The sequence below is a fragment of the Haliotis cracherodii genome, unplaced genomic scaffold, assembly GCF_022045235.1.
Source record: "Haliotis cracherodii isolate W230 unplaced genomic scaffold, xgHalCrac1.p SCAF_3, whole genome shotgun sequence".
NCBI classification, from domain to species: domain Eukaryota; kingdom Metazoa; phylum Mollusca; class Gastropoda; order Lepetellida; family Haliotidae; genus Haliotis; species Haliotis cracherodii.
Window position 1 is genome coordinate 553,218 of NW_027266286.1, and position 62,125 is coordinate 615,342.

The window sequence follows — 62,125 nt, forward strand, 5'->3', positions numbered from 1 at the left end:
TAACTCCATAATGCTACCTTTCTGCCCATTTATCTGACAAACCTTTATTATGTCACGTTTATTGAACTTTGTAATCAGTTACCCAGCGTCGAGGGTTCTAAATTCTCGGTTCGAGTGGGCGAAGCATTCAGACCAGCAGCATGTTTGATTCCAGCACAGGCTTTCCTATCTATCAAAATGAAATGAAGAAACATGGGTCTCATTAACATCCATGAGGAATCACAAAACCGTACTCCTTGGAAGCCATGTGTCAGGGAAGCCTACAGATTCTAGGGGAAGCGAAAGCCGCGGCAACTGAAGCACTGATAGTCATGAATCATGAATGGTGAATGGGCACTACTTCGAGAAAAAAATGCGCGCGACAAAATGCGGGCGATGGTGGCAGCAGGCAAGATTACTAATGTGTCATAAGAACGGAATCACATTCATATCTGCAAACCTTTGACTGACAACGATTCCATATTTTACTTCATGGAAAGGTTAACTTTGATTATTGTCATAAATGTTCATTGATATATTCCTGTACAAGGTGAAGATATAGGGGTGATTGCAAGTTGTTTTTAATTCCTAAAACCGTCATTGGCCCCTCATCATGTTTATTGTGAGCAATTGCTTATGTGAATGAAATCGAAAGACATTTATTCTATTCCATACTTTATCAAGTAAACATAGTGGTGGGAAGTGGAAAGTTGGGGATCGCTTGGAAGCAAACCCATCGCCAAACTATATTCACACGTATGTCTTTACTAAAATCTCCAAACATGGCTGGCCATTATGCTCAGGTTGGCAATAAACACAACTTATCAATACTTTTACTTGGTTGTCACCAAATGAATCACATTAAAATGAAAATAATTACAAATAGACATAAAACATTGGAAAAGGTAAATGTTACGTGCGCTGACATCATTGTTGTTCTCCATCGTACAGCTGCAACTCCGGACAAGGTGTCTCGCCGGTCCGCTAGTGATTGTGTGTGTGTGTACCTCTGCAGATGGATGGCTTTATATCTAAAGATGTTTGATTGTGTTCACATGTTTATGACTTTCAAATCAAATAATGATACAAGTGCATCAGTAATTAGGAGAGTTAGAAAGGCCTGACACTAAAATGACTGAATGTAAACTTGTTTACTTTTTCTTGTCGTTTCTGTCATATCTGCGTTCTGGCCTCAACTGGACCCTACTACAGTTACCTAAACGTATTGCCATTCCACGCCGTCATGTTCAATGTAATCCATGGCTCTACAACTCGCCTGATTTTGCCGATCAGCTGTACGAACCCCCAAACTTGGACTAGGCGGAACTCGATGATGTGAACACATGGTCGCCATGGGTCCCCCATCTGCTTCCAGGTTTCTCCAGGTCCACCACAAGATGTTACCAGAGGATCGAGGAAAAAGAAACCACAATGGGAACTCAGTCCCCGACACACACGGGTGGGGCATGTATACCGGAAGAAGAGGATCTAGGTGATGGTGTCATTCCGCTACATGCGGCTGGTGTTTGTCCTCCTCATTCTGGTCTTGTTCCCTCTGTTGACCCACCCCCTCCCCTGCTCGTGCTCCATGTGCTGCTGAATGCCAGTGTATTGTTGCCGAGTCAGAAAGACCCGGTGAAGACGTAGATGAGGCATCAAGAAGACATGGCAAGAAACGGAAACAGAGAGAGATAGACATGTGCAAATGAAAAGAAGTGTAAACATGTTCACAAAGATAAAGCACACAGATATCGTAAAGATTGATCAAAGAATAATTTCGAAGAAATCAAACTCTCTTGTCTTACTCATGAGTTGACTGATGCTAGTGTTGGGCGAAGCAGTTTATCCGATATCAGTGGGGATCATTTTTTGTCGAGAAGTGTAGAAATGAAGGGTTTATTTTAAGGACAATAACGAGTGCAGCATTACAAGATTTTGAAGAATGTGAGATTGATACAGACTCTATCAAGTCACTCTGACCTCTCTACCCGTGAATCTAAAGGGTGGAGGTGGCATGGTCCTGCATCCACCCATGCGTCCTGCATCCACCCCGGCGTCCTGCATCCACCCCGGCGTCCTGCAACTCCAACCTGTAAACACAGACAATGGCATGGACTTTTAAAAATCAAAAATAATTTGGTTGTGGTTCTTTTTACATACTGGCAATTTTAATGCATGCATGCGTTCATTAGTTGTGAAGATGTCACTGGGTGACGTGAGTGACATAACAATGACAACAAAGTGTTTCATTATCATCCAAACACTCCATGTGATGATTGGAGAATGAACGGATGACTGGATGATGTAATCACTTGTACAAACTGGTTTATAAGAAGCCGTCAGTCATCTGAATCAATGTGTCTGCTGATGAATGCCGCGGCAGCCACACAGGACCACACTCACTCCTGGTGATACCTGCCACAACCAGGCAGATCCGGATCGTGTTAACAAAGCAATGTTAACATTGTTAGAAGATCTAAGTCACCTCGCTGTTCCTCTGGTAGAGTGTAGATGGTAGACAGTACAGGTTACAGATAAGTTAGTGGATGTAGTGGGTAGTCGAGGGGGGTAGATGGTAGTGATAGAGGGTAGAGGTAAAGGGTAGAGGTACTGTGGATATGGTGGATGGTAGATGGTAGAGTGTAGAGTATCCAGGGATACATACATAATATGCAGACCTCCCCTGAGGTGTCCGATGCAGTCCCTAGCACCACGTGCTTGTCGGAGCTAAGATGGCGACGGGTGGTTACAATGTGTGACCTGGTGGATTGTGTAACATCGTACCCGGGGCGTGATATAGTTTCACTATTGCTGACTTTAGCGTTACTCAACACAACGTCTGCAATACTCCGACAACCGTCTATAAATGCATAAACTAATATTGCATGTTGGTGCTATAAATCCGACGTGGAAACTCCTATGTATTCCTTGATGACGGAGTCAACACAATATGTTAAAAATAATGACGATAAAAGCCTTTTAAGCATTTACATCAAGCATGTTTGAACATGTGTATTGGTCGAGCAAGGATGACTTCAAACATCTCTGTAATTGAGTCTTTTTCTGACTGGTAACCCATGACAACGTGCATTTGTGTACAGATTCAGACATCTACTCACCATCATTGACAACACTGTGTGTGTCGGCGAATACAGATGACAGGCGTGTTATTAGTCATCAGTGATGTCAGGTATGTGCAGCGCACTTCTCTGCCCTTGTGTCAAGATGATGGCCACACTGGTACACGTGGTGGTCGTGGTGATGATGGCGCTGCCTATTGGTAATGTTTGCTGTTATTTTGTATATTTCTAAATTACCAAGTCTTACTCTCCTAGTTCTATATGATCGCGTAATTTCTAGTAATATAATTTTCTTCGACCTGAATATTCTACTTGCATATCGTGTATTGTATCGCTGTCTCTTATTCACTACAATACATAATACGTGTTTCCATACATGTACCTATGTAACAGTTTTTAAATTTGTGAGATGGAATATTCGATGATATGCGCATAATCTCAAGTGGATGCAGCTCATTGAAGATGGAGTCATTAGTAAGCTTTACTGGGTTGATGAACCATGTCGTCAGGACATCCCTGAAACCGGGGGGGGGGGGGGGGGGTGGGGGGGGGGGGGGGGGGGGGGGGGGGTTAGCCTAGTGGTTAAAGCTTCGCTTTACTGAACTATTGCTAAAAGCGCTATAAAACCATGCTCATTCACTCACTCACTCACATCCCTGTAACCAGGACTCTTCTATCCAAGGTCAAGGTCGTGAGGCGACATCCTGCCTGACTACCTCCGAGACGAAAGTAACCCTACAGTGTGAGGCGTCAGAGAAGATCCACGTCATCAGAAAGTTCTACAAGAACCCAAGCACCTGCCCAGGAGATCCAACCCCTTGTGAATATACGGAAGATTTCCCAACTATCACTTGTAATGGGGTCAGTCAATGCCAGGAGGAGGTGACCATTTTCGGGATAAACCAAACATGTGGAACCAGGTCTGCCCAGGCCACTGTTCAGTACGAATGCATTACAGGTAGAAATGTCAAACCAGTGCGTCTCACGTGAATATCTAGTATTGCATGTACATCAGCGTAATATCGACACCCGTTGATAAAGACGTACATGTATGTGACCTTGTGGGTGCTTGGATACAATTGTGCTGTGACGTCATAAACAAAGACGTTTGACGTCAACGTACTTCCGTAAAAATTGCCATGTATGGAGACTGTAAAAAAATATCGTTCTTTTCTCTTGCTTGTTCGTAATATAATAAAAACATTATTTCAAAGCATTTAAGCAAGCATGTCTACTTTCAATTAATGTAACATATCCGAATTATTACATAAAGAGTAATAAGTCTGAAAATCGCAGACAATGAGCCCAAATGTTTGATGCCTTGTTACTCTGTAATAAATATGAATTGAAGCTAATCACATGGTCTTACGACAGACTAACGTTATGGGCCAATATGAGGGATAAAATTCCTGAATATCAGGCCGGGTTTAGAAAACACTATTCGACTACAGATCATATTTTTACATTAAATGCAATAATAGAAAAATATTTGATGAAACGGGGGAGAAAACTGTATGTAGCTTTTGTTGATTTCCGGAAGGCTTTTGATTCTGTGAATCGTCATAAACTGTGGGTGTGCCTTAGGAGAGCTGGATTACGGGGCAAAATGTACCTGATTCTTAAAAGTATGTACTCTAATGTCAGGGCGTGTGTGCGTTGTAAAGGTGATTTCACTGACTTTTTTGATTGTCCGCTTGGCTTGAAACAAGGATGCGTATTAAGTCCCATTCTATTTTCATTCTTTATTAACGAATTGTGTATAGAAATATTGAATAGTGGCAAACACGGGGTCCAATTATGTCCGGATATTTTAGAATTGCTCTTATTATTGTTTGCTGATGATGTTATTCTTATATCACACTCAGTCTCGGGTCTTCAGAACCAATTAAACATTTTAACTGATTACACTGGTGATTGGAAGTTAACTGTAAACTTAGAAAAGACAAACATAGTCGTTTTTAGAAGAGGTGGCCCATTAGCTTCAGTCGAAAAATGGTTATATAAGGGTTCGAGAGTTAAAGTTGTTAGCAAGTATAAATACCTAGGTGTTCTGTTTACCAACACTTTAAGTATGGGTAATCTTGTTAAGGATTTATCTGTAAGGGGTAAAAAAGCCATGGTCATGTTATTGTCAACTTTATCTAAACTCCAGCCTTTATCCCCAAGTATATTCTTTAAATTGTTTGACACACAGATACAACCAATACTTTTGTATGGCTCTGAATTATGGGGTTTTAAACATTTTAATACAATCGAAAAAGTACATCTTCTTGCTTGTAAACAATTTTTAATGACTGGAGTCAACTCCCCTAATAATATTGTTTACGGAGAGTGCGGTAGATATCCTCTGTACGTTAATTCATATATTCGTTGTATCAGATATTGGCTAAAAATACTTACTATGCACAAACAGCGACTGCCAAGGAAAGCTTACAATATGTTATACAACTATGATAATCTGGGTTACACAACTTGGGCATCAAATATTCGGGTACTTCTGTTCTCAAATGGCTTTGGCTATGCTTGGATTTATCAAGGAGTTGGTAACACCTGTATGTTTGTAAATATGTTCAAAGAAAGAATTGTAAATACCTTTTATCAAACATGGATGTCTAACTTAAATGCAAGTAGCAGATATGATGTGTATAGATCATTCAAATCCTTACTGGAGCCTGAAAAATATTTAAGTGTTCTTTGTAATTTAAATCTTCGTTCAACATTCACACGTTTTCGTATGGGACTGAGTGATATTAGAGTAAATACCGGAAGAAGACAAAATACGTTAAAATCTATGCGTTTGTGTCCATTATGTGATATGGGTGTTGAGGACGAATTTCATGTACTTTTTATCTGTGAGTTTTACCAAGATGTCCGAAAACGTTTTGTACCCGCTAAATACCTTAAACAGCAATGTACCACATCCCTTATATCACTTATGTCTAATCATTCTTCTTGTGTAATCTACAGTTTAGCTCAATTTCTCCATCAAGCACTCAATATTCGGCAAGAACTTGTAAATACAAATGTATCCTAGAACGCACATATAAGTTGAAAGTATGTATACATTGTGTGTATTTGTATATAGGCCGGAGGCCTTTCATACAATAAACTTCTTGTCTTGTCTGACGATACTGTGGGTTTTAAAATATATAAAGATTTTTTTTCACCCATGAGGTCCCTTATCTCATGGTTGGTCACATACTTGCATATCCCCCGTGTCTCGACATGGGAGTCCGTTGTCTGCACTGTGTCTTCTTGCAACAATGTCTCTGACCGTTTGCTATGAACCACTAGTTGGTGGCTGTTCTCTGAACATCTGATATATTGATACTGCTATCCAGAACCGCATAAAACTCCTCCCGTTTGTGTGCTCAAACTCGAACCTTGGCTAACGTTAATAGTTAAATCACATGGATGCTGTACGTTTATCGCAGACGCTCTGTAATCCTTGAAAAGTAACATATTCCTCAGTCCCCGGATTCTGGTATTTCAGGTAACCCCATCAACATCTGTGACGTCACAACCCTGTCACGTGACACCACGCTATATCTTGCCTCCCCAACCTACCCACGTGGTTCTGGGAATATGAAAACCAACGGAACATGCGTGTGTGACGTCACAGGTACGATGATGAAAGTCTCCATCCTGGAGGTTTACTTCCGAGGCACCGGCATCAAAATAACAGGCAGGCTGGTTGTGATCGGAGACACGGCGGCATGGACGACAGACGACCGCGTCCCTGTCGTGTACAACACCTTGGTCATCAACGACACCGACAACCTCAAAGTTGCCTTTAACGACTTTGGGCAGCTAAGCCAGGACATGTGGATTAAGGTTTCAGGTGACTGTCATCTTCCCCACCAACGTCCCCTTCATCCTCATCTTCATCACTGACCTCCTCCGTTGTCCAGTAGATAGAGTGTACGCCCAGAGAGCGCAAGGTCCGGGATTCGAACCCCGGCCGTGTCATACAAGATGTTAAAAGATGGTACTTGTTGTTACCCTGCATGTCGCTCGGCATTAAGGGGCTAAAAACAAGGACTGGTCGGCTCAGAGTCAGTATACTGTGTGTGAATGAGATATCCATGTCAACATGTGGCATAGTATTTCAATACGCTAGCACTAAAAAATCAACATCAGTCCGGAATAGTTCAAGCAGCAATACTCTTTTTCTATCACACATATGGATCTACATCTAATTATTTGATATATATTTATTTAATGCGAGTATGAATATTCCTGCTCCTATGAACCCCTCTATTTTATAACCATTCTATCCAGTACACATGCACTACAGTATATTTAATTTTCTTAACAGACAGGCGTCACAACATATTTCAAAATTCTCAGAAGCACACGTGAAAATACAGCTGGGAAAGGGACGGTGTACTTAAAATTTTAAAAATGCTGTACGAATGCAAATAGTTCATTCAGGAAAGCAGTTACTTGTTTGTGTAAGGCATATATTCATTGTTGTTTTTGTTTCATCGCATGGTTCAGTTATATGTTTTGTTCATACATTCACATTATTAGTATGGTAAACAACTGGAGAGTGCTCGCCCCTCGACCTAATCTGGAACATTATTTTGAATACAAACAGTTTGAAATTTTGCACATATATGGCGTATTTCTGTATTCCGTTTAGGATCTTCAAATATGACAGCAATATGTTACCATGGAGATGACAACATAACGGTGCCGACCTTCACCACGCCATCATCCCCTGCCCCGACCGGTCAGTACACGACAGGTGTGTGAATGTCTCTCTGGTATTACCTGCATAACTGTATACCTAAAGTGTAAAACTGTGTACAGAAACTGTACAACTGTACATAGAAACTGTACAACTGTATACAGAAACTGTATAACTGTACACGGTTACTGTACAACTATACACAGAAACTGTACAACTGTATACAGAAACTGTATAACTATATACAAAAACTGTACAACTGTACACAGAAACTGTACAACTGTATACAGAAACTGTACAACTGTACACAAAAACTGTACAACTGTGTACATAAACTGTACAACTGTATACAGAAACAGTACAACTGTATACATAAACTGTACAACTGTGTACAGAAACTGTACAACTGTATACAGAAAGTGTATAACTGTGTACAGAAACTGTACAACTGGACACAGAAACAGTACAACTGTATACATAAACTGTACAACTGTGTACAGAAACTGTACAACTGTACACAGAAACTGTACAACTGTAAACAGAAACTGTACAAACTGTACACAGAAACTGTACAACTGTATACAGAAACTGTATAACTGTACACGGTTACTGTACAATTATACACAGAAACTGTACAACTGTATACAGAAACTGTATAACTATATACAGAAACTGTACAACTGTACACAGAAACTGTACAACTGTATACAGAAACTGTACAACTGTACACAAAAACTGTACAACTGTGTACATAAACTGTACAACTGTATACAGAAACAGTACAACTGTATACATAAACTGTACATCTGTGTACAGAAACTGTACAACTGTATACAGAAAGTGTATAACTGTGTACAGAAACTGTACAACTGGACACAGAAACAGTACAACTGTATACATAAACTGTACAACTGTGTACAGAAATTGTACAACTGTACACAGAAACTGTACAACTGTAAACAGAAACTGTACAAACTGTACACAGAAACTGTACAACTGTATACAGAAACTGTAGAACTGTACACAGAAACGGTACAACTGTACACAGAAACAGTACAACTGTATACATAAATTGTATAACTGTGTAAATAAACTGTACAACTGTATACATAAACTGTACAACTGTATACAGAAACTGTACAACTGTATACATAAACTGTACATCTTTACGCAGAAACTGTACAACTGTACACAGAATCTGTATAACTGTGTACAAAAACTGAACAACTGTATACAGAAAGTGTATAACTGTACACAGAAACTGTATAACTGTACACAGAAACTGTATAACTGTACACAGAAACTGTATAACTGTACACAGAAACTGAACAACTGTACACAGAAACTGTATAACTGTGTACAGAAACTGTATAACTGTACACAGAAACTGTATAACTGTACACAGAAACTGAACAACTGTACACAGAAACTGTATAACTGTGTACAGAAACTGTATAACTGTATACAGAAACTGTATAACTGTATACAGAAACTGTATAACTGTACACAGAAACTGTATAACTGTATACAGAAACTGTATAACTGTATACAGAAACGGTAGAACTGTATACAGAAACTGTATAACTGTGTACAGAAACTGTATAACTTTACACAGAAACTGTATGACTGTATCCAGAAACTGTATAACTGTACACAGAAACTGTACAACTGTATACAGAAACTGTATAACTGTATACAGAAACTGGACAACTGTATACAGAAACTGTATAACTGTATACAGAATCTGTATAACTGTGTACAGAAGCTGTATAACTGTCTACAGAAGCTGTATAACTGTACACAGAAACTACAACTGTGTACATAAACTGTACAACTGGGTACAGAAACTGTACAACTCTACACAGAAACTGTACAACTCTACACAGAAACAGTACAACTGTACACAGACACTGTACAACTGTATACAGAAACTGTACAACTGTATACAGAAACTGTATATTTGTGTACAGAAACTGTACAACTGTACACAGAAATTACAACTGTATACATGAGCTGTACAACTGTATAAAGAAACTGTACAACTGTATACAGAAACTGTACAATTGTGTACATTAACTGTACAACTGTACACAGAAACTACAACTGTATACAGAAACTGTACAACTGTGTACAGAAACTGTACAACTGTACACAGAAACTGTACAACTCTACACAGAAACTACAACTATATACATAAACTGTACAACTGTATACAGAAACTGTACAACTGTACACAGAAACTGTACAACTGTACACAGAAACTGTACAACTGTATACATGAACTGTACAACTGTGTACAAAAACTGTACAACTGTACACATAAACTGTACGACTGTGTACAGAAACTGTACAACTGTAAACATAAACTGTACAACTGTACACATATACTGTGCAACTGTTTACAGAAACTGTTCAACTGTATACAGAAACTTCATAACTGTACACAGAAACTGTACAACTGTACACAGAAACTGCACAACTGTACACATAAAGTTTACAACTGTTTACATGAACTGTAAAACTGTGTAGAGAAAATGTACAACTGTATACAGAAACTGTATAACTGTGTACAGAAACTGTACAACTGTACACAGAAACTGTACACAGAAACTACAACTGTATACATAAACTGTACAACTGTATACATAAACTGTACAACTTTACACAGAAACTGTACAACTGTACACGAGAGAAATACAACTGATTACTGAATAGTGCATTAGAGATAACGACTTACTTTTGTATTTCATTTTTTATTTGTGTATTTATTTTCTTTTAGTATTTTAGTAAGAAAAAAATATTGTATTTTTTTAATTTTTTATGTATTTATTTTTATTTATTTTTTCGTGTGTGTGTGTGTTGGGGGGGGGGGGGGGGGGGCAATATTCACCCTGGTTATGAATTATTGGTTTGTCAGCACACAATCAATGCTTTGTCAGCACTCTATCCATGCTTTGTCGGCACACTATCCATGCTTTATCAGCACACTATCCATGCCTTGTCAGCACACTATCGATGCTGTCACAGCACACTATCCATGCTTTGTCAGGACACTATACATGCTTTGTCAGCACTCTATCCGTGCTTTGCCAGCACACTATCCATGCTTTGTCAACACACTATCCATGCTATGTCAGCACACTATGCATGCTATGTCAGCACACTATCCATGTTTTGTCAGCACACTATCCACGCTTTGTCAGCACACTATCCATGCTTTGTCAGCACACAATCCATGCTTTGTCAGCGAACTGTCCATGCTTTGACAGCACACTATCCATGCTTTGTCAGCACATTATCCATGCTTTGTCAGCACACAATCCATGCTTTGGCAGCACACTATCCATGCTTTGTCAGGACACTATCCATGCTTTGTCAGCACACTATCCATGCTTTGTCAGCACACTATCCATACTTTGTCAGCACACTATCCATGCTTTGTCAACACACTATACATGCTTTGTCAACACACTATCCATGCTTGTGGGATCACCACTGTGGTTAACGTGTGCGACCTGCAGCAGAGGTGGATGATACGTCGTAATAGAACTGAAAAGGGTTAAAACGACTTGACACCAAACTCACTAATGTGGAGTTATGTGGTGCTCCAAACACTGTAAGATATGTACAGCAGGGACACTGCTGAAACTGTAGCCTTACCATCATCATAAATAATTATCAAACAACATATTTTAACAGCTGTCAACACGACGCCATACAATACAGACCCTGCTAAGACGCAACTGAGGCAAGGTACGATTCCTTCTTAGCTTCCAAATATATTTGACATCCAAAACGATGACGTTCAGTACTCTGTCTCATACTATGTCGAGGTTACAGTCAATGTTACTGTCACATATTATGATGAGAGTACATTCAATGTTACTGTCACATACTATGCCAAGGTTACTGTCAATGTTACTGTCTCATACTATGTCAAGGTTACTGTCAATGTTACTGTCACATACTATGCCAAGGTTACAGTCAATGTTACTGTCACATACTATGAGGGTACAGTCAATGTTAATGTCACATACTATGCCAAGGTTACAGTCAATGTTACTGTCACATACTATGAGGGTACAGTCAATGTTACTGTCACATACTATGAAGGTACAGTCAAAGTTACTGTCACATACTGTGCCAAGGTTACAGTAAATGTTACTGTCACATACTATGCCAAGGTTACAGTCAATGTTACTGTCACATACTATGCCAAGGTGACAGTCAATGTTACTGTCACATACTATGCCAAGGTTACTGCCAATGTTACTGTCACATACTATGCCAAGGTCACAGTCAATGTTACTGTCACATACTATGCCAATGTCACAGTCAAAGTTACTGTCACATACTATGCCAAGGTCACAGTCAAAGTTACTGTCATATACTATGCCAAGGTTACAGTCAATGTTACTGTCACATACTATGCCAAGGTTACAGTGAATGTTACTGTCACATACTATGTCAAGGTTACAGTCAAAGTTACTGTCACATACTATGCCAAGGTTACAGTCAATGTTACTGTCACATACTATGAGGGTACAGTCAATGTTAATGTCACATACTATGCCAAGAGTACAGTCAATGTTACTGTCACATACTGTGCCAAGGTAACAGTCAATGTTACTGTCACATACTGTGCCAAGAGTACAGTCAAAGTTACTGTCACATACTATGCCAAGGTTACAGTCAAAGTTACTGTCACATACTATGAGGGTAGAGTCAATGTTACTGTCACATACTATGTCAAGGTTGCAGTCAATGTTACTGTCACATACTATGCCAAGGCTACAGTCAATGTTACTGTCACATACTATGCCAAGGTTACAGTCAATGTTACTGTCACATAATATGCCAAGGTTACAGTCAATGTTACTGTCACATACTATGCCAAGGTTACTTTCAAAGTTACTGTCACATACTATGCCAAGGTTACAGTCAAAGTTACTGTCACATTCTGTGCCAAGGTTACTGTCAATGTTACTGTCACATACTGTGCCAAGGTTACAGTCAAAGTTACTGTCACATACTATGCCAAGGTAACAGTCAATGTTACTGTCACATACTATGAGGTTACAGTCAATGTTACTGTCACATACTATGAGGGCACAGTCAATGTTACTGTCACATACTATGCCAAGGTTACAGTCAATGTTACTGTCACATACTATGCCAAGAGTACAGTAAATGTTACTGTCACATACTATGCCAAGAGTACAGTCAATGTTACTGTCACATACTTCGAGGGTACAGTCAATGTTACTGTCACATACTATGCCAAGGTTACAGTCAATTATACTGCCACATACTATGCTAAGGTTACAGTCAATCTTACTGTCACATACTATGCCAAGGTTACAGTCAATGTGACAGTCACATACTATGATGAGGGTACATTCAATGTTACTGTCACATATTGTGCCAAGGCTACAGTCAATGTTACTGTCTCATACTATGGCAAGGTTACTGTCAATGTTACTGTCACCTACTATGAGGGTACAGTAAATGTTACTGTCACATACTATGATGAGGGTACATTCAATGTTACTGTCACATACTATGCCAAGGCTACAGTCAATGTTACTGTCACATACTATGATGAGGGTACATTCAATGTTACTGTCACATACTATGCCAAGGCTACAGTCAATGTTACTGTCACATACTATGATGAGGGTACATTCAATGTTACTGTCACATATTGTGCCAAGGCTACAGTTAATGTTACTGTCTCATACTATGGCAAGGTTACTGTCAATGTTACTGTCACCTACTATGAGGGTACAGTAAATGTTACTGTCACATACTATGATGAGGGTACATTCAATGTTACTGTCACATACTGTGCCAAGGCTACAGTCAAAATTACTGTCACATATTATGCCAAGGCTACAGCCAATGTTACTGTCACATACTATGCCAAGCTTACAGTCAATGTTACTCTCACATACTATGCCAAGGCTACAGTCAATGTTACTGTCTCATACTATGCCAAGGTTACAGTCTATGTTACTGTCTCATACTATGCCAAGGTTACTGTCAATGTTACTGTCACATACTATGCCAAGGTTACAGTCAATGTTACTGTCACATACTATGCCAAGGTAACAGTCAATGTTACTGTCACATTCTATGAGGGTACAGTAAATGTTACTGTCACATACTATGCCAAGGTTACAGTCAATTTTACTGTCACATACAATGCCAAGGTTACAGTCAATGTTAATGTCACATACTATGCCAAGGTTACAGTCAATGTTACTGTCACATACAATGCCAAGAGTACATTCAATGTTACTGTCACATACTATGAGGGTACAGTAAATGTTACTGTCACATACTATGATGAGGGTACATTCAATGTTACTGTCACATACTATGCAAAGGTTACAGTCAATGTTACTGTCTCATACTATGCCAAGGTTACTGTTAATGTTACTGTCACATACTATGCCAAGGCTACAGTCAATGTTACTGTCACATACTATGAGGGAACAGTCAATGTTACTGTCACATACTATGCCAAGAGTACAGTCAATGTTACTGTCTCATACGGTGCCAAGGTAACAGTCAATGTTACTCTCACATACTAATGAGGGTACAGTCAATGTTACTGTCACATATTATGAGGGTACTGTCAATGTTACTGTCACATACTATGCCAAGGTTACTGTCACATACTATGTCAAAGTTACAATCAATGTTACTGTCTCATACTATGCCAAGGTTACGGTCAATGTTACTGTCACATACTATGTAAAGGTTACAGTCAAAGTTACTGTCACATACTACTCCAAGGTTACAGTCAAAGTTACTGTCACATATTATGCCAAGGTCACAGTCAAAGTTACTATCACATACTATGCCAAGGCTACAGTCAATATTACTATCACATACTATGCCAAGGTCACAGTCAAAGTTACTGTCACATACTGTGCCAAGGCTACAGTAATTGTTACTGTCACATACTATGCCAAGATCACAGTCAATGTTACTGTCACATACTATGCCAAGGTCACTGTCAAAGTTACTGTCACATACTGTGCCAAGGCTACAGTCAATGTTACTGTCACATACTATGCCAAGGTCACAGTCAATGTTACTGTCACATACTATGCCAAGGTCACAGTCAAAGTTACTGTCACATAATGTGCCAAGGCTACAGTCAAAGTTACTGTCACATAATGTGCCAAGGCTACAGTCAATGTTACTGTCACATTCTATGCCAAGGCTACAGTCAATGTTACTGTCATAAACTGTGCAAAGGCTACAGTCAATGTTACTGTCTCATACTATGCCAAGAGTACAGTCAATGTTACTGTTACATGCTATGCCAAGCGTTCGATACATTTGCGAGTTGTACTTTCAAAATATAAAACAGATTAAAAGTGATTATTCAACCTCATGTATTTGTTTCTACGTAATGTTAATATCTATAACTTTACAACCAGATTTCCAAAGGTCGATTGTTGTCATCACAGTCTCTGCCGCAATCGGTGCAGTACTGGTCGTCACAGTCATCATCGTTGTCGCAGTCATCGTGTTCCGGTGAGCGTCTTTCGGGGACAATACATCTTGTACATCTTGTTATTCTGCAGGAGGCAGCTCCAGGTGTCTCAGATCAGGGCTGCTGGTTCGCTACAGCATGTGACGGGAGAAGTAATGGGGAATGCTACTTTTAAATGTTTGATTTACTTCAAAATATATTAATTGAATATGGTGAGAATGGCTTTAATTACTACTTTGAAACGACGTGATACGTGTCTTCCAGAAAGGAACCGATCAGTCCAGGGAAGCAGTACGTCATTGAGGAGACAAACTCCAACGAGGAAATGAAGGAAGTGGAAGACTGTGACATGCCAACCTTCGTCATGGATACCCTCATGTAGCATAGCAACCGTTGTCATGGATACCCTCATGTAGCATAGCAACCGTTGTCATGGATACCCTCATGTAGCATAGCAACCTTTGTCATGGATACCCGCATGTAGCGTAGCAACCGTTGTCATGGATACCCTCATGTAGCATAGCAACCTTTGTTATGGATATCCTGATGTAGCATAGCAACCGTTGTCATGGATACCCTCATGTAGCATAGCAACCTTTGTTATGGATATCCTGATGTAGCATGGCAACCGTTGTCATGGACACCCTCGTGTCACAAAATGCCCTCGTTTAGAATAGCAACCGTGATAATAAATATCGAATGTTATCTCAGCCATGTTACCAAGCCTATGTCATGGCTACCCCTGTTACCAAGCCTGTGTCATGGCTACCCCTGTTACCAAGCCTGTGTCATGGCTACCACTGTTACTAAGCCAGCGTCATGGCTACCACTGTTACTAAGCCTGAGTCATGGATGAGCTGAACTTAAATGGCAGCCTGTGTTTTAGATACAAGCATGCGACATGCAACGTATTTCACTGTCAATCCTTGCCTGTCGTGGACATATTACGGTGTAATGTTGTCATATCACATTGTATACAAAACATATTGTGGAAATAAACGTTCTGGCTCATGCCAATCTTCAGAAGATGTCAGTATGATCTGTTCTCACCGTCATATTGCTTTCCTTGTTATGATTGACTGTTATAGACAATGTGTATTTTATATAATGTCTGTGTTGCTAAACATATATCACTGTTTTCTCTCATTCTGTCGGTTTTTTTTGTATTCACGTTTTGTTCTTGCCAGTCCACATCAACAGCCAATGTTGTTTCTCCTGAATAAGTTTTAGATTATAATTACACGTCGTACAACAGCACAGTATTTTCGGAACAAAGAATCCTAACCCTTGTGCATGTTTATATACTTAAGACTTGTTTTATTGTTTAATGAAATATACCTTGAAAGTATAATTTTATATTTCTCATACAAGTCGTATATTCTTCCGCGATGTGTATATTTCTGATATTCATTAAATAACTGTAGTCTGTATATATTCATATGCTGTACATGGGATAATGTGATATTCTGACTTGATGTCGCTGATTTTTAATGATCCATTCATTAATTTTGTCACCGCTAGATGTACATGTACTACTGTATTTCTACGTGGAATTAAGCGTGTGATTATTCCGATGACGAACACGGTGCTACATATATCCGGGAGTGTTGCACAGTATTAGATCAGCAGTGAGAAAGGGGACGTCAATAGTAACATGGGCACTTGTGACAAAAGGTTTTGATATTTGAAACACTAAACACCAGTCATATAATAAAATATTCAAATGCTTCGACATTATGAAGTTATGGTGTTGATTCCGTGTGGAAATACATTTGTTGTTTGGTTTTGCTGTTTAAAGTCACAGTCAGCAATATTCCAAAGTAAACGAATAAGTAATATTATAAGCAACGTCCCACACCGCTGTCCTGATCATCTGACCCCGTCTGTTACGGAAGACATGCGTGAGAGTGGTTATTCCCTGGTGTTGTCTCGTATTAATATTGATTTGTAGCGGCAACATCTTCTAATCCACGTGTAAAACCTACAATAAAACATACAGTAAAACATACAATAAAACATTCAATAAAGGCCTCATCGGAATTGGGAAGACAAGCATTATATGGCCGTTCGATTTGTCGTAGTTTTAAATACCCACATAGTCCGAATACAGCTGTGTTATAGTCCGGATACAGCTGTGTTATAGTCCGGATACAGCTCTAGTCCGGATACAGCTGTGTTATAGTCTGGATACAGCTGTGTTACATCATATGCATCAAGGGACATGAGACCGTGGTTTTACTGAATTCTCCTTGCACGTCCATTGTTGTCTAAATAAATGAATAAATGGAAACCTGACTTCGCTTTTGTGTCGTTTCAAAAAGTGTTGTTTGTTCTTTTGATGAAATCGATTTCTGTGGCCGATGAGACTGTTGGATTCATGAAGGATGTCACGTTGACCCAGGTTGCTGCCTGGCCAGTAGAGCGAGTAGCGAAAACTCTGATGAGGATGTAGTCTGGCGTTACTGATACCTGACTATGAACAGCTCGCTGCACATCCTTCTTTTCCTGGTTTAGTGCTGACTGTCATTAGCGCATTAACTTCATTAGGTTGACGTATCGATAACAATTTTCTAAAATGTAGGCCCACTTATTCCCGTCATATAGAGTGATCGAAACAGATGGGTCTGTATTTGTAAATCGCCCAGCTTCCTTAGACTCGCTTAGACTTTGTCTTGTGCATGGATATACATTAACATATATTATTCACGTTTTGCTTCACTCATATGAAATGTTTTAAACAGTATGTGTCACGTGACCTTCGCGATAGATACACAAAGTTTCTGAAGTTTGTCCGAAGCTTGAAAAGCGAGCGAGCTGACCGTTCTCATGTACTTTAAGATGAATTCTGAGAGGCAATATCACTGGGTTTCCTGTAAAATAAAACATAAAACTAACCCTAGAAGTCATGTGTCCTGATCCTGGCCACGCATAAACCTCAAACATTTACACAAATATGTATGCCCCACGACCTAGTTTTGTGATGTTGGTAGAAATGTCTTGAAGTCTCTAGTTTCTACACATTTGTCAATCCAACTAAAGTCAGCAATACAGGGTTATATCTACGTTACACATATTCTCCACGACACGGGCGTTTAGTTTGGAATGGACCCCACGTTGCACTTTCGATAAGACAAGCAGAGTTAGCTCCCTTCCCGAACAACCGATAATGGGGCTTCGCACACGTTTGGTTGTGGACACTGACAGTTGTATCTACCTGGTCGGTTTTGTTGACCTAGTTAGTCGTAAAAGACCCCGATACCGCTTTATCAGTTGGCTTCCTCCTACCGATTACATCATACATAATATATATGTCAACTGTACCGTGTCAGGTTTTTTAAAGGTTATCATTAATTGTTTAGCCATTGTAGTCAACGCTAAATATATAAGACAAGGACCCTGACACAGTTGCCCCGATTAAAGTCTGGTTTGCTTAAGTCACATAGGTCGCTGTATCTGATCACATCCGGCCGGGCGCGCAGATCTTAGATGGCCACAATTTGCCTGTATATTACGTGCTTCAACTGAATGGAGAGATACATGCGTCGGCTCTGTTTTACATGTAGTGATCAATAGACACGAGCTCATGTTATAGAAGCGATCGAATAATGGACTTGTAATCTTATGATTATGGAAAGGATAAGTCGCTGCTTTTATTTCATCAAGTTCTAGTACTACGTCTTAGTGTGTCACGAGGCCATAGTGTTTCTACCAGTTAACACACACATACAGGACCTGCAAGGAGGCACTGGGATGAGAAACATTAACAATTATTGAATTATTAAAATGTTTTCCTAAACCTTAAGGCTTCCTACAAAAAACTACAGGGTGTGCGTGTGACTGTACGTGCTGACAGAAGAAAAACACCGGGTGTTTTAACATACATTCTGTACATTCTAACATTCTTTGCGTGTTCAATAAACACTGACCTTATTATGCAAATTGGCGGGTGCTGACGATGAGGAAGGATTACTTACCATTTTCGCTAACACCTGGTGCTATCACTGACATCATTCATATATTTGTCTCCGCTCTTTTGGCTTTACACACAAAGGAATCTGTTTCTATAGCTAATCGAGTTTGGTTAAGTTCTGGTGTTTACACTTTATGTTTCCTCTATTGGTGTTTACTGTGGTAAAGACATCATTACCCCTGTGACAACATTTCTACAGTTTACATTTTTCGTCTTTTTTATAACTTCACAAACAATTCACAGCACATATTGGATATCTCCCCCACCCCCTGAAATACTAATAAATACCGTCAAGGTCATGGCTGTACCACGCCCACACAACCCCCGGCTACATTGTTACAGTAATAGTTTAACCACTTAGGTCTGTATGCAGGGTTATAGAATCCATAACCCGACACATGGATACCTCACATCTCTCATTTCACCTGCATGGGACGTGTATAGAAACGGGAACTCACCACCTCTCATTGCACCTGCTTGGGTTCGTGTATGGAAGCGGGAACTCACCACCTCTCATTGCACCTACTTCGGACGTGTACAGAAGCGGGAACTCACCACCTTTCATTGCACCTACTTCGGGCGTGTACAGAAGCGGGAACTCACCACCTCTCATTGCACCTGCTTGGGTCGTGTATAGAAGCGGGAACTCACCACCTCTCATTGCACCTACTTCGGGCGTGTATAGAAACGGGAACTCACCACCTCTCATTGCACCTGCTTGGGTCGTGTATGGAAGCGGGAACTCACCACCTCTCATTGCACCTACTTCGGGCGTGTACAGAAGCGGGAACTCACCACCTTTCATTGCACCTACTTCGGGCGTGTACAGAAGCGGGAACTCACCACCTCTCATTGCACCTGCTTGGGTCGTGTATAGAAGCGGGAACTCACCACCTCTCATTGCACCTACTTCGGACGTGTACAGAAGCGGGAACTCACCACCTCTCATTGCACCTGCTTGGGTCGTGTATAGAAGCGGGAACTCACCACCTCTCATTGCACCTACTTCGGGCGTGTACAGAAGCGGGAACTCACCACCTCTCATTGCACCTGCTTGGGTCGTGTATAGAAGCGGGAACTCACCACCTCTCATTGCACCTACTTCGGGCGTGTACAGAAGCGGGAACTCACCACCTTTCATTGCACCTACTTCGGGCGTGTAAAGAAGCGGGAACTCACCACCTTTCATTGCACCTACTTCGGGCGTGTACAGAAGCGGGAACTCACCACCTCTTATTGCACCTGCTTGGGTCGTGTACAGAAGCGGGAACTCACCACCTCTCATTGCACCTACTTCGGGCGTGTACAGAAGCGGGAACTCACCACCTCTCATTGCACCTACTTCGGACGTGTACAGAAGCGGGAACTCACCACCTCTCATTGCACCTACTTCGGGCGTGTACAGAAGCGGGAACTCACCACCTTTCATTGCACCTACTTGGGTCGTGTACAGAAGCGGGAACTCACCACCTTTCATTGCACCTGCTTGGGACGTGTATAGAAGCGGGAACTCACCACCTCTCATTGCACCTGCTTGGGTCATGTACAGAAGCGGGAACTCACCACCTCTCATTGCACCTGCTTGGGTCGTGTATAGAAGCGGGAACTCACCACCTCTCATTGCACCTACTTCGGACGTGTACAGAAGCGGGAACTCACCACCTTTCATTGCACCTACTTCGGGCGTGTACAGAAGCGGGAACTCACCACCTCTCATTGCACCTACTTCGGGCGTGTACAGAAGCGGGAACTCACCACCTCTCATTGCACCTACTTCGGACGTGTATAGAAGCGGGAACTCACCACCTCTCATTGCACCTACTTCGGACGTGTACAGAAGCGGGAACTCACCACCTTTCATTGCACCTGCTTGGGTCGTGTATGGAAGCGGGAACTCACCACCTCTCATTGCACCTACTTCGGACGTGTACAGAAGCGGGAACTCACCACCTTTCATTGCACCTACTTCGGGCGTGTACAGAAGCGGGAACTCACCACCTCTCATTGCACCTGCTTGGGTCGTGTACAGAAGCGGGAACTCACCACCTCTCATTGCACCTACTTCGGGCGTGTACAGAAGCGGGAACTCACCACCTCTCATTGCACCTACTTCGGACGTGTACAGAAGCGGGAACTCACCACCTCTCATTGCACCTACTTCGGGCGTGTACAGAAGCGGGAACTCACCACCTTTCATTGCACCTACTTGGGTCGTGTACAGAAGCGGGAACTCACCACCTTTCATTGCACCTGCTTGGGACGTGTATAGAAGCGGGAACTCACCACCTCTCATTGCACCTACTTCGGACGTGTACAGAAGCGGGAACTCACCACCTTTCATTGCACCTGCTTGGGACGTGTACGGAAGCGGGAACTCACCACCTCTCATTGCACCTGCTTGGGACGTGTATAGAAGCGGGAACTCACCACCTCTCATTGCACCTGCTTGGGATGTGTACAGAAGCGGGAACTCACCACCTCTCATTGCACCTACTTGGGTCGTGTACGGAAGCGGGAACTCACCATCTCTCATTGCACCTACTTGGGACGTGTACGGAAGCGGGAACTCACCACCTTTCATTGCACCTGCTTGGGACGTGTACGGAGGCGGGAACTCACCACCTCTCATTGCACCTGCTTGGGATGTGTACAGAAGCGGGAACTCACCACCTCTCATTGCACCTGCTTGGGATGTGTACAGAAGCGGGAACTCACCACCTCTCATTGCACCTGCTTGGGTCGTGTATAGAAACGGGAACTCACCATCTCTCATTGCATCTGCTTGGGACGTGTACAGAAGCGGGAACTCACCACCTCTTGACACAGAACACCCGGATGGCAAAACACATCATAACAATACAACCACGATGTTTTCATCGGATAAATACGCTTTGTTCATTTGTTTTGCAACATACAGTACCAAACATTTATACAAAATAGCCGACAAGGAAAGTGACATTTGTGTATGGCTTTCAATGTTATTCAGTTTTTATTCTTCATTGGATTATTTAGCTCATTACATTGTCATACAACTGTCAAAGGATAAACGTATCAGTAGTTGTGGAGAATCATCCTCCTGGTAACCTATGACGACAACCTGGCGGAACGCGACCCAGATACAGCACATCAGGCGAGAAGCGCGGGGTCAGACTGTCCAACTTGCCCTCCTCTGTCTGAGCTGTAGCTGCCACACACGTGCATGTCCTCAATACCAGACTCGCAGCTGGGTGGTTGTCATTGTGTAACATGCTGTCTTATTGAATATCAGGCGACACACGCGGTTGTGGAAAAATGAGACACAACTTTTGAGGGATGGTAATATAGCAGTGAGGTATGTTACCTGACCACTGCTCAGACCACTGACTTGTTGAAACTCCCCACATTGGGTTTTGTGTTACTGGCTTTAGTATTAAACTATTATTTACTTTGTGAAAGGAGGTTCCCATATTCAAAATTCAAATATTTGTCAATCATTTACTTGAGTTATTACAAAGGTAAAACTAAACAGAAATAAATTAATACAAACGGACACGGTCGTCACGAAGTGTATGGGAGCTTTTCAAGAGTGTTCAAGTGCAAATGTTATGTATGATGACATGTGCGAACTAGCATCATGTTGGCGGTAAGCACCGCTAAAACAAACTTCCATGACGTAACGTACTACGTGGGTGTAAGAGTGAGTGAATATGGTTTTACGCCGCTTTTAGCAATATTCCAGCAATATCACGGCGAACGCTTTAACCACTAGGCTACCCGACCACCTAGGTGGGTGTAAGAACTATCATACATTCGAATGTATGCCCTGATAGTCAACATTACATCCTGCGGATGACGTGATACCTTTAAAGGAAAGTGTTTATAATCTTTAAAGAAAGTTAAATGTACTAGATAAATTTTGTGACACGTGGAAATGTCAGTTAATATGTCTACAACAAAGGTTGTTGTGCTAACGAAACGGGGGTGGACTTTCACGTTTCGCAAAACGGCTTATTAAAGATGATAGGATTCAAGTTTTTTTCAGGATACACCTATTGCAGATAGCAGATATATGACGTTGATTTTTCAGTAATCAAGTCTGGACCTGGCAATCCAGTGATTGACATCATGAGCATCGATCCACGCAATTGGGATACGATGACATGCATCAACTAAGTCAACATGCATCAACTTTCCTCCTCAAAAATGCATTATCATGCACAATTAAAAACGTTTATTAATTGTGAAACGTATCTGAAATTTATGCCGCCAGTTAAACTAAAAACTGATCTTTCTAGATTTCGAATAAGCTGTTCCGATCTAGAAATCGAACGTGGGCGGCATGCAGATATTCCACGAAATCTACGTAAATGTAAGTTATGCAGTTGTGTTCGAATGGAATTCCACTTTAAATTTATCTGCTCCGTGTTTGATAACTTAAGCCAAACTTATTTAAAAAAAACCAATTTATTTCTCCATCCCAACTATCACAAATTCAACCTCCTTTTATCATCGCAAGATCCTAACACTGTAGTTAATTTAGCTAAATACATTTTTAATGCTAATGTTGAAAGAAACGTATTATACAATGTTTAACAGTCTGTCTAAATTATTATATTCTGTACACAAAGCCCTGTGGCCTATACACAAAGCCCTGTGGCCTATACGTATTGAATAAAATAGAATTGAATTGAAACGTTCGAAGCAAACATTGGGAAATATGTAATCAGGCTACGTATTGTCTTCATTTAACTTTGAATGACTATGACAGAACAATTCCAAATACATTTCTGATGTGTGCAGATGCGACACCAAGCATGGAATTTAAGAATGATGGCAAATAAATATAAGGTGTCAGTCAAACACCAATGATTCTGTAATAGGTAGAGGAAGTGTTCAATGTGTTTCTGGGTCTGACGATTAATAACAACGTGAATACAGACATAACTAATATTAGACAGGGAAGTTACATTGTGCAAGTACATGAATGGCTGCTCTGATAGGCCTGTCGTATGCTTTGTTAAGTCACCAATACAGTTGATCAGCGACGATCTTGACAAAGGTCACCACGCAATGAAATGTACCCGGCACGGAAAACCACATTCGATCCACAAACACAACGTAATACCAAGTGTTGCCCATTTTCCTCCCAGATTCTGTACACGTGCTCAGAGGTGAGGTGAAATGGGGTTTAACGTCGCGTTCAAGATTATTGCACTTACATAGCGACGTGCATGCACGTGTATGTGTGGCTGCTTGTACTAGTCCGGACTGATGCCGATTTATAGTGCTAGCACACTGAGGTACCATGCCGCAGTTAAACATGAATACCCCACTCAGACACAGTATACTGACTCCGAGCTGACCTGTCCTTGTTTTAGCCCTTTAATGCCGAGCGCCAGACAGGGTAACAAGTACCATCTTTTAACGTCTTTTGGTATGACGCGGCTGGGGATCGAACCCCGGACCTTCCGCTCTCCGGGCGGACGCTCTACCATTAGACCACGAAGGCGGTCCCACGTGCTGAGAACATGTTACTGAAGTACATGTACATATACGGAAACGCCCTGGTGGAAACAACGTATTAACCCCAGATGTAACTCTGTATCACTCGGAGTAGTAACTTTAAGTAAATCGTGTTGAAATAAGATACGCCTTTTGCAGTTAGCATAAATAACCGTATAATTTTATTAGATTTTGCATCGTTTGGTGACGATGGATATGGAAACCATTATTGTACGAGAAACATAAGGCTCTTCAGGCACACATGACCTAAACTAAATAATCATTGCTGAGGAGTTAGTTATATTTATTGATGCTATTCAAATATGCTTCAATTGGGAAGAGTCCGTGGAATATGTTTATTCATATTCAATCATTGTTTTCACTAAAAGTGTGTCGTGGCGTAGCGTGGCCAACGTTCTAACTTTCCCTTTACGTCTAGCAATATGTCTGCAGCTTCAGCTCTTTGTGTCTACATTTCACAGATTATGAAGTACAATCTTCCCTTGATGTCTCGCAATATGTCTGCAGCTTCAGTTCTTTGTGTCTACATTTCACAGATTTTGAAGTACGATCGAGCATGCTCTTTCTACCAGGATTCAGAAGAGCACAATGATGTCCTTGCTCAAAAGTTGTTTTATCAAGGTTACAACATTCAAGGCCTCAGTATCAAGCTAGCAGAAAATCTCAAAATCTCCCTATTTTGACTTGCACCACGTTAGTTGCAATGTATTTTTCAAACTCGCTTTCAACTGCCACATTACATTATCATAGAATGATGATTGTATTTCATTAACATATTTTTAAACACAGTGTACCATCGATATTCAAGATATGTTTCTAGCTCTATGGTTAGTACGTGTGAAACGATTTGGGGGAAATTTGCAATCATTCAAAAAAATTATACCCACAAATCTACGACTAGGAAAATAATAAAATTAGACAAAACGAACATGTTTCATAATTTATTAAAAAAAGCAAATATTAACTTTTGATGTTAGTTACAGGACGAACAAGTAAAGTTTAAATCGTTAAGTTAATACATAATACATAAGATATCTTAATACATAAGAAAGGCAAAAAGAAATCAATAAAAACATAAAGACAACAGAAAGTCCATTCCTTCAAACGCGGCGGGCATGGAGTGGAAGAACAGTTGCATCAGGTTGAAAACTCGTCCTTCAGGTTTTCCTTTTTTCAACTGAATATATTTTCATTACATTGTTTGCAGAGATTACACGGACTGTTCAATGTAAGGTTATTAGTTTTGTGACATCAGTAACCGAAAAACTATAATATTACAATTGCTTTGAAAAGCGTAATGCGTAATTCTGTGGAAAGACACCCTAACAGTCTGTGTGACTGAAAGAAGGAACATCCTTCTCCATTCACACATTATAATGTCATTACTTCTCTGTCCTGGAGGTCGGATATCCTGCACAAATATATGTCACATGGGCACGATTCGATTTGTAGCCTGGAGTTACACTGGGATGCATTGAGCTGAGAAACCGAAGCGAACAAGTGAAACATTAATTGAAACATGAAGTGATCTCTGTAACAGTTGGAGAAGCCAGGTAGATCAGACGGTGATGCACCGCTCCTGTTGATGCGCCCTAACTGCTGCTGACGTGATGCACTGCTCCTGTTGATGCGCCCTAACTACTGCTGACGTGATGCACCTCCCATGTTGATGCGCCCTAACTACTGCTGACGTGATGCACGGCCCCTGTTGATGCGCCCTAACTACTGCTGACGTGATGCACCTCCCATGTTGATGCGCCCTAACTACTGCTGACGTGATGCACTGCTCCTGTTGATGCGCCCTAACTACTGCTGACGTGATGCACCTCCCATGTTGATGCGCCCTAACTACTGCTGACGTGATGCACTGCTCCTTGTTGATGCGCCCTAACTGCTGCTGACGTGATGCACCGCTCCTGTTGATGCGCCCTAACTGCTGCTGACGTGATACACCGCTCCTGTTGATGCGCCCTAACTACTGCTGACGTGATGCACCGCTCCTGTTGATGCGCCCTAACTACTGCTGACGTGATGCACTGCTCCTCTTGGTGCGCCCTAACTACTGCTGACTTGATGCACTGTCCTTGTTGATGGGCCCTAACTGCTGCTGACGTGATGCACCTCCCTTGTTGATGCGCCCTAACTACTGCTGACGTGATGCACCTCCCTTGTTGATGCGCCCTAACTGCTGCTGACGTGATGCACAGCTCCTGTTGATGCACCCAAATGATCATAACCGCTGTTATAGTCTCCACCCATGACCTTGGTTGCTGACGTTGCTGTGTCGTACTCAGGACCAGACATTGGGTGGGGACGTCTGATACCGCTGTGGTTGTAGACGTTACTGGGCTCGGAGACATTACAAGGTAAAGTCACGTGATCATATCCTTGGTAACGAGAGTGTATCATCCTGCCAGGGAGGTCGTCCTCATCTACTGTGGTGTAGTTGTAGATGTTTGCAGATTCTATCTTCCATCTGTCCTCTATGCCCCGTGTGTAGACTGTGACGTGTTCAATGTCCGATGTGTCTTCTCCTTCAGGCTCCAGGTCAAAGTAGTCCAGGCGAGGTGACCGGGCATCCCCCTCCACCGGGGAAGCTGTGGTAGCCAGGGGCATGTGGTCGTCGGCATGGATGGTGCTCTGGTTGCCTAGGCAACCCAGTGTTTGTTATATGATGTACAAGTTTGGATGTGTTCTCACAATGTCTGATTTCATTTCCTATTTTTTTTTGTTCTGGTAATGGCAACAGCCTCGCATGGTCGTACGGATGGTTTCCTGGAGACGTCAGGTACTCCTGTCGTTGCTCATGGACTACAGGTATGTAAGTGTAAGTATATGATGTGGAACTCAACTTGTCCAACTGCTGTGTCTTAAAGGTACCAGCTAGTGTTGCAGTACCGTAGGTGTGGCTGCCTGGTGCGTTCAGCAATCCGTTATCACCACCAACCGTTATATACGTGTAACTTTTAGATGTATTGTCCTGGCGGCTAATCTGGAGGCCAGCACCTGTGGAGGAGGTGTTCCCACTTGGCGGCTCAAGCTCAAGGTACTCAGGAATTGGTTTAGCTTTTTTTTTGCGTCATCCTTAGGTAGTTTTTGTCTGTGAAAGAAGTAAGAATACACTTGCTGGACATCTGGGTTTCAAAATAAACGATGCAATTAAAATAAATAATCAACGTTTACAATTCAGTATACGGCACTAAATAAGAGATTGTTAAATCAATGAACAGAATGAAATCTACGAGTCCCTCTGTGGCATTCTGTCCACCCTCCTAAGTAATCTAATACACCAGGATCATAGACCACATCACCTATACAGCAGCGAGTAATGCCCCATATCTATCTGGATCCACGGAAAGATTATGATCCCTGTTGTGTCAACACGATATACATAATACGGGTTTCACCACAGGGTCCAAGAAGTTCTCTGTTATGTCTGGTCCGATTTAAGATACTCAAATAGTCCAATGTACATAATTATTCAAACATCGTAAACATAATACCTTGGAATACAAATAAAAGTATTTATATCGTTTGTAGGTTGATCACGTTTTCCCAAGTATAGTGCTACATGTTTCTGTTGTTGGAAGTGACAAGAGGTGTGCTGCAACAGGTGTCACGACACAACAGAAATAAGGCTCAGATAGATTTCCCTGTGGTGAACATACAGTGAGTGTCTGTCTGTTAGGGTGAGTGGGTGGCTTTTAGCAGCATCACGGGCGGTACCTGAAATCTGCTTCACTCATTGAAACCGGTTGATGCTTTAACCACTAAGCTACCCCACCGAGTGAGGCAAATGTAAGTAAAATCAACACGCATTATACAGCCTAAATACACCGTCGAAGTCTATGAGTGTACGTTCTTTGCGTATCTTGATTACAAGAACGAGGCAATAGCATGCATGCTGTGCACTCTTCAGGATTGATCTCTGAAAGAGTCCAAAATGTAGGACAACGAATAATAAAACCATTACCTTCTCCTGACACACTACAAGTGTTATCACTAGCGCCACAGCAAGACTCCCTACAACTCCTGCTGGAATTGCATATACATGCCCTGAAAATATGATACAACATTTCATTGATTTTAGATAGTATTGCTTTCAGTATAATTTTGAAAAAGTCTATATATAATAATAGTCTAAAAGGAATATTATTAACACGAACTTTTGAGACACAAGGAAATGTCTTTAAACACAGGTAAAAAACGTTCTTTGCCAGCGTGTAACATTATAGGTTAATATATAACAGTTACATATTTTTACCTGAAACAGTTGAAGTTGATGGCACCTCAGGCGTAGTAGTAAAAGTTGATGGCACCCATGCTGAAGTAACAATAACTGTTGTTGTTGAGGTTGATTGCACAGCAGTGGTAGTAGTGATAACTGTTGTGGAGGTTGATTGCACAGCAGTGGTAGTAGTGATAACTGTTGTTGTGGAGGTTGATGGCACAGCAGTGGTAGTAGTGATAACTGTTGTGGAGGTTGATGGCACAGCAGTGGTAGTAGTGATAACTGTTGTTGTGGAGGTTGATTGCACAGCAGTGTAGTAGTGATAACTGTTGTGGAGGTTGATGGCACAGCAGTGGTAGTAGTGATAACTGTTGTTGTGGAGGTTGATGGCACAGCAGTGGTAGTAGTGATAACTGTTGGTGTGGAGGTTGATGGCACAGCAGTGGTGGTAGCGATAACCGTTGTTGTGGAGGTTGATGGCACAGTGAGTGAGTGAGTGAGTGAGTGAGTGAGTTAAGATTTAAAGTCACATCGGCAATATTTCAGCCATATAGTGACTAAATCAAGTTATACAGTAATAATACATTCACATAGATATTAAAATCTGTCAACAAAGGACAGTAAAAGTACTAGTCTATCACAGGTACAGATTTAAAACTAGCATGTTATCATAAAAATGTGACTACTCTGAATAATACATTATAAGAATGGGCTAGAGATCACCAGCAACCAAAGTTAGGACACCCCAGCAGGATTTACACCGTCCCTCTGGCTACTGGTGAGAGTTAGACAGCTGAAGCCAAAATATATAAAAATAACAAGCATACTACGATTAAAATCCAGGAAAATGAAACATACTTTGAAGGAAGTGGGACTTACGCACCCTCTCAGGAGGACAATCATTTTACGATACTTCAACCCCCTTTGAAGGTACAGCCACAAACAATCACAGTTATCGAATCATTCTTCCAAATTAAAACCACTTATTGTTACAATACATACAATCAAAACTTATCTATTAACTCAATTTCTCTTAAAAAACCAAGAATTAAATGAGTACTGACATTATTAAAAAGATCCTTTAATGAAGATGAATGATAATATTTATCCCTTGTGAGAGAGAAATCGACACAATCAAGCAAAACATGCTTGACGGTGATTCTCTCATCACAAGGGATACAGAATGGAGGATCTTCAGCTTTTAACAAATATTCGTGCGTATAACGAGAATGGCCAATACGACATCGTCGCAGAATGACCTCTTCAAATCTGGACTGACAACCCAAGTAAGTGTAACCGATGGAGTAGTATAGGTAATGGGGGTTCTGGCTCACTTCCACTGGAGCAGGATTCATATACCTATACTGCTACTACAGGGGGGATTTTTTATGTGTAAATGACTATGCGATTCAACGATAGTCATAAGATTCAGCTAAATTGACCACCACCTGGAGCCAATGATATAAATTTTTATAGGTAATGATGGTTCTGGCTCACTTCCACTGGAGCAGGATTCATATACCTATACTGCTACTACAGGTAGCATTTTTTATGTGTAAATGACTATGCGATTCAACGATAGTGATGAGATGTATTAAACGAAACATCAATATTAATTAATAATGAATAAAATTTACTATAGCCCACGAGGATATTGGAAAGGTATAGGAGCAATAAAAAAATTAGCCACCGCGGCTAAGGTATCTAAAGATGTGGCCAAGGATTGGTTAAAGAAACAAGCGTTGTGGCAAATATATTTACCGGCACCGCGTTATATACCGAGGAAGAAGTTTGATATTTCTACGACGAATGAAGTTCATCAGGCTGACCTCTTGTTTCTTCCCCACGATAAGGTAAAACGCAAAACGTATAAATATGCTTTAACAGTAGTGGATGTGGCTAGTCGATACAAAGAGGCTGAGCCATTAACCTCGAAAGATTCAACAGAAGTAGCTAATGCACTGAGCCGCATATATAAACGCGGACCACTAAAATGGCCTAAGCTATTTCAAACCGATCCCGGTCAAGAGTTTATGGGATCGGTAACTAAACTGTTAACAAAGCACGACGTCAAAATCGTCCGGGGTGAAAGAGAGGCCCACCGTAGTCAAGCCATTGTTGAAAGATTTAACCGGACTCTAGCAGAACGTTTGTTTGGCTATCAGTATGGGATCGAAATGAAATCCGAGCGATTGAGATCAACCAAATGGGTGACACGATTACCAGCCGTTGTATCAGCGCTGAATAATGAAGTAACGAGATTAATAGGGAAGAAACCATCCGATGCGATTAAAATGAAATCCGTGACTTCCGAATCTTCAGCACCGAGGAGAGGCAAAGAACAAAAACTTCCGGATAGAGTAAGGGTAAGATATTTATACCAGCCCGGTGAACTCGAAGGAGGCCTACGTCGCGCAACCGATCCCATATGGTCCCTTAAGACGTTTAACATTAGTCGATTGGTTACGAAAGAAGGAGAGCCTATTCTTTATTATCTTCAAGATGGACTGGGTGGGGCATTTGTATGAGAAGAGTTGTTCATAGTTCCCTGACGGTACGGTATTACCACCATAACCATAAGCATAGGTAGTTACACCATCATTATCAATCCATCTCTTTTTATCTAAGGGGGATAATGATGTCTTGTTCATTCTTAATCCATATATCCTATGATCGTAACTTCTTAAAGAGTTCATCTCGTGTTTGAACGTTCTACCGTTGAATAATGATTCTTTATACTGTTCGTGTTTGATATGCTTTTTTACAACATACTTTTTAACACCCTTGGCTTTTCTTATCTCCCCATTATCGGACTTCTTTATAGAATACATCTTAGGTCTTAATCCTACATACTCCGCTATAGGAGTCCCAGCACATTCATCCTTCATCTTACCTAACACCTTTTTATTTACAACGCTGTGCAGTGGATTATCTTTAGGGTAATCGCTCGTATCGTACATATCTATTTTTTCTGCCATATCTTTATACACATCCTCGGTTTGTATTTCCATCAACAAAGAATCTGTGTCGGTATATAACACTTCGCATCTATCGCCGTATTGCTTCTTAAGTTCGTTGTAATAAAAGTCATACATTCAGTGTTTTGACAAGTCGAGAATACTCATACCAACGTACACCGGTCTGTTGAATTTTATATTACTCTTCTGCATATGCAGCGCGGCTAAGTCGTTATCGAATATCTTGCTTCTGTTAAAAGCCGGACTGGCTATAAGTTTCCTGAGTCTTTCTTCCTCATTAGATCTGACTAATTTAACATCAACACGCTTCCTTAGATTCTCCATAGTTTTACCGAATACCGAGTTATTCATGAGCTTATACAGATTCTTTTCGAAATCGCTGGTGGCTATCTTTCTTAAATCTGTGTTCAGCCTTATATAGGGCTCCATCCAAGGGCTTTGATCAAACTTAAGAACTCTGTGTATTTTCTTAAGTTTCATACCTAACGATAGATACAACTGGAGATTTCTGCAGTGAACTATATATTTTGTCTTATCCATCAAATTTGGTACGAGTTTTTCTACGTTAGCTAACCTACTATTACCCATCAAGGAGCGTTGATATTCCGACATCCAGTCTTTATTAACCATTAATCTTTCGGGAGCTAGCGGATAACTGTTATGGTCTTTATGTAAGGAACTCGGATATTCCAAGTCAACTTCTAGTATGTACCCTTTATTCTCATCATTATTATTATTGATTTCATTCACATTGACCCACTCAAAACCACCCGTGGGTAAAGGTTGACTCATAGCCCATCCGTACAAATTGTTAGCGTCGAGATATAATATATGCGTGTCGGGTTTACTCGGATCGTATCCTTCCACTAATTTATTATTAGCCTTGGAATACCTTTTTGCTGCCATCGATATACCACCTCTTAATCCTTTCTCAATAAACAAGTGCATATCGTAATCTGTGAGTAGTTTTAGTTCTACGCCGGTCTTCTTCAACAATGCATCCCACGATAGTCCGGGACTGGAATAGTACCATGCTGGGTCCAAGCCGTATTGTTTTAAACACGTCTTTCTAAATATCTCGAATATATCGGCGAGTAACAGTACATCGGTTTTTAAGTACAGATCGTGATAATCGCCTAAATTCATACAACCTAATTTATCCCAGACCGTCAGAGCGTGTTCATAATCGGTATCTGTTATTCTAGATTCTGTTAAGTTACTATAGAATGATTCGAGGGGTGGTAATTCAGTTTCTTCGAATCTAGACCAATCATCCATATATTCGTATGGATATACACCTTTTCTCAGCAGCAAATGACGAGTTATCTTATCGGTATATTTATTTGTTATCGCAAAGTCATCGGGATTGTTCGCTTTAGCTAAATTGTCCACGGAAGATAACAGAAACTGTATGGAGTCTATGAATCTAAGCCCATTACTTTGCTATATACTAGATTTCCCATCCTTGTCCCTATAATGTATAGGTTCAGTCAACGAGAACGATATGTATTTTTTCATATTGTTAGGAATGCACGTTAAACCGCCGTCGGTCTTTGAGATAGCTTGCATAATGAGATGTGAATCGTATCCCCTAAGGTTATGAAACACAACGGGGATGGGTATTGTTTGAGCATTCATTTTTAGTTTCAAGTTACACTCGTTATGAGCGGCTCCCCGATAATTACCCGTGACGTGACAATGATCTCTTACGGAATCCCCATCCAGGGGTTTATTACAAACGTGACAACTCGTTGACTTCTTGTGGGCCCTCCAATCATCTATCGTCATACGCATGGGTTTCTTACATGATAATTCTTCCCTGATTATTCTCTCTTCATTTTGTAGATATTCTAGGAACTTTCCCGCTGCATCGAGACCTCTGTAAATCACGGGAGTGTTTGTTTTCCCATCATACCTTACAACTATATATCCAAACCCACAAGGAATATGTTCTTGAGTTTTGTACGTATTATTATCTTGGTTGGTATTTTCTATGGGCTTGATAAGCGCTTCGAAGTCGGCGTAAATTACGTACGGTACTGGCATTTGATTACAATAGTGTTCAAATTTTAATATATTTTTTCCCTCTTTAGGCATATCGATCCTGATAGCATTCTGTCCAACACCTCTACAGTCTTCTTTATGCGCTTCTAATAGATCTTGTCTGCTGTACCCATGCAGGCATCTTTCGCAGAAATATTTCTTTTCCTTATGTTTTGTTTGATCGTATAGCACCCTGTTTAAACTCTTTATCCATGTATAATGATATTTTCCATCTGTTTCGATCAGAAATGAATTGATTCTAGGAATATGTTCCGGAGCGGAGCTTATCCTGTGTACAACAATTCCTTTAGAATGTCCGAAAACATTTATAGCTAAATTATTTTGCTTTTCCACCTTATCAATTTGTGATATTGGTGTAGGTTCGTCCATACCATCGAAGTTGAGTCCATCGTTTTGGGGATAGCTAGAAGGTCTATCCGCATTTTTGTCTATGGGGAACAATGCAGATCTTATCATCATTCTTAAAGAGTCATCAGATTTATTTTTTACGTTAATTATGGCTTTTTTCTTCTTATAATACGGGGGTAAATCTATATAAGATCCACCTTTGAAGGGCATATAATTCACTATATCTAAATATAAACTATCGATTTTATCCACACCCCAACCCGAACCTCTATTAGTCCAGCGTTCTAAAGTTTCCTGTATCCTCTGAATTGATGTATCTAATGATGCGTCTATAGTATCGGATTCGGTAATAACTTCTTGATTGCTACGGAAATATGGTTCGGTATATTCGACGCTATCGTCTGCGTTACTTCTACTCAATGTCATTTTAATCGTCAGCTGGTATGTTATACTTTGTAAATCATCTAACTCCCCGTTAATTTTACTTGATATGATGGGCTTAATATCGTTAACATCCATGTTGGAATTAATATCCATCTTCCAACCTCTTAGATATTTACCAACGCCGGTGGTTGTGGGTACAAATATTAATTCTTGTTGTTGTTGAATATTCTCAACATCATTATTATGTTGAATATCATCCTCGTCTTGTTCTTGTTGATTATTATTATCTAGTAAAGCGATCAATTCAGCTCTTCTCATTCGAGAATAACCTCTCAGCCCACTGTTTCTCGCTCGAGCTTTGAGTTCTCTAACAGTCTGGGGTGGTTCCAAACCGAGTAAGGTAATCAATTCAGCTTTTCTCATACGAGAATATCCACGTAGACCACGTTGCTTTGCCATAGCTTTTAACTCTCTGACAAAAACCATAGTGGTTGAATGGTATATGCAAACTGAAACAAATGTCTAATTGGTTGTTTTCATATATCTAAATACGTATTCTCCCCAACCTATTTCTCTCATTGATGTAATCTCTCTTCCTAGCATAAATAATCTGATTCCTGGCCCTATCAGCACCGTGTTTCTTACATAAACAATAACGACCTTTGACCCCTATCCCGCATTCAGAACACGTATAGTTTATGTGTCCACGCTTGATGTAATAATTGTGTATACCGCAGTAAACATCAACACAGCAGCGGTTACATAGAGTCGTCTTCCCCATGAGTGTAAACTTGCAGTTATTCATGGTATATACATCTATCATATCATTTGTCTAAATGCAAATCACATCTACATTAGTGTATAGCTGAAAATCAATAGAGCAGATAACCCCATAATAACAAATGCGACCTCTCGGTCTTTCTGAGCCTCTGACGGTGTATAAAACTGACTCATTGTTGGTCTCGGTATTGGGTCGAGTTTTTTCCCATAAACGAGGTAGTATTCGTGCATGGCAGATTCGACATCCTTAAACGTTTGAATTGAATGTCCTTCCTTAATCAGTTGTTCATGAATAAAGTCTAATCTCTTCATTCTCTGCTGCGTATATTTTAACTGAGCTTCTTGGTATTGTTCTAATGCTTTATTATGTCGTTTACGCTCCTCTTCAGCTTCTTTAGCGTTTGATTCCCTCATACTGGAAAATAAATAATTACTCCCCGAAAAAGCTAGAGCATTAACAACAGCTCCACCGACCATCATAGCAATTGATGCCATATGAATATAAATATTCAAATGTTTAATTACTTCATTATGTCTTCCGGGATAAGTCCTTGTTTGATGAGCATATCCTTCGTTGCCATTGCTAATCCAATATCCAGAACCATCATACCTATATCAAATCCATTAAAATCTAGCTTGGGAGGTGTGGCTTTAGTAATCATTTTAGCCATACGGGCATAGCCAATGGCCAAGCCGGTGACCACCGCTGAATGATACGTCGCGTTTACCAACATTTTACCGTCTGTAACTGGAGTAGTCATGCTTCTTATAGCATTATATGAGGACTAACCTCTAATTGAACTTGTTGTTGCATAGGGGGTGAGGTTTTCTCTTCTCCGGTCTTATAAAAGAACCATACAGCCGCTATACCAGCAACTCCTACTAGTGCCCATGTTTTAATCGGATTTGAATTATTTATTAATTTTACTTTGCGCGCCAGCCCTCCCTTTCTTCCTGCAGCTATTTTTTGGGGGTTCTTAGTTGTTTTTTTGTTTGTGGTGCATCCTCATTCACTTGTGGTTCCTCATTCACATGTGGTTCCGTTTCCGCAATCTGTTGTTCCGTTTCCGCAATCTGTTCACATAAATACATGCGATGTTCTGCCGGGATGGGGAGAAACGTACTAGCTACGACTGTGTATAGTTGTAATATAGACGACCCTATAGTTTTAGTCATGGTAGCTCCCAGTCTAAACTCGTAACGCGCGTACAGTTTTTTAATCTCTTCGTCGGTCATGTTATCAATTTTTTCGATGGTATAATTTTCTCCCAAATATTGGGAACATTTTCCACCGGCTACCAAAGCCGCGAGTCTTTCTCTATGTTTATCTGCATGTTGATGTGTATCTACATCAGATTCTTTGAGCATTTGTTCGATGAGTTCGTCGCATTCCATAATGTAATACCTAAGGAGATATTTAAGTCTAACATAATATAATATGACGTATCCAATACATCCCGTAATAATGAACTGTTGCGAAAGAATGATGATTTCGAACCACATTTTATGTAATATTAACTGCTAATGTTCAATTTGGTACATTTTTTATATAATTTTGCTATATTTTTGCTATATTTTGCTAATATTTTGCTACATTTTTGCTACATTTTGCTAAGCAATTGCATAAGCAGCTGGTTGATCGGTTTTTAATACGAGTTTACAGTGCTTCGTTGCTGCTAACACTTTTCTGACTTTATCTCGTTCACCCTTGGTATAAATGACGTCATTTTCGCGTAAACATTCCTCGAATGAATCTCGATCTTTGCAATGAAACAGCGCTACCCATTTGGTCTGCTCTCTAAGATCTTTCAGGACAGAGTTGTATTTTTGAGTAAGTACCCAAACGCTATGTTGAGTATGCCTTCCGGAGAATGCTAAATACGAAAGCATATCTTTCTTTTTTGTTAGTTCTTTACTCGCGCTGCAGTCGTCTTTTACGAAAAGGGTTGATTCTCCTTTGTATTTTTCGTGACATACTCGGAGACAGTCTTGTAAACGATCGCCCGGATCGACTCTGTGTATTCCGTCGTCATTCATTACCCAATCTCTCGATAAGTATGTTTTATTAACGCTTATAGTCGGGCACAGAATAATAACATGATCGAAAACGTCCCGATAATGACTTTCTAAAATATCTAGAATAAAGGCTGTTTTTCCAAAACCTGTTTGCCCGCATATGATAGCGCAGTGCGGATCTTTAGGTAAAAGATTATCAATAGATTGCTTGCACGAATCTCCCATTTTGTATATTAAGTTGCGCATCCATAATCACGTACAAATATATGTTTAATTTACCAACCGATTCCTGGAGCTTCGTTATCTGTATGGTGACACCCTCGCTAGCATTTTCTATTCTCCTCCCACTGCCGTGTAATTGGTCATCGTCCGTTGTTCGCATGTCGAGCCATAGCGCGTACTTTGAGGTTAGGTATTCACCCATCGATACACTCCCGAGAGACAAATCTTTCACGACCGCGTTAACTTCCGGAGAACGTTTTATAGAAGGAAGTTTTTTAATCTCATCCCACTCGTGATACGCTAGCATTCCTTGGCTATATAGTTGATTAAGAACGCCCTCGATAGTCAATTCTACTTTTGTAATCTTGGGATTGTAGAACTTCTCGGTATTTCTTTTAAACGCATCGGAGGGGTCCTCGAACAACATTAAAATACCCTTCAACGACCTCGTGGAGACGTTTAGATTGATATTCCACATCGTATCTTTTTTGTCCCTCGTGATCTTTCGATGCCGCAGCACGCGATCGTACAAAATGGCTAAACTTCCCGAATACTGGTTACGAATTTGTCTGGCTAATTCGGGATCCGTTATCATATCGTACTCCAAAGAGATATTGTCAATGGAATAGCTAGCATCTACATTAGCGGATCTGATTACTCTACCGTAGTCGTTAAAAGTGAGTTCGTATTCTAACCTATCGCCTAGGGATGCTTGATAAAAAGGCATGTGGGAATCTAGTAATTCAAAGTCTAGGGGAATATAGAATCTGTTACCTAATGCGTCGGCAACGGCCTGATCTTTTACGATGGTACCATCACCATTTTCAGCACCTATGCGCAGTCTCAATGTGTTCTTATTACAAATACCTTGGTACTGTAAGTTTTCCCGCTCTTTATCCGTTCTCCAGAGATCCATGTAACAATAGTATACATCGCTATCGTCGATACTCAAAACCTCATTACCGCTAATTTCAATAGCGATTTTCTTAACGATAGCACGACCTAAGTTCTGAACCGGCTCCCTGTTAACGTCGTTAGAATTCAAAACAATCGTAAATGCTAGTCGGACAGTTCCCGGAACTAACACATCGTGTGCGCCGAGATTAGGAAAGCGAACCAGAAGCGTTTGATTCTGATCGATGGTACTAGGCTTATTAGTTATAGTTACAGACTGACGAATTGCTTTGACCCCTAATGGATCTCGAAGTCTGCGTTGTGGGTTTAACTTGCGTCCGTATTGCGAAGACATTGTTATATTGAAAACATGTACCCTATGTTTAATATAAAAATGACTGATTTTGATATTAATGACTTAGATCTAAGTACCTTAGGTGACTTTGATAACCCAATCGAAGATACTTATGAAACCAGGTTTGGTGGCACAAATCTTAATGATGAAATTTTACAATCAACCGTCAATGATTATTACGATGCATTAAAAGATGATAAAAATTATGTTACTCCAATAGGTCGTGTATATTCAAAGTTTGAGATAGATAGTAAAGGAATATTGCGTGGCGCTCCGGATATTGATCTTATGCATTCTCGTACTCGTAAGGCCCTAGCCTTGTCTACTATAGCCGCTAAAAAAGGCATCGGCTTTGTTCGTGATGAATTAGGTTTTGTAGACTACCGACGACTTTCCGCGAAGACTACTAAGGCTCTTCAGACTATGAGGAAAGAACTCGTTAATACAGATGATTTTGAAGCAGCCTCGATGGTGGCCTCGAACGGACTCGGAGAAATCTTAGATACCTATTACGATAATTCCACGGCCAGTGTACCACATTCAGAGTTCAGTATTCGGGAATTACGAGGTCTTGACAAGGCAATGCAAACTATGCGGGGAGAACTCATCAATAATACAGCAAAGCTATCCGAAATCGACAAACATATAGCTCAAGAGAAAACAAAACTCGAACAGGCGGGCGATGAATTCAGTAGACGTCGCGTTGCTGAAAGATTGCGTAACTTAGAAGAGGAAAGATTGGCCCGCCTCAAAGCAGCTTCCAGTAATAGAAAGGCACTTCGTTCGCAAATCAGTCGTATTCGAGAAACTATCGATCAAGTCCTGAACGATGACACTACACTGGCCGATAAAATTAAAACATTGTTCAGAGAACAGGGAATAACAATTGCTAGTATTTTAACCGCGTTGGGATTTATTATATCGACTTTGACTCTCTCGTTAACAGGTGGTGGTACAGGTGGTAGTACACCGCCTAACGATAAAAACGGTATAAGAGAGTGGATAAAAAAGCATTTAAAAGCATTAGGTTCAGCACTGGGAAAGCTAGCTGAGAAAGCCGCGGCTGCACTTCCCGGTATAATAGGGAGTGTTGTTTCCTGGCTATTGAATTTATTAGCTAAGACCACCACTTGGCTTAGTAAAAACTTGTGGGGGTTGATCGTAGCAATTGCAGGGTTGTTGTACGTATTCGCTAAGAACTATTTAACCAAATCAGTTCGCTAAGAACTATTTAACCAAATCATGAGTAAGCCAACCGAGACTCCACCCACTACAAGCGCTGTTTTTTCATCGATATGTTGTTGATTTTTAGCCGCAATATGCGGTGACACTTGTGCATCAGTAGATGTTTGTGCATTAAAAGATGTTTTAGTAGATAACTGTGGCTTGACTATTCCCTTTTCGCCCGTGATCGTTTGCGTTATTAATTCGACGTTCATATCTGAATTTATACCTGGTTTTTGTTAATCGGTAGCGATAACAATTTTATTATTATAACCGATCACTTGACCGATCTTAAGTTCCATATTACTCGGAGACATGTATAGTCCCGGTGCATAAACAAAGTCCACTTTGGATTGAACGTACTGTAATGCATCTTGAAAACGCTTTATAGACGATGGTATGTCAACTGGTGAATTAATGGCGTCCTCCACGTTTGAGACAAACTGTATTTGCGCATCGAGCGCCGTCCCAGAACCGATAATGGACGTTCGTGTTTGCGATTGTGCACCGAGAATTGCCCATACATAAGTTCTTATTGATTCATTAACTCTTACAAATCCTGGTTTAGTAAAATTATTTTCCATTTTATCATTAAGGAATTCATTCCAAGCGTTTGCGGTATCGTTCATTTGTATAAATTTTGTAACAATATAAATTAAACCACTCTTAAAACTCATAATATCCCCTCTCCAATCGTGACTATAAAGTTCCCAGCCTTTATACCAATCACCGGTTTTATGCCAATGATCATATATTCTTGCGTAAAGTTTGCTGGTACTATACAACTTACCAAAATTAACATTAGGTTTATTAAGTACTTTATATACATAATCCCTTTCTTCTTTGACGGATTTATTTTCCTCTGTGTAAGGAACACCTAGACCATGGTTTGCTCCTTTAATACGCCAATCTTTACTCGTAGAAACATTAAATTCCTGACAAATACGCTCATACGCGGACCTATCATAATTATTATTTGTGGAATTCCACGCTCGATCCTGCGGTAATGGAGCACTAATTTCTTTAAGTATACGTCTAATCTGATAGTACACGTGAAATAACATAACAGACTTATTCAGTTCAAATCCTGGAGCGTAAAGAGATACGCCACATCCCGTTGTGGCACACCATACGGCAAAGTTTAACTGATTCTGCCAAAATTGCATCGGATTGTGAAACCAATTGTGCACCATTTTATCGCTAGTTGCCGTGACCCTTTCAAAGATATCGGGGAATTTAACTAAAAATTCAGCACCAGAGGCAGTTACTATAATCGATTGATTAGTAATGTATCTCGATTTCATATTTAAGTTATGATATAGTATCATTGTATATTTAATATGTATGTTACACTCCCGGGAATAACAAATGGTCAGTCTATTGAACTGCTTCAAACTATCGATAACTGGGATGGACAACTCGAAGTAGCTCTATGCGATGTAACGTATTACCAACGGTGGACCAATATAAGTGCTGCGAGAGGTAATAATGAGATAATATTAACATATGACGAAAATAGAATTACTACTATACCTGATGGGTATTACAGCATAAGCTCACTCAATGATGGATATTTTAATGCGGAATATTTTTATAATGAATTTCATAATGGAATCAGTATCACACAAAGTGAGGCCACTGGGGCAGTGAAAATCATCAATGAAGGATCAGATATAATTATTGGTGAGAACTTAGCATACACACTTGGATTTAATCGGGCAATAACATTACCACGCGGCATAACAGTGATTGCAGATACTACCGATTTACCTGATTTAGTTCCCTATAAAGAGTTGTTCATTCATCTTGATCAAATAAGCACGACGGATAATATTCAACTAGAAAGTCCTTCAACTCTGCTCAGAAGTGTTCCAGTGAAAGATGAAAAATACAATAGCTGTAGAACGGAATCTTTCTCGTTATTACAATATAAAAAATTAAAGCGGGGTATTATTTCAGACCTTAAAATTTCTGTATTAGATGTAAAACACCAACCTGTACATATAGGATACTTAAGTGTAACACTCCATATTATAAATAATGGTTGATTCCATATTTAAGTTATGATATAGTATCATTGTATATTTGATATGTATGTTACACTCCTGGGAATAACAAATGGTCAGTCTATTCAACTGCTTCAAACTATCGATAACTCGGATGGACAACTCGAAGTCGCTCTATGCGATGTAACGTATTACCCACGGTGGACCAATATAAGTGCTGCGAGAGGAAATAATGAGATAATAATAACAAATGAAAGAGATAGAATTATTACTATACCTGATGGGTATTACAGCGTATGCTCACTCAATGATGAATTTTTTAAGCCTTATGGAGCTAGTCTCACACAAAATGAGGCGACTGGGAGACTGAAATTATCCCCTGGAATAATGGGTGTAATTCCTTACAGGAACTTCAGAATTACAATTGGATTTGCAACCAATTATACTATAAAAGTCGATTCATCAAATGAGGGAAATACATTACCCGATTTAGTTCCCTATAAAGAGCTGTGCATCCATCTTGATCAAATCAGTACAACAGATAATATTCAACAAGAAAGTCCTTCAACTCTGCTCAGAAGTGTTCCAGTGAAAAATGAAAAATACAATAGCGGTAGAACGGAATCTTTCTCATCATTACAATATAAAAAATTGAAGCGTGGTATTATTTCAGACCTTAAAATTTCTGTATTAGATGTAAAACACCAACCTGTACATATAGGATACTTAAGTGTAACACTCCATATTATAAATAATGGTTGATGCATCAGGCCCTGGAACGATAAGACAATGTAATACAATTGCGCTTTCCGATCTAGGAGACACGGAAGGATTCGGTAAACCCGGTACCAATGGTAAGTTATACGCTTTACACTTACACGATAATGTATACAAGCGGAAAGAAGTTATATTCCCGGAAAATCTGGAAGATTTAAGCGATGTCGACGTTAGTAGACTCCTTAAAACCACTCCGTACAATATTATTTACAACAGTGAGAATAAATGGACTATGGTCGAAGCAAACATCAAGTGGCTACTGAATATCGTCATTACCCCACCTTATGCGATGATGGGTAAGGGACATAATTTAACTAAGATAATAAATAGTGGCATCGTACTCGCGGCCTATATCCCGTCAAAACGAAAAAGTGTGTTAGTCACTCCCCTTCCGGAAAAACCAGGTCATATGTTATATAGTCGTCCGGCAATCCAAAATGTTAGTTAAAATTTGGTTACAGAATTCGATAATATTAAAGTTAACTTGAGTGCAATACCTAATATTTCTACGCTTATTATTGAAGTCTTGTTCGGAGATGCACCGGTAGATGCCTTCGAAATATTACCAGGTCTATCAATTAAATGGCTCAAGAAAAACGAGCGTCAACGTTGCAGTATTATTCATGTCGGTGCATCACCCGTTACAACCCTCGAGGGTTTCAAATTATTAAAAGTGGTAGTATTTCTCTTTTTAAGATATTCTTGCCGTATAATATACATTTGATAAGGTTGATGTATACTCTCAAAACATTTAAGCAAGACCAATTAAAGACTATTATATATTCGTAATATACACTATGAGTTTATATCCAGCGCTCGATGAAAAGATGGAAACTGTTGATGGATTTCGATTACATCAAATAAGCGATATAAAACATCGAATAGAAAAGGATAGGGAGTTGAGACTTGGATTGTATAAAAAGTATCGCAGAGCCGTGAATGCTCTGGACGGAGTTGACACCGCTCTTGTAGTGGCTGGCATGGGACTCGGTGTAGCCGGTGTCGGTTTACTATCAACTATAATCGCCGCGCCTATCGTGCTCGGCATGGAAATAGCGGCTGGAGCCTCGGGACTGGCAGGAATAGCGATAAAGTTCATTTCTCGTAGGTTGCAAAAGAAAGCATTAAAACACGATAGTATTCGGATACTCGCCGATGCAAAGTTGAACAGCATCGAGGATCATATTTCGACAGCAGTGGCCGATTGTAAGATATCCGAGGATGAGTTTCGTTTAGTGCAGTCGGAACTCACCAAATACAATGAAATGAAGCAGGAGATTCGATCAAAATCTCGTAAGACCAGTGGTATTAGAGAAGACGATAAAAAAAAGTTCATAGAACAGGGGAGGCAACAAGCGCGTCAATTATTCCGTGCCAAAACCAAAGAACTGGTTGGAGATTAAAAATAAATTGCTTACTATCGTGTGATTACATTTAGACAAATGCTTACATAAATATATAATAATGGAAAAAACTATTAAATGGAGAGAATTACCACAAGGTTTTTATTATATCAGTGATGTCAAACCAACCAAATACGGTAATCAATTGTTTCTTATCAATTTACAAAAAGAGTGTAGTTATATAGTCTGGTCTCCTAGTAAAATGAACGAAGAACTTAATAAAAATGTTGAATATCGCTTTATCGATAAAAATAATGAAGAATATTTTTATTACCATTTAGACTCATCTAAAGCAATGATTGGACCCAGGTATTGGTGAGCTGGAGTCAATTTAGTTTAATCTCATGACTATCGTTGAATCGCATAGTCATTTACACATAAAAAATGCTACCTGTAGTAGCAGTATAGGTATATGAATCCGGCTCTAGTGGAAGTGAGCCAGAACCCCCATTACCTATACTACTGATGGTTTGTTTTATTGCATGTAGCTTATTTACACCTACTTGGGTGTCCCACTTCTTTTGCATAAGGTCCCTGATGTAACATCTAATAACAGGTTTAATATCACTGTATGGAATAAGAAGTGGTGTCACAGATTTATTGAGTGCTGCCTTTGCAGCAGCATCAGCCATTGTGTTACCCACAATGCCGACATGGCTGGGCAACCAACAGAAGACAATGTCGTATTGGCCAGTGGCAAGGTCATTGTACATTTCTAATATATCCAAGATGAATGGATGACCCGAAGACCCGTTTTTAATCGCCTGTAGACAGGACAGTGAATCAGAAAATATTATAAATTGTTTGTGAATGGACTGCTGTTGAATGTATTCCAAAGCTGTGAGTATTGCCTTGGATTCGGCTGTGAATATAGAGCTATTGTCAGGTAATCGGGAAGAGATAGTTTTTGATCCAATGACAGTGGCACTAGACACATTGCTACCGTCCTTGGATCTGTCAGTGAAAATAGAACGGTGAGAATCATAATTGCTCCTCAACTGTAGGTAATCCTGTTGATAGTGTAAGTCATTAGTGTCTGATTTTTTGTTATTAGCAAGCTTTAGATCCACTGTCGGTCGAACCAATTGCCATGGAGGAGATGATAAAAGTCTGTGTGGAGATACAGTATCAAGTTCTATCCTGGCAGCAGTAATATGGGATTTCATCCGAATCCCAAGAGGTGGAATATGTTTGGGTTTCTTCTGAAACAGTTCTTCATATTGTGGATGAAAAACTGTATCATAAGCAGGATTTAATAGATTTGAACGCAGTTTTGCAATATACTGAAGAGACAATTTAATACGTCGTTGGTGAAGAGAAGGCTCATCAGCTTCGACATAAAGGCTATCAATAGGAGATGTCCTGAAGGCGCCAAGACAGAGTCTCAGGCCTTGATGGTGGACTGTATCTAATTTTTCGAGATTACTCTTACAGGCTCCACCATATACAATCGAGCCATAATCTAATTTGGAGCGAATAAGAGATCTGTATAAGCGGAGGAGGGTTGTCTGATCCCCTCCCCACTTAGAATTTGATACGACTTTCAGTAGATCTAAAGCCTTCAGGCATTTATTCTTCAGACACTTAATATGAGGCAAATAGGTCAAATGATGATCAAAAACAAGTCCCAAAAATTTGGCCTCCTCAACAACCTTGATTGGAGTATAGTCAAGAAACAATTCAGGATCTTTATGAGGTTTTTAACTTACACAAAAATGAATACAATTTGTCTTGGATTTTGAAAATTTGAAACCATTTTTTTCACACCAATTCTGAATTTTATTTAAGCAAAGCTGCAATTGTCTTTCAATAGTGCGCATATTTTTGCCACGACACGAAATGTTAAAATCATCAACAAATAATGACCCATCAATCGAGTCATTTAATACAGTTGCCTAACTGTTAATCTTAATACTAAACAAAGTGACAGACAATATACTGCCCTGTGGGACACCCTGATCCTGATTGTAATGATCAGACAGGGTAGAGCCCACGCGGACTTGAAATTGCCTGTCAGTTAAAAACTGAGATACAAATTGAGGCAAACGACCTCTCAAACCAAAGTCATGTAAATCTTTTAAAATACCATGTTTCCATGTGGTATCATATGCCTTTTCCAAGTGAAAAAAGATTGATACCGCGTGTTGTTTATTTACAATGGCATTTTTTATAAACGAATCCAAACGTACTAAATGGTCGATGGTACTTCTGTTTTTTCGGAAACCACATTGAATGTTAGTGATTAAATTGTTGGTTTCCAAGTAACAGACTAATCTATTGTTTAACATACGTTCCATGGTTTTACAGACACAGCTAGTTAATGATATCGGTCGATAATTTGAAGGATCTGAATGATCCCGGCCAGGCTTTGGTATAGGTATGACAATGGAATTATGCCAAGAAGATGGAAAATTCCCTGAAGTCCATATTTCATCAAAGATACAAAGGAGAACTTCTAAACATTATTCAGGCAAGTGTTTTAGAAGTTGATAATGGATGTTATCAGCACCCGTTGCAGTATCATGGGCCTGTCCAAGTGCAGTATTTAGCTCATGAAGCGAAAATATTTCATTATAATCTTCACCATTGTCGGAACTAAAATTAATACTTTTCTTTTCTTGTTGTTGTTTGTATTTTTTAAATTTAGGTACGTAATTAGATGAAGAAGAGTGCTTGGCCAAAGTTTCGCCCAGTTTATTTGCAATGTCAGTCTTATCAGTCAGTAATCTATCTCCATCTTCAAGATGATGAACAGCAGACTTTGAACCTTTACCTTTGATTTTTTGTATCATGTTCCATACCTTTGAAATCGGAGTTCGGGAATTGATTTTTGATACATATCTTTTGTTTGTTTAAATGTACGCCGTGCCTTGGCGTTTGTTATTTTAACATTATTTAGATTATGTACGGTAGGATGTCGACGGAAATACTTTTCCGCCTTCTTCCTAATCTTTCTGGCCTTTTTACAATCTGTATCAAACCATGGTTTACGAATGTGTGGTATTACAGAGGACTTAGGAATAGCTTTGTCAGCAAGTTCATTTAGTTTATCAGAAAACACCTGAATGGGATCAGGGACAGTTATTAAAATATCAGTTGTCAATATTTCCTCACATAATGATTTAAATAAAGGCCAATTTGCCATTGAAAAATTCCATCTCGTTGAAGGTGGTTCATCAGCTGGGTTGTTGGCAGTAAGAAGAGAAGGGAAATGGTCACTCCCACACATGTCATCATGGACTGACCATGTAAATTCGGTTAACAGATTTGAATCTGAGATTGAAAGATCCAAAACAGAATAAGAACCACAAGCAGGATGTAAATAAGTTTTTGTGCCATCATTAAATATACAGAGATTATTATCAGTGATAAAATCTTCAATGACTTTACCCTTAGAATTTGTGCTATCACTTCCCCATAGAGTATTATGACCATTCAGGTCGCCCATGATGATACAGGGTTTCGGGAGCTGGTCATATAACGATTGTAGGTCAGATCGCTGAAGAGCTGAAGAGGGTGGAATATACAATGAGCACAAAGTAAAAATTACGTGCAGTGTGAGTCATACTGCAACAGCCTGTAGATTGACATTCAGAGGAACAGGATTGTGGATCATATCCTGCCTCACCAAAATAGAACATCCCCCAGAAGCCTTAACACTGGGAGGAGAAAATGAATGATGCGAAAAGTATTTTCTCAAGTCGAACTTATCTGTAGGCTTGAGATATGTCTCCTGAAGACAGAATGCTGACGGCTGAAAGTCCTGTACTAATAACTGTAGTTCATTAAAATTTGACATAAGTCCTCTGCAATTCCATTGTATCAGATTAAGAGCTCTGTTCATGGAGGTTCAACCGGCGAACGTGAGCGTGTGGAGGGGGCATTCCCATGATCTAGGAGGGAAGGAGAGACCTCCATGGTTAATGGTTCAAAATGATTTTGAACCGTCACAGTGGTGTCAGAAGAGGAGGGCACAGTCAGATGCTGAAGTGCCCTTGCCTTCTTCTTCAACTTTTTTTTCTCTGTTTTTGTAAGATGTGCATCACCCTGGGCTATATCTTGTGATGGTTCAGGTGTTGAATCATCAGTTTGACAAGCGGAAGATGTTTTAAAAAATGGAGGTACTTCCTCTAGTAATCTTTGCATGTTATTTATCCAAGATATGTCTGTTTGACAGGATATAGAAGCTGTGTGAGGTCTTTTAACAGAAACTGGAGCAGAAGAAGAAACTGCAGCCGAATATGAAACAGACGGATTTGGATTTGATTGAACCGGAACTAATTTCTTTGCTTCAAAATAGGAAATATTTTGTGTGCATTTGATTTTCATAATTTTTGTTTCATAGTCAAATGTTGGACAAGATTTTGATGATGCTAAATGTTCACCATTGCAATTTGCACACTTGATGTCACTAGTGCAATCATTGCTCTCATGAGCTTCACCGCAACGGGAACATTTAGTTTTGCCATGGCAAGATTTTGCACCATGTCCAAACTTTTGACATTTAAAACAACGGAGAGGATTTGGCACATATACCTCCACTCCGATGTTGCAGTATCCGGCTTTAATAGATTTGGGTAGAGTTGTCAATCCAAAGGTAAACAGGTACGTATTAGTGTTGACGATGTCTGATCCTTGTTTCCTAGTAAACCGTTTCACAACAGTGACACCTTGAGATTTCAACTCGTCTGCAATTTCTCCTTCTGACATGTCAGAAAGACAGCGTGACCAGTCCCTGACAATGCCTCTACAAGAGTTAAGTGTCTTGTGCTCTGAGACAACAACCTGGGTGTTTACAAACTGCTGTAGACCCAGCAGATTGACAGATTGCTGCCTCCTTACACATTCCACTAAAAGAGAACCACCTCTGAGTCGAGTCACATTTTTTACGTCTCCGCAGACACCTTGGATGCCCTTGGAGACAGCAAATGGATTAAGTTTCAATGGACTTCCGTCCGCAGATTCAATAACCAAGAATTTTGGCCAGGAATCAGACATAAAAGAGGATACTTCTTCATCTGACGAAGAAGAAAGATGTCTTCTTTTATTTGCTTTAACAGAACCAGAGTGTAATGTATTAGCCATGGTAGAGTGATGCGTTTCAGCAACCCTGCTCCCCACCCGTCACCGAGTGTCAACAAGGACGATGTTGCAGCGGAAACCAGACTGCAACATCAGGGCTACAGGGGTAGTATACTCCAGAAATACAGATGTGTATAGCTGAGAGATCTGAAAGAAGAAACGCCAGGCTGGTTCGACCTGAGACATTTTTCTTGAGAAACTCAGAATACAGAGGTCCATATCACCAGATTGGCCCATGAGCCACCGCCTTCTGGCATAAGACTCTAGGCAAACGTTTACATAATAATTTGGGATGTCAAACACGTAATACATGACCAAGACCAAATAATACATTAATATAAATCACATTTGTGCAAACACAATATTATGCACAGGGCCTGGCATGACCAGCCGATTGATAAGACCGGGCCCATCTTACCACCCGTCTAGGCGAAGTAAGGATCGAAGTAGTGTGTTGGGCAAAGGAACCAGTGCCCTCAACTATCAGACTCCCGTCCTCCGCCGACACAGGGACGCAACCCACGGCAAACAGGTTGCCCATTTTAGTCGCCTCATACGACCAGCAATGGGAGGCTGTGGAAATATTCTGCCCCGGTTCCACACGGGGGAAGAGCTATTAGCGCTACCCAGCACTCACCACGAGGAGGTTGCTCTTCACGAGTGCCTTGATGGCACAGCAGTGGTAGTAGTGATAACTGTTGTTGTGGAGGTTGATGGCACAGCAGTGGTAGTAGTGATAACTGTTGTTGTGGAGCTTGATGGCACAGCAGTGGTAGTAGCGATAACCGTTGTTGTGGAGGTTGATGGCACAGAGTGAGTGAGTGAGTGAGTTAAAATTTTAAGTCACATCGGCAATATTTCAGCCATATCGTGACTATCAAAAGTTAAATTAATACATATAATGAAACGTATGTAAAAACCTGCCAACGAGGGACAGTAAAACAACTAGACGTATCACAGCAATAAAATTTAAAACTAGTATGTGATAATAAAATCAATAGCACTATACATATACATTACATTTTAAAAACAGGCTATAGATCGCCAGCAACTGAAGGTAGATCACCATACTAGGGACCATGGGGACTTACAGTACCTTTGCTACCTGCATGGACCCTAGCAGGATTTACATCATCCCTTCAGTCGTTGGCGATTGTACATAATTTTAGCCACAATTAAAATGACAGAAATTCTACGTTTAAAAGCGTAGTAAATGGAAATATTCTGTGAATGACAGGGACTTACGATACCCTCTCAGGGGGACAATAATTTTACAGTACTTTAACCCCCTTCAAGGATGCTGCCACTAACAATCTCAGATATAAATTCATTCTACTAATTTTTAAAAAGTTATTATACACAAAACAGATTAACAGAATTTATGATACAGTTCAATTTCTTTTAAAAAACCAATAACTAAATGAGTACTTATAGTATTAAAAAGATCCTTTATAGTTTTGACCTGGAAATATTTATCCCTTGTGATGGAAAAATCAATACAGTCAAGCAGGACATGCTTGACCGTGATTCTTTCATCACAAGGGACACAAAACGGAGGATCCTCACCTTTTAATATATACTCATTTGTATATCTACTGTGGCCAATACGACATCGTCGCATTATGACCTCCTCAAATCTGGACTGAGAGCCCAAGTAGGTGTAACCGATAGTTGGTTTAATTTCATGTAATTTATTGATACCTACTTGGGTGTCCCACTTCTTTTGCATCAGATCACGAATGTAAGATCTAATTGCAGGTTTATAATCAGTGTAGGGTATGAGAAGTGGTGTCACAGATTTGGTGAGTGCTGCTTTAGCAGCAGCATCGGCCATTGTGTTACCAGTGATGCCAACATGGCTTGGTAACCAACAAAAGACGATGTCATATTGGCCAGTACCTAGATCATTAAATAATTCGAGAATTTGGATTAAAAGTGGATGTTTGGATGACATATTTTTAATTGCCTGAAGGCATGAAAGTGAATCAGAGAAAATAATGAATTGTGTATGTTTAGATTGATGACTGATATATTTTAGTGCTGTAAAAATGGCGTTTGCCTCTGCTGTGAATATGGAACTGCAATCAGGTAATCGTGAAGATAATGTTCTGGATCCAATGACGGTGGCACTAGCAACTGTGCCACCATCCTTGGATCCATCTGTAAATATAGATTTATAAGTGTCGTAAGTGGTTCTTAATTGATTGTATTCTTGTTGATAAATTAATTGGTTAGTATCTGATTTCTTTAATTTTGTTAAGGATAGATCTACCTCTGGCCTTACCATTTGCCAAGGAGGTGATGTAAACAGTTGAAAGGGAGCTATATCTTGCAGCTTAATATTTGCGGCAGACATGTCAGACTGGATTCTGATTCCAAATGGTGGAACAACAGACGATTTTTTATTATAAATATCTTGGTAAAGAGGATTAAAGACGCAATTAAAAGCTGGATTTGACTGATTGGAATATAATTTAGTAACATATTGTAACGATAATTTCAGACGGCGATGTTTAAGAGAAGGTTCATCTGCTTCTACATACAGACTGTGAATTGGAGACGTCCTAAAGGCTCCAAGGCAAAGCCTTAGGCCCTGATGATGGACAGTATCCAGTTTTTTTAAGTTACTTTTGCAGGCTCCACCGTAGACGATGGAGCCATAATCGAGTTTGGAACGGATCAATGACCTGTACAAGTGTAAGAGAGTTGTTTGATCCCCTCCCCACTTACAATGAGAAACTACTTTCAACAAATCGAGTGCCTTCAGGCATTTAGCTTTAAGGTAATTAATATGCGGAAGGAAAGTTAAATGACTATCAAAAATAAGGCCCAAGAACTTGGCCTCTTTAACAATTTTGATAGGGGTGCCATCTAAATGTAGGTCAGGGTCCTTATGCGGCTTATATTTTCTGCAGAAATGTATACAATTAGTTTTTGATTTCGAAAATTTAAACCCGTTTTTGAGGGACCATTTATGAATTTTATTTAGACAGATTTGTAACTGCCTCTCTATTGTATGCATATTTTTACCTCGACAAGAAACATTAAAATCATCCAAAAAAAGTGATCCATCTACTGAATCACTTAAAACATTTGAAAGACTATTTATTTTTATACTAAATAAAGCTACAGACAAAATACTGCCTTGTGGGACACCCTGATCCTGATGATAATGATCAGACAGGGTAGTACCCACGTGGATCTGAAATTGTCTGCCAGTTAAAAACTTGGATATAAATTCAGGCAAACGGCCTCTCAATCCAAAATCATGTAAATCCTTTAAAATCCCGTGTTTCCACGTTGTGTCATACGCTTTCTCTAAATCGAAAAAGATAGACACCGCATGCTGGTTATTAATGTTTGCATTTTTCACAAATGATTCTAACCGTACTAAATGGTCAACGGTACTGCGATTCTTTCGAAAGCCACACTGGATATTTGTAAGTAAATTATTTGATTCCAAGTACCATGTTAATCTATTGTTGACCATGCGTTCCATGGTTTTGCAAACGCAACTGGTCAATGAAATGGGTCTATAATTTGAGGGATCACTGTGATCCCGTCCAGGTTTCGGTATGGGTATTACTATGGCATCACGTCAGGAAGAAGGAAACTTACCTGTTGTCCATATATCATCAAAAATCAACAAAAGGGTTTCTAAACACGGTTCTGGTAAGTGCTTCAGGAGTTGATAGTGTACATTATCAGCTCCTGTAGCAGTATCATTAGCTTGTCCAAGAGCGGTATGAAGTTCATGGATCGAAAATATTTCATTATAATCTTCCCCATTATCCGATTTAAAATGTATAGTTTTCTGTTCCTGCTGTTTTTGAAATTTTTGGAATTGAGGGACATAATTTGAGGAAGAAGAATGTTTAGCCAACGTTTCACCTAGTTTATTTGCAATATCCGATTTATTAGTTAGTAGTTCATCCCCATTCTTAAGATGGTGGACGCTACATTTAGAACCCTTACCTTTAATTTTTTGTATCATGTTCCATACCTTGGACATGGGCGTTCGCGAGTTTATCTTGGAAACATAATGTTGCCAAGATTGCCGTTTATTTTGTTTAAACGTACGCCTGGCTTTAGCATTTAAGATTTTATATTTATTTAAATTATGGACCATGGGATGGCGACGGAAATAGTGTTCAGCCTTTTTCCGTGCCTTCCTAGCTTGTTTGCAGTCATTATTGAACCATGGTTTACGGATATGTGGATTTGTAGAGGACTTAGGAATACATTCATCTGCTAATTTGTTTAATTCATCAGAAAATAATTGCACAAGATCAGTAGCTTCAAGAAACAGATCAGGTTTTAATTTAGTGGATGCAAGCAGTTCAAACAAAGGCCAGTTGGCCTTATTGAAGTTCCATCTTGTTGAAGGAGGAACATCTGAAGGTAAGACAGGTTTTAAAATAGTTGGAAAATGATCACTGCCACACAGGTCTTCATGGACAGACCATTCAAATTCGTTTAATAAAGCAGAACCTGTAACTGATAAATCCAGCGCAGAGTAAGTACCTGTACCGGGATGTAGATATGTGTTTGAACCATCATTAAAAATACATAAGTCATTGTTTGAAATGAAGTCTTCCAAAAGCTTCCCCTTATTATTTGTCTGAACACTACCCCAAAGTGGATTGTGTCCATTGAGATCACCCATTATAACACAGGGCTTGGGGAGTTGATCATAGAGAGCTTGAAGTTCAGACTGTCGGAGAGAAGTAGATGGTGGAATATATAACGAGCACAAAGTAAAAACTATGTGCAAAGTTACACGGACTGCAACAGCTTGAAGGGAAGTAGTAAGTTGAACGGGGCTATGGATGACGTCGTTTTTCATTAAAATTGAAGAACCTCCAGTGGCTTTAGCACCTGGAGGTGAAAAGAAATTGTATGAGGTATAACCTCTAATATCAAATTTGTCAGTGTCTTTATAATATGTTTCTTGTAAACATAATGCAGATGGTTTAAAATCCTGGATTAAGAGTTGTAAGTCATTATAATTATTCCTAAGTCCTCTACAGTTCCATTGAATTAAATATGATGATTGAGTCATGGTGGCTCAATTGGTGATCTCCCACGTGAACGTGAGGGAGAGGAACTCCTTCTGGTCTCCAAAGACGGAGTTACCTCCATGTCCAGAAGTTCAAAGGAGTTGTGAACTGGTACCTCTGGTGGAGAGGGTACCCTGGCAGCTTGTCTGTTCAGTTTTTTCTTTCCTTTTTTTGAAGAGTGTACAATGTCAACGGCTGGTGCTGGAACAGCTGGGTCAGATTGACCCACATTCTGATTACTGGTCTGAGTTTCTGCTGTAGAGTAAGTGATTGAGTAACTAGGCAGATGTTCAACTGACTTTGGAGGAGTAACTGATTTGGTTGGAACTGGTTGATCAGATATAATCCAAGACAAATCAGTCTGACAATGAATAGAGGAAGTAGTGACAGTACGGGAAACAGCTGCAGAATAATGCAAAGTTGAGGGAGATGTTGACTGTTTTTTTACAAGTTGTTTTGCATCATTGTAGGAAATGTTTTGTTCACATTTAATTTTGATTATTTTAGATTCTGTCTGCCACACAGGACAGAACTTGGATGAGGCGACATGGTCATTGCCACAGTTAGCACATTTGGCGGCATTTGTACAACTGGTTCCATCATGATCGCCACCACAGCGAGAACAAACCACTGAGTTACGACATGATTTTGAACCATGTCCAAAGTGTTGACAAGGGAAACATCGGAGTGGATTGGGGACATACACCTCCACTCCGATGATGTTATAACCTGCTTTAATAGATTGGGGAATAGATGAGCGTGCAAAAGTCAGCATATATGTATTTGTATTTTGAATGCCACTCTCTTTCCTCACGGTAAAGTGTTTAACAGCCGTGACAGCCTGATCCTCCAACTCTGCAGTGATTTCATCTTCTGACATATCCGCCAGGCAACGAACTATACCTCTGCAAGAGTTCAATGTCCTGTGTGCGGACACAACAACCTCAACATTTGCAAATACATGAATGGACAAAAGATTAAGAGATTGCTGTCTCCGCAAACATTCCACCAAGAGGGAACCACCACGGAGACGCGTGACATTCTTAACCTCGCCACAAATCCCAGAAACGGCTTTTGAAATCGCAAAAGGATTGAGTTTAAGGGGCAGTTGATCCTGGGCCTCAATAACCAGAAATCTAGACCACGAATCTATGTTTTGAGATACACTGTCCGTTGAATTGTTAATTTCTAGTCTTCTCTTTTTTTCATTTCTATTGGAACCAAGTTGTGGGAGAGACATGATGACAGAAAGTAGTTCAGAACTCCCGCTCCCCACCCGCCATGGAGCGTCAACAAGGACGGTGTCACATTGCAACGGATATCCAAGATGCAAACACCAGGGATACAGGGGTTCTATACTCCAGCAAATATGACGCGAATAGCTACATTTATCTACCAACTCTATGCCAGACTGGTTCCGCCAATGACAGAAGTTGGAGACATATATTATTCGGAGGTCAACATCACCAGATTGGCCCATGAGCCACCGCCTTCTGGCGTAAGACTCTAGGCAATTTATATAATCCAAAATATTTAATTCACACAAATTATGCATGGCCAAGGCCAAAATATACATCAAAATACAACACATGTGTGTATATACAATATTATGCACAGGGCCTGGCATGACCAGCCGATTGATAAGACCGGGCCCATCTTACCACCCGTCTAGGCGAAGTAAGGGTCGAAGTAGTGTGTTGGGCAAAGAAACACAGTTCCAGGAACCAGTGCCCTCAACTACCAGACTCCCGTCCTCCGCCGACACAGGGACGCAACCCACGGCAAACGGGCTGCCCACTTTGGTCACCTCTTACGACCAGCAATGGGGTGCTGTGGAAATATTCTGCCCTGGTTCCACACGGGGGAAGAGCTATCAGCGCTACCCAGCACTCACCACGAGGAGGTTGCTCTTCACGAGTGCCTGATGGCACAGAATTTAGTAAGAAACCAACAAACATTCAACAAAATTCACTAGGTTTACAAATTACTCAACCGCAGGTACGATGGAAGTACACAATAGAGTGGAAGTACATTATTCAATTTCAATACATATAATATGAAGACAGCGGTCAGTATCAAATACACAAATACAGTGGTGATAGCAAAAGTCGGTGATAATAATATATATTCACCCAGCGGCAACAGTGGTCAAGCTTCCGAGATGGGTTAGGCAGGATATCCGAGATGATGAGCGATCCTCACATGAACGCTGGTCTTTACGTGATGAAAGTGCCATGGAGACGAAATGTGCGAGAGACATGCAATTTTCCCCTTATATACCGTCTCACTTGCTTCCAGAACCTTCTAGACAAGGCTGTAAGGTTCTATACAATGCTGAACGAGACTCGTCGTTTCCGGAAACCCTACCATTCTAGCATCTAAATAAAGTTACGTCCTAACGACTGCTCACTGCCCATACACGATGTAACCAGCGTCTACTGAATCTCAACAGAATCAATGTAACACAGTTACAATCACTGTTCAACAATAAAATACACTGCCATACAAAACGATATCTCTATAACGCAGGTGTTTTAAGTAGAGATACACAAATTAGCAAATGTTCGTCAGATGATAAGAATGATTAAACAATAAGCTCCAAGATATAACCGTGCCAGACCTTCCTCAGAACTAGCCCACAGCAATGGCACATCTCCTTTAATTTGACTTACTACTGAACGTAAAGTGGTCTCGACATTATCTATACTATTGTATCATACAAGCACTGTGCTCGTGTCGATCCCGGATAAGTCTCTGTATATTTACGTCTCACTGGGTCACAGTGAAACAACAACATAGAGGAGCAAGCACAACCCGTGCCTCCTACAACGGTAAACTATTAACGCTGTCATAACAGATGTGAGTATAAGATTTCCAGCACACTCCCGACAAAAACTCCGATGGGAATAGTTGTATTGGAGCCTTCTGAATTGAAAAAGATGTACCATATCAAAGTTACAGAGTACAAAGGTGAGCAAGACCCCTCTGATCTGCATATTACATGGCCACCATTACAAAGCCATTACATTTTCATGCAACTTTAGTATTCGTACACATAGTATAAAATACATACTTTTGAATGGTTGGGAATACATGTTTGATATGATAAAAATATTAGTAAACGTTCCTCGCTCTCAGTTGAAAGAGATTGACAATGTTCCGTACTTCGATTTGACATCCATTGGTGCTTGTTGTGGTAATAATTTCACAATCTTTCGATAACACACAGTATGTTCGGAGGTGTACACATACGGGAATGGAATTAAACTTCACATAACTTTGTAGGAGCGATTGTTGATGATAATAGCATGATTTTTACTTCATCTGCACTCAATTTGTTTGTTTCTTGTTAATTTGTTCGGGATTTCAATTTAAACCATTTGCAACACAAACAACATAGCAGCGAGCACTGTAGTCATTGCAGTTCCAGCTGTTGATGAAAACATAGAAGCACTTTGGATATACTTAAAATACTACACACTACTTAACACGACACGACAGACAGACAGACTGACAATTTGTTTTCAAGACAAGGCCTCCAGCCCAAAATATATTCAGTGCGACTTATCTATAGGTCACTGTTGACATTATTGTTTTCTAGTTGTCAACAATCGGTTTACTTATGTAGATATAAGGCAGTGTAACATCCGTGTTATTATTCTATAACTACGTATAAGTGTATGAGACGTGAACGGCCCTTTCAAGCACAGTCTACACTAAAGTCAGGGAAGATGTCACCAGAGATGGACATGTGTGCATGGCCCCACCTCTCCCAAAGATGTATGCAGGCCCCTGCCAATAACAGGCGAGTGAGAATTCAACACAAACTGTTGACGGACGATCATTTTGTGACTTAGGGTCACTTTTAAAGCATAAATTTAAGCAAAATAAAGGGCTTTATTAACATACATAGACTTGTAGCTACAGAAACGACTCATCGTTATTCTGGAGAAATCTTAAATTGGAAATCATCAGTATATTTCGAATTGACACGCAGAAATGGTCAGTCATAACAATTTAGAGACACTATTGAACGAGATATGTTATTTACGTTTTGACGGGTCAATAGCTGACAGAGTATTACAAGCTGGGCAGAACTTTCGTGAAGTCGTGTAATAGCAGTGGCTGCCATCATGTCAGATCAGTGTTTGTCCCTCATCACTTCATCTATGTGTTGCTGGTATGATTCTGAAGAAATGTACGTATTAGATCAACTGTTGTTTCGTCATCAGTTAAAAGAAGTAAAATATCTGTCAGTATTATCCCTGCCATAACACTGCCTTGTATATTAATAGACCGCCTCAGTGGTCTGCACAGAGAAATGGTTCGATCCCCTTGCCGAGTCATACCAAACGTTAAAAGTTGTACTTGTTGTTACCCTGCCCGACGTTCGGCATTGCAGGGATACAAACACGGACTGGCCGGATCGGAGTCAGCATGATATTCCTGAGAAGGACATTCACGTTAAAACTGCAGGTATATCAGTGTACCAGTACCGTAAGTCCGGATTAATACAAGCAGACACACACACAAATGTAAGTTGTGCCATAAAAGTCCAGTTTCCACTTGCCGAACAAGGCTGGTATTATGGAGTTACATTTTGGCTGGACTAACGTGTCTATTCATAGTCCAATCAAAATCGCGCAACGAAATCGAAATCCGGTTCGTAAACTGTCGTGCAGATTTCGGTCGATTGCAGGATTTGCAAAATATTTGCACCGCAAACTCGTTGTCAACAGATATTTTCCAAGTCTTTTCATGTTTTTGATCAAGATGCTCACGTGATTTGATGCACTTCGAGATGCTAGACCCGTTTTATCACAATATAGATCTTGATTATCGATCAAGATCGATTGGTCCATAGGAGAGGCTAGGAATGGACATAACTCGCAATAACCACTGGTGGCGTTATGATCGAGCCCAGGAATTCCAGGCTGGTTCGGCAAGGGTGGAAAGTGGACTTTTAAAGTCAGTAAACTCTCTTGCCTCGGGAAGATGCCGATAGGGGACATGGTTACACTTTTTATAAACACCGGGAGTCATTACTGAATGTCAGTGATCTATTCATATCATTTCACCGCCTTCTCGCCTTACAGGTTACACACAACCAAATGTTTTCCCATAGACTTCTATAGTAACGTTATGATTTTTTTTTAAATAACTAAGCATTCAACAGCTATTACCTGTACGTGTGTGCACAGTTTGGCCTTAGAGCAGCAATAAAAAAAATAAAAATGACTAGCTTAGCCAGCTCCTTTTCCGAGTACCGGAAGCTAAACACACCACCCCCAGTTTCGCACCAAATGTCACCTACTTGAAAATAGCTGTGGTCACATTCAGCATAAGTCATCATGTTGAAAAAGACAGTACTAAATATAGAAAAACATGGTCAGTTTTAATAACTGGATGGATGTACATTTGAAAGACATAAAAATCTTACAGAATATCCTCCAATCACAGCCTGCAGATATCTCTCGATCTGCACTGAAGGCTCCCTACGAAAACCGCACTCTCCAAACTGGTACTGATTTGGTGTAGTAGAACCTGTAGACAAATCAGAATATATTTGCACTTGTCAAATCTGTGATTTATATGTTGTATATATATGTAGCTTCTCAGAAAAAAAATGGAAATTGGATTAAGCTTCACTACTTGTTCCTATCCAGCATGTCTATATGGCACCAGAATACATAGTTTTGATGCACAGAAAGAGTTGTGAGAGTTTAATGATGTACACTTCATCAATGTTTTACAAAAGGCATTTCTGTATTAATAAAGAAGATTTTACCTTCATGCACTGACCATGGAAGTTCATTTATATTTCATAAAAGATGGTGGTCAGGGGTCAATTCTATAAATGATTGAGGCTGCATAGATCATATCACCCTAAAATATTTTTTCGACTAAAAAAATTGAACAAATCTTTAAACCTCAAAACCAGTTACAATACATATTTAAAATTGAGTAGTGGTCTGTTGTTTGCCTTCCTTTGCTGACATCATCAGAACATAGCAGAGTCTGCTACATTCATGGAATATGGTTTTGACACTCATGACATGATGCGATTGATATTGTTTGAGATTGCTCGAACTTACACCATCCATTGTTTATATAATTAAACACTCAAATGGCTGTCAGCATTTGGTAAATCATCTATGGAGGGGCTATCACAAATGTTTGTGCTTTCATATACTCCAAAAATCAAAAATATAATCCTCTATGATATAGGCTGATGACATAAGTACACATGGAAAGGAATCAGAAAAAAAATCTCAAAATTGGACAGAGAGCATGGAATTCAGGCCAACAATAAGCAAGGGACACATTAAGCAGCTTTAAAGTCATCATATATGTAAGGCTGGATAATGAACTTTACCAGAAAATAGGAAATAAAGGGGTGCATTGTTAACAGCAATCTCACACACTGACCAGTGAACCATACCGCCTATTAAAGCCGAGAAATTGAAATGGACCCTCAAGTAGTAAAAAGCTTTTTGAAACCACAACATGGAAGGAAATTACACTTAACTCTATTGATTTATTTAGTTAAGACTTTAAAATACTCACAGGACATCAAACATTCTTACTGTTTAATGTTTCAAGGTGGCTAAACTTGCTTATTTCAGTTATTTGCCAGTTTCAATGAAACAAAGTTAAAATTCCATATAATTTTGAAAATGTACAGCTTATTCTGACATAAATGTAATTCTTTTTATTCACAATTAACAGTGTCATGCAATACCAGCTTAAAATAGTGTTTCTCTCCAATAATTTATGGGTTTATAGGGGAATGAAAGATACAATGCATTTTACTAAACAGGGGAGATAATTTAGTTTTGTCGAACACTATCACATTCTTTACAGATGATTTCAGAACCATAATGTTACATTCCAAAAGAGCCAGTGGGTATTATTTTCATCTAAGCAGGTTCTGGGACTGGTGTATAGCCCTTACTTCATGTTTGCAAACTAAAAAACTGCACAGTGAGGCATTAAGGGAGCACTGTCAGAAATGTCTAGTGCATGAGGGTCATCTTATTATGGCACTTGATAGTGAGCAACAGAGGGGCCTCAAGTGGACTGGGGTTCTTAAATGTACTTACTGTACCTACATGTCCAAGTTCCACAACTTCTACAAGGTAATAAAGCGCAGCGAGGCAAAACAAGGGTTGTCGATCACACACTGCCAACACCGGACTTCGGATCAGCTTCTCCAAATGCCAAATTCGATGTCGAAACTCCTACTTCTTCTGCATGAGTGCACATATACCTCCCCAGTCAACATCAGGCATGTGAAAAGCTGAAAAAAGTGTTCAGACAATATCAAATGGCAAACCAGTTTGGATATAACAGCCAGGAGTCAGTTCTTGAGGGGACAAAATAATTATTTGAAAGATATATGAGTGAAAAATAAGTCTGTTTTAAGAAACTTAATAGAAAAATAGCATCATTCATTCACACAAGAGCACCTAACAGAAAGACATATTGGTATGCTACATTGTTTACTATAAATAAGGGGATGTTTGACATATTCTGCTGTCAGCAGTGTACATGCTTCATATTCAAG

The 62,125-nt window shown here is 40.0% G+C and overlaps 1 protein-coding gene across 3 annotated transcripts; it reads left to right on the forward strand.

The window, feature by feature from the left end:
- The first annotated feature begins 3,144 nt into the window (after positions 1-3,144).
- On the forward strand, positions 3,145-16,526 carry LOC139474520 (uncharacterized). Of its 3 annotated transcripts, none has more exons than XM_071257571.1 (7): positions 3,145-3,259; positions 3,742-4,017; positions 6,553-6,900; positions 7,705-7,809; positions 11,452-11,505; positions 15,207-15,303; positions 15,527-16,526. In XM_071257571.1, exons 1-7 carry the CDS (start codon positions 3,163-3,165, stop codon positions 15,642-15,644), a joined length of 1,095 nt encoding a protein of 364 aa, XP_071113672.1. In that variant the 5' UTR covers positions 3,145-3,162; the 3' UTR covers positions 15,645-16,526. The 3 variants fall into 3 exon arrangements, with proteins under 3 accessions (XP_071113672.1, XP_071113673.1, XP_071113674.1); XM_071257572.1 differs by having other exon boundaries at positions 7,705-7,794; XM_071257573.1 differs by lacking the exon at positions 11,452-11,505.
- The last annotated feature ends 45,599 nt before the right edge of the window (positions 16,527-62,125 follow it).

What these genes read in the sequence shown, in the direction of transcription:
- LOC139474520 (XM_071257571.1), top strand. Translation starts at nt 3,163, where the DNA reads ATGTCAGGTATGTGCAGCGCACTTCTCTGCCCTTGTGTCAAGATGATG. An exon ending in GATGATGGCGCTGCCTATTG is followed by an intron (nt 3,260 to 3,741) that starts GTAATGTTTGCT and finishes CTTCTATCCAAG; the next exon opens with GTCAAGGTCGTGAGGCGACA. An exon ending in GACCGGTCAGTACACGACAG is followed by an intron (nt 7,810 to 11,451) that starts GTGTGTGAATGT and finishes ATATTTTAACAG; the next exon opens with CTGTCAACACGACGCCATAC.